Raw genomic sequence first — 72,089 nt, 5'->3', positions numbered from 1 at the left:
GGAAATAAGATGGTACAATTATAGCAAAGAGTAGTGTTTGGTGTGTTTAATTTACTAAAACCAATTTGATAGTCTGAAATGAAATCATATTGTCATCTTGGAAAACCAAAGGTCCAAAGTTCAAGAACAATAAAAATACATTTTGAAGAGAAATAATGATTGTAATGATGTTTGTTATTAAAACAGCTCTGAAGTGAGTTTGTTGTTGAAGTACGCGCTGTGCTGTCTGTCCAACAAAACCAAAGTATTAAATCAGCTCTTTGTGGCAGGATGAATTGCAATCACAGAGGACACACAGGCAGCAGTGATGTGTAACCTGTTGAAACCCAAACAGCCGATGTAGTATGATAAGAGGAAGGCCTATTGTGCAACTCAAACCCTCTTGTCCCATCTGAGTGTGACCTCATTTTCTGGCCCACTTTGTGTGTTTTGTAGACCTCACTACATTGGCATGGAAATGTAGGACTTCAATATTTATGACTAGGTACATATCTTACAGTATATCTGAAATGTTCCTTTTGCAGTTGGGTTTTTTTCACCTTTATTTAACCAGGTAGGCTAGCTGAGAACAAGTTCTCATTTACGATCTGGCCAAGATAAAGCAGAGCAGAGCAGTGCGACACAAACAACAACACATGGTTACACATGGAATAAACAAACATACAGTCAGTAAAACAATACAAAAGGTCTATATACAATGTGTGCAAATGAGGTAGGATAAGGGAGGTATAAGGCAATAAATAGGCCATAGTGGTGAGATAATTACAATATGGCAATTAAACACTGGAGTGATAGTTGTGAAAAAGATGAGTGTGCAGTGCAAAGGAGCAAAATAAAAAAATAAAAATAACAGTATAGGGATGAGGTAGTTGGATGGGCTATTTACAGATGTGTACAGGTGCAGTGATCTGTGAGTTGCTCTGACAGCTGATGCTTAAAGCTAGTGAGGGAGATATGAGTCTCCAGCTTCAGTGATTTTTGCAGTTCGTTCCAGTCATTGGCAGCAGAGAACTGGAAGGAAAGGCGGCCAAAGGAGGAATTGGCTTTGGGGGTGACCAGTGAAACATACCTGCTGGAGCGTGTGCTACAGGTAGGTGCTGCTATGGTGACCAGTCAGCTGAGATAAGGCGGGACTTTATCTAGCAATGACTTATAGATGATCTGTAGCCAGTGGGTTTGGTGATGAATATGAAGCCAGGGCCAGCCAACGAGAGCATATAGGTCGCAGTGGTGGGTAGTATATGGGGCTTTGGTGAAAAAATGGATGGCACCGTGATAGACTGCATCCAATTTGCTGAGTAGAGTGTTGGAGGCTATTTTGTAAATGACATCGCCGTAGTCAAGGATTGGTAGGTTAGGCAGTTTTACGAGGGTATGTTTGGCAGCATGAGTGAAGGATGCTTAGTTGCAAAATAGGAAGCCGATTCTAGATTTAATTTTGGATTGGAGATGCTTAATCTGAGTCTCGAAAGAGAGTTTACAGTGTAAACTTGCATTTAAGAGCAGTTGGAGGCCACGGAAGGAGAGTTGTATGGCATTGAAGCTCGTCTAGCGGTTAGTTAACACAGTGTCCAAAGAAGTATACAGAATGGTGTCGTCTACTTAGAGGTGGATCAGAGAATCACTAGCAGCAAGCGAGACATCATTGATATAAACAGAGAAGAGAGTCGTCCCGAATTAAACCCTGTGGCACCCCAATAGAGACTGCCAGAGGTCCGGACAACAGGCCCTCTGATTTGACACACTGAACTCTGTCTGAGAAGTAGTTGTTGAACCAGGCAAGGCAGTCATTTGAGAAACCAAGGCTGTTGAGTCTGACGATAAGAATGTGGTGATTGACAGAGTCGAAAGCCTTGGCCAGGTTGATGAATACAGCTGCACAGTATTGTCTCTTATCGATGGCAGTTATGATATCGTTTAGGACCTTGAGCGTGGCTGAGGTGCACCCATGACCAGCTGATAACCAGATGGCATAGCAGAGAAGGTACTGTGGGATTTGAAATGGTTGGTGATCTGTTTTATTAACTTGGCTTTTGAAGACCTTAGAAAGGCACAGCAGGATAGATATAGGTCTGTAGCAGATTGGGTCTTGTGTCCCCCCTTTGAAGAGGGGGATGACCGCGACAGCTTTCCAATCTTTGGGGATCTCAGACGATACGAATGAGAGGTTGAACAGGCTAGTAATAGGGGTTGATAATTTTAGAAAGAGAGGTTCCAGATTGTCTAGCCTGGCTGATTTGTAGGGGTCCAGATTTTGCAGTCCTTTCAGAACATCACCTATCTGGATTTGGGTGAAGGAGAAATGGGGAGGCTTGGCAAGTTACTGTGGGGGATGCAGGGCTGTTGACCGGGGTAGGGGTAGCCAGGTGAAAAGCATGGCCAGCTGTAGAAAAATGCATGTTGAAATTCTCAATTATTGCAGATTTATCGATGGTGACAGTGTTTCCTAGCCTCAGTGCAATGGGTAGCTGGGAGGAGGTGCTGTTATTCTCCATGGAATTTACAGTGTCCCAGAACTGTTTGGAGTTTGTGCTACAGGATGAAATTTTCTGTTTGAAAAAGCTAGCCTTTGCTTTCCTAACTGCTTGTGTATGTTGGTTCCTGACTTCCCTGAAAAGTTGCATATCGCCGGGGCTATTCAATGCTAATGCAGTCCGCCACAGGATGTTTTTGGAGTGAACCAAGGGCTATATCTGTTCCTGGTTCATTTTTTTTTGAATGGGGCGTGCTTATTTAAGATGGTGAGGAAAGCACTTTTAAAGAATAACCAGGCATCCTCTACTGACGGAATGAGGTCAATATCCTTCCAGGATACCCGGGCCAGGTCGATTAGAAAGGCATGCTTGCTGAAGTGTTTTAGGGAGCATTTGACAGTGATGAGGGGTGGTCGTTTGACCGCAGACCCATTACGGACGCAGGCAATGAGGCAGTGATCGCTGAGATCCTGGTTGAAAACAGCAGAGGTGTATTTGGAGGGCAGGTTGGTTAGGATGAAATCTATCAGGGTGCCCGTGTTTATGGATTTAGGGTTGTACCTGGTAGGTTCATTGATAATTTGTGTGAGATTGAGGGCATCTAGCTTAGATTGTAGGATGGCCGGGGTGTTAAGCATGTCCCAGTTTAGGTCACCTAACAGCACAAGCTCTGAAGATAGATGGGGGGCAATCAATTCACATATGTTACCTTTATTTAACTAGGCAAGTCAGTTAAGAACAAATTCTTATTTGACGGCCTAGGAACAGTGGGTTAACTGCCTGTTCAGGGGCAGAACGACAGATTTGTACCTTGTCAGCTCAGGGATTTGAACTTGCAACCTTTCGGGTTCTAATCCAATGCTCTAACCACTAGGCTACCCTGGTGTCAAGGGCACAGCTGGGGGCAGAAGGTGGTCTATAGCAAGCGGCAACGGTGAGAGACTTTTCTGGAAAGGTGGATATTTAAAAGTAGAAGCTCAAATTGCTTGGATAGCATACCTGGATAGTAAGACAGAACTCTGCAGGCTATCTCTGCAGTAGATTGCAACTGCGCCCCCTTTGGCAGTTCCATCTTGTAGGAAAATGTTATAATAAGGGATGGAAATTTCACGGCTTTTGGTGGTCTTTCTAAGCCAGGATTCAGACACAGCTAGGACATCCGGGTTGGCAGAGTGTGCTAAGGCAGAGAATAAAACAAATTCAGGGAGGAGGCTTCTAATGTTAACATGCATGAAACCAAGGCTTTTACGGTTACAGAAGTCAACAAATGAGAGGGCCTGGGGAGTGGGAGTGGAGCTAGCTAGGGCCTGGATTACCCTCTACATCACCAGAGGAACAGAGGAGGAGTAGGATAAGGGTACGGTTAAAGGCTATAAGTCCTGGTCGTCTAGTACGTTTGGAACAGAGAGTAAAAGGAGCAGGTTTCTGGGCACAGTAGAATAGGTTCAAGGCATAATGTACAGACAAAGATGGTAGGATTTGAATACAGTTGAGGTAAACCTATGTATTGAGTGACGATGAGAGAGATATTGTCTCCAGAAACATAATTTAAACCAAGTGAGGTCATCGCATGTGTGGGAGGTGGAACTAAAGGGTTAACTAAGGCATATTGAGCAGGGTTAGAGGCTCTACAGTGAAATAAGGCAATAATTACTAACCAAAACAGCAATGGACAAGGCATATTGACATTAGGGAGAGGCATGCGTAGCCGAGTGATCATAGGGGTCCAGTGAGTGGCTCTGGTGAGTCGGAGACAGGCAGCCAGCGGGCCGGGGCTACCAAGCTAGCAGAAGGGCCTTAGGGGGACGTTGCGACGGAAGAAGTCAGTTGTAGCCCCCTCATGCTGTAACATCGGCAGACCAGTCATCGTGGATCAGCAGGGCTCTGTGTGGTGATAGGGTCCAGGTCAAATGGCAAAATAGGTATAGTGGCCAAGAATTTGTCCGATGGGCCTTTTAAGATAACAGTCCGATATGCTCTAGACAGCTAGCGGGCCGTGGATAGCAGGCTAGCAGATGGGCATTCAGGGGACGTTGCGACGGAGGAGCCAGTTGAAAACCCCCCTTGGTCGAATTACGTTGGTAGTCCAGTTGTGATGGGTCCGTGGGGGTCCAGGCCAATTGGCAAAATAGGTATTGTAGCCCAAGGAGTGGCTGATGGAAGTCTTCGGCTAGCCGGTAGATGGCCTTAGCAAAGGCTAGCTCCAGGATATTTGGTGCTTGCTTTGGGACAGAGAGGTTAGCCAGCAGTGGTCACTCGGATAGCAGCTAGCTAGCTGTGATGATCCAGGTGAAAAGGTTCAGAGCTTGCGGTAGGAATCCGGAGATATGGAGAAAAATAAGTCCGATTTGCTCTGGTTTGGGTCGCACTGTGCAGACTGGCGAGAGTTGTCCGGGCTAAAGGTAGCTGATGACCGACCGCTAGCAGTGGCTTGCTGACAACAACCTAGTAGCTAGTTAGCTGGCTAGCTTCTGTTGGGGGTTCCGTTCAAAGTAAAGAAAATAGCAGATCCATACCACATTGGGTGAGGTGGATTGCAGGAGTGCATGTTGAATTTGAGGTTAAGAAAAATATGAAAATATATGCAAAGAAAAGAAGATATAAAAAGATTTATACACGGGACACGGCAAGACGAGGGAAAAAACGTCTGACTGCTACTCCATCTTGGACATCTACAAAATACAATATTTTACTGACCGTTTTTGGTGGGCAGGCAGGGAAAGCACAATTACAAAAAAATACATCTATAAAATAAAGAGTAGAGTGTTTAAAATGTCAGATAGTTTGTCAATATTTTTAGACATAGTATCATAATATAGGGTGTCTACTCTGCCCAGAGTGGGTAAAAACCCGCTTTGGTGATGAAATTTCACTTTCTTATGTTATAAAATACATTTTACCAAGACAAATATGATTATTCATGTTCTTAATCATACAGTGTGGTCTTTCTCTATCATTTCATTAACAGTATATACAACAAGGTGGATTTTGTACCCTACATCCCATGATAAGCACTGAGCTCTGTTGACAGAGCGGTGCATCTTTCTCAACGCAACTTTGGAAAAATTCCAATAACTTCTGAACGGATTATGATAAAGACATGAAGTTTGCACCATTGGTTTTCTTAGAGGATTATCTACACAACATATCATTTTATACATTTCTCAAAATATGCATTTTTTTTTGTGGACACATAATGTGATAATCTTGTTCATCACCACAGTGCTGTCTTTACTGAAGAGATGGACTGCTTTGTGAAAGAGGGCTGACCTCGAGAAATGCAGAGAGATGTGACATGTCATCTGAAATGGGGCCCCAATCTTCTGCCTGACCCCTCCTGACCCTGTGTGCTGTAAACAGGTTGAAGGACAGACAGACAGACAGACAGACAGACAGACAGACAGACAGACAGACAGACAGACAGACAGACAGACAGACAGGTCACCACAGGGTACTGCTGCTGCTGTTTTCTAACTGGCTCACTGAGACATACTGCTGTCATTAGAGCGGGCGCTTAGTTTGTTAGTTAGGTACCTACAGTATTGGAATGGGGGTGGAGTCTCCATAGGGGTTTCTCGGTTCACTCATTACCTCATCTCAAACTGTCCCCTCTTTTTTGGATACAGCTGCGGGATGGGTGGAAAGGAGAGGGGGGGGCACAGGGGAGGTACAGAGGGGGGTACGGGGGAGAGGGGTTGCCTTTCCCTTCCTCCAGCAGGCTAGACAGCTGCTTCCAGCTGCACCCGAGCCCAGTGGAGAGCTGTCACAGGACATCTGCGTTGGGCCTCCTCGCCCCGCCGTCACTGGCCCTCCTTTTCTGCTTCACTGGGGGCTTGTCACAAGTCGTCTCGGTGCTCACAGTGCGCTGACAGCTGCTGAGGCTAACGACAGGAGAAGTCCCACTGATGCCAGACATGCTGGTGTTACAGCCCGAATCACGCTCTCTGTCCTACCCTACCACACACACACACATCTGCCCAATCCCCCATCGGTTAGTAGACACACCAGTCTGACCTGTTGAGTAGCATGTTGCTATTCCTTGATTAAAGAGTTTCAATTTCCACATTTTCATGGAAGTTGAATGGAAACTTTAACATTAATTTGCCATCAGACAATGTTGTAATTTAATAGAATTACTGTTTGATATAGTTTTAATATTCTGTATAGGTGCATTGCAACTTATGGGGGGGGGAAATATACTGAACAAAAATATATATTTAGAAGATTTTACTTAGTTGCAGTTCATATATGGAAATCAGTCAATTGAAATACATTACATAGGCCCTAATCTATGGATTTCACATATATGCATCTGTTGGTCACAGATACTTTAAATAAAAAGGTAGGAGCGTGGATCAGAAAACCCGTCAGTATCTGGTGTGACCACCATTTGCCTCATGCAGCGCGACACATCTCCTTCGTATACAGTAGAGTTGATAAGGCTGTTTGATTGTGGCCTGTGGAATGTTGTCCCACTCCTCTTCAAGTCGCTGGATAATGGAGCTGGAACACGCTGTCGTACATGGTGATACAGAACATCCCACACAGCTCAATGGGTGACATGTCTGGTGAGTGTGCAGGCTATGGAAGGACTGGGACATGTTCAGCTTCCAGGAATTGTGTAGAGTTCCATGCGACATGGGGCTGAGCATTAACATGCTGAAATATGAGGTGATGGCGGCGAATAAATGGGACGACTATGGGCCTCAGGATCTCATCACTGTATATCTATGCACTCAAATTGCCATCGATAAAATGCAATTGTGTTTGTTGTGTGTAGCTTATGCCTGCCTATACCATGACCCCACCGCCACCATGCGGCACTCTGTTCACAACGTTGACATCAGCAAATCTCTCGCCCACACGATGCCATTAAAAAACATGTCTGAGGTTGTGAGGCCAATTGGACGTACTGCCAAATTCTCTAAAACAACGTTGGAGGTGGCTTATGGTAGAGAAATGTGCATTAAATTATTTGGTAACAGCTCTGGTGGACATACCTGCAGTTTGCACGCTCCCTCAAAACTTGAGACATCTGTGGCATTGTGATGTTTGACAAAGCTGAACATTTTAGAGTGGTCTTTTATTGTCCCCCAGCACAAGGTGCACCTGTGTAATGACCATGCTGTTTAACCAGCATCTTGATATGCCACACCTGTCAGGTGGATGGATTATCTTGGCAAAAGAGAAATGCTCACTAACAGGGATGTAAACACATTTGAGCGTAATAAGCTTTTTGTGCATATGGAACATTTCTGAGATCTTTTATTTTAGCTCATAAAACATGGGACCAACACTTTACATGTTGCGTTTATATTTTTGTTCAGTGGATGTGGTGGAATATTGTTTCTTTCAACCATATGCTTTGTATAGTGAATGCTATGAACCTAATTTGGAGTCACTAATTAGTTGATCCCTGGAGGATAAAAGACTGCCTACTTCCTGTAGGAAGTGTTCCGAAAGCAGAGAGATCTGTCCCTGTCCCCCTGTCCCCCTGTCCCCCTGTCCCCTGCCTGTTTAAAGCCAGTTTCCAGGCAGCAGGCTGGAGGGGGTGAGTGATGCCCTTGGGCCATAGGTCTGTTGTCTGTGTGTGTGTGTGTGTGTGTGTGTGTGTGTGTGTGTGTGTGTGTGCGTGCGTGCGTGCGTGCGTGCGTGCGTGCGTGCGTGTGCGTGTGTGTGTGTGTGTGTGTGTGCTGTCTCCATCTCTACACAGTGGATTTAGCTCCCTTTCACCCCTTTACTCTCCACCACATACTGCAGCCTGGTCTCAGAAACTAAACATAACATACTAAATGTAAATCCGGAACACTCAAATTAGTATGATATGTTACATTTTGTATGGTTACATAAGACAGAAGGTTACTTAACCTCTTCAGTCGACCCTCTACTTTTTTGAACATTCTGTTAAAAATCGCGCAACATTTCAGCGCCCTGCTACTCATGCCAGGAATATAGTATATGCATTTGCTTAGTCTGTGTGGATAGAAAACACTCAGACGTTTAAAAAACTGGTTAAATCACTGCTGTGGCTTTACCAGAACGGCATTTACATCGAAAAGCACAGGAAAAACTGATCACTGAAAATGGGAAAATATATCCATGCGCTACTTGATCCCATTGATAAAGGTGAACCACAATTAATTGACTGAGGTTGCAGTACCTACAGCTTCCACACGGTGTCTAGAGTCTTGTCATTTCCCTTCGAGTTTTTTTCTTGGTCAAACACATGCAGGACATCAGATCTAATCCGGTCTAGGACCGGATATTTTCGTTGAGTTTCTAGCCGGACATTTTTCCAGACGGACAGCTAATGATCTTTACATCGCCTCCTGATGAATTTTATCGCTTATTAACGTTTACTAATACCTAAAGTTGCATTACAAACGTATTTCGAAGTGTTTTGTGAAAGTTTATCGTCGACTTTTTGAATTTTAAAAAATGACGTTACGTTTTGAAACAATGTTTTTTTCGTTTATCACACAGTCTACATATAACGATATCTAGGCTTTATATGGACCGATTTAATCGAAATAAAGACCCAAATAGTGTTTATGGGACATCTAGGAGTGCCAACAAAGAAGATGGTGAAAGGTAATGAATGTTTTCTATTTTATTGTGCGGTTTGTGTAACGCCGAAATGCTAATTATTTTGTTTACGTCCCCTGTGGGTCTTTTGGGGTGTTGCATGCTATCAGATAATAGCTTCTCATGCTTTCGCCGAAAAGCATTTTAAAAATCTGACTTGTTGCCTGGATTCACAACGAGTGTAGCTTTAATTTGATACCCTGCATGTGTATTTTAATGAACTTTTGAGTTTTAACTAATACTATTAGCATTTAGCGTAGCGCATTTTCATTTCCAGAGCTCTAGTTGGGACGCAAGCGTCCCGAGTAGAAGCAACAGGTTAATATCCTCTCTAGGGTACGTGGGACGCTAGCGTCCCATCTGGCCAACATCCAGTGAGGTTGCAGAGCATCAAATTCAATTACAGTTTATATTCAACCCTCAGGTTGTTTTTTAGCCTAAATGATCTATAATATTTCAACCGGACAATAACGTCGTCAATATAAAAGGTAAACAAGAAATGCACATGCGCCTGAAAAAGCTCTGCGTCACATTAGGGTCCACTCGTTCAGACTGGTCTTACTCCCTCATTTATAAGAATACAAGCCTGAAACTATTTCTAAAGACTGTTCACATCTAGTGGAAAGCATAGGAATTGCAAATGGAGTCCTAAGTCAATGGATACTGTAATGGCATTGAATAGAAAACTACAAAAAAAACAAAAAACTACTTCCTGAATGGATTTTTCTCAGGTTTTATACTCACAGACACTATTTTACCAGTTATATGCATATCATATCTTCTGGGCCCGGGTAGCAGGCCGTTGAATTTGGGCATGCTTTTCATCCAAAATTCAGAATGCTGCCCCCTACCCTAGAGAGGTTTAAGGCAAAAACGAAACTAGGGTGGTTGGTCGGGGTCGATTGGTGGGCATATAACACAAATATCTAGCAACATTTTTTAAATTGATCTTTCCAGAAAAAAATCTCTCCCAGCTGTGCCCTGGACACCATATGTGTATTGATTGCCCCCAATAAGTCTTCTGGGTTCATTCTGTTAGGTTACCTAAACTGGGAAATGCTTAACACCCCGGCAGTCCTACAATCTAAGCTAGATGCCCTCACATAAATTATCAAGGAACCCACCAGGTCCAACCCTAAATCCATAAACATGGGCACCCTCATAGATATCAACCTGACCAACTTGCCCTCCAAATACACCTCTGATGTTTTCAATCAGGATCTCAGTGATCACTGCCTCATTGCCTCCATCCGCTATGGGTCCGCGGTCAAACGACCACCCTTCATCACTGTCAGATGCTCCCTAAAACACTTCCGCGAGCAGGCCTTTCTAATCGACCTGGCCCGGGTATCCTGGAAGAATATTGACCTCATCCCGTCAGTAGAGGATGCCTGGTCGTTCTTTAAAAGTGTTTTCCTCGCCATCTTAAATAAGCATGCCCCTTTCAAAGAATGTAGAACTAAGAAGAGATATAGCCCTTGGTTCACTCCAGACCTGACTGCCCTCAACCAGAACAAAAACATCCTGTGGCGGACTGCACTAGCATTGAATAGTCCCCGCAATATGCAACTTTTCAGGGAAGTCAGGAACCAATACACACAGTCAGTCAGGAAAGCAAAGGCTAGCTTTTTCAAACAGAAATTTGCATCCTGTAGCAAACTCCAAAAAGTTCTGGAACACTGTAAAGTCCATGGAGAATAAGAGCACGGCCTCCCAGCTGCCCACTGCACTGAGGCTAGGAAACACGGTTACCACTGATCGCTACCTGCACCTACCCGCCTGTCCAACATCACTACTCTGGACGGCTCTGACTTAGAATACGTGGACAACTACAAATACTTAGGTGTCTGGTTAGACTGTAAACTCTCCTTCCAGACCCATATCAAACATCTCCAATCCAAAGTTAAATCTAGAATTGGCTTCCTATTTCGCAACAAAGCATCCTTCACTCATGCTGCCAAACATACCCTTGTAAAATTGACCATCCTACCAATCCTCGACTTTGGCGATGTCATTTACAAAATAGCCTCCAATACCCTACTCAACAAATTGGATGCAGTCTATCACAGTGCAATCCGTTTTGTCACCAAAGCCCCATATACTACCCACCATTGCGACCTGTACGCTCTCGTTGGCTGGCCCTCGCTTCATACTCGTCGCCAAACCCACTGGCTCCATGTCATCTACAAGACCCTGCTAGGTAAAGTCCCCCTTATCTCAGCTCGCTGGTCACCATAGCATCTCCCACCTGTAGCACACGCTCCAGCAGGTATATCTCTCTAGTCACCCTCAAAACCAATTCTTTCTTTGGCCGCCTCTCCTTCCAGTTCTCTGCTGCCAATGACTGGAACGAACTACAAAAATCTCTTAAATTGGAAACACTTATCTCCCTCACTAGCTTTAAGCACCAACTGTCAGAGCATCTTACAGATTACTGCACCTGTACATAGCCCACCTATAATTTAGCCCAAACAACTACCTCTTTCCCAACTGTATTTAATTTATTTATTTATTTTGCTCCTTTGCACCCCATTATTTTTATTTCTACTTTGCACATTCTTCCATTGCAAAACTACCATTCCAGTGTTTTACTTGCTATATTGTATTTACTTTGCCACCATGGCCTTTTTTGCCTTTACCTCCCTTCTCACCTAATTTGCTCACATTGTATATAGACTTGTTTTTTTTTACTGTATTATTGACTGTATGTTTGTTTTACTCCATGTGTAACTCTGTGTCGTTGTATGTGTCGAACTGCTTTGCTTTATCTTGGCCAGGTCGCAATTGTAAATGAGAACTTGTTCTCAACTTGCTTACCTGGTTAAATAAAGGTGAAATAAAAATAAATAAAAGATCCACGATAATCAAGAATTTCAAGAAGCATTTCTCTACGGCTGGTCATGCTTTCCTCCTTGCTACCCCAAAATCGGGCAACAGCTCCGCACCTCCCACAGTTACTTGCCCTAGCCTCACCATTTTCTCCTTCACCCAAATCCAGATAGCAGATGTTCTGAAAGAGCTGCAAAACCTGGACCCGTACAAATCAGCTGGGCTAGACAATCTGGACCCTCTCTTTCTAAAATTATCCGCTGCTATTGTCGCAACTCCTATTACCTGTCTGTTCAACCTCTCTTTCGTATCATCCAAGAAACCTAAATATTGGAAAGCTGCCATGGTCATCTCCGTCTTCAAATGGTGTGACACTCTAGACCCAAACTGTTGCAGACCTATATCTAACCTGCACTGCCTTTCTAAAGTCTTCAAAAGCCAAGTTAGTAAACAGATCACTGACCATTTCGAATTCCAATGTACCTTCTCCGCTGTGCAATCCGGTTTCCGAGCTGGTTACGGGTGCACCTCAGCCACGCTCAAGGTATTAAACGATATCTTAACCGCCATCGATATTAGACAGTACTATGCAGCCGTCTTCATCGACCTGGCAAGGCTTTCGACTCTGTCAATCACCACATTCTTATCAGCAGACTCAACAGCCTTGGTTTCTCAAATGACTGCCTTGCCTGGTTCACCAACTACTTCTCAGATAGAGTTCAGTGTGACAAATCGGAGGGCCTGTTGTCCGGACCTCTGGCAGTCTCTATGGGGGTGCCACAGGGTTCAATTCTCGGGCCAACTCTTTTCTCTGTATATACCAACAATGTCCCTCTTGCTGCAGGTGATTCCCTGATCCACCTCTATGCAGACGACACCATTCTGTATACATCTGGCCCTTCTTGGACACTGTGTTAACAAACCTCCAAACAAGCTTCAATGCCATACAACTCTCCTTCCGTTGCATCCAACTGCTCTTAAAAGCTAGTAAAACTAAATGCATGTTTTTCAACCGATTGCTGCCCGCACCCGCCTGCACGACTAGCATCACTACTCTGGACGGTTCGGACTTAGAACATGTGGACAACTACAAATACCTAGGTGTCTGGCTAGACTGTAAACCCTCCTTCCAGATTCATAATAAACATCTCCAATCCAAAATGAAATCTAGAATCGGCTTCCTATTTCACATCAAAGCCTCCTTCACTCATGCCGCCAAACATATCCTCGTAAAACTGACTATCCTACCGATTCTTGACTTTGGCGATGTCATTTACAAAATAGCCTCCAACACTCTACTCAGCAAACTGGATGCAGTCTATTACAGTGCCATCCGTTTTGTCATCAAAGCCCCATATACCACCCACCACTGTGACCTGTATGTTCATGTTGGCTGGCTCTCGCTACATATTCGTCGCCAGACCCACTTGCTCCAGGTCATCTATAAGTCATTGCTAGGTAAAGCTCCATCTTATCTCAGCTCACTGGTCACGATAACAACACCCACCCATAGCATGCGCTTCACCAGGTATATCTCACTGGTCATCCCCAAAGTCAACACCTATTTGGCCGCCTTTCCTTCCAGTTCTCTGCTGCCAATGACTGGAACGAATTGCAAAAATCACTGAAGTATATCTCCCTTACTAACTTTAAACATCAGCTATCTGTGCAGCTAACCGATCGCTGCATCTGTACACAGACCATCTGTTAATAGCCCATCCGATCTACCTACCTCATCCCCATATAGTTTTTATTGACTTTTTTGCTCTTTTGCACACCAGTATTTCTACTTGCACATCATCATCTGCACATCTATCACTCCAATGTTAATTTGCTAAATTGTAATTACATCACTACTATGGTCTATCTATGCCTTACCTCCTCACGCCATTTGCACACACTGCATATAGACTTTTTTTCTATTGTGGAATTGACTGTACGTTTGTTAATTCCATATGTAACTCTGTTGTTGTTTCTCTTGCACTGCTTTGCTTTATCTTGGCCAGCTCACAGTTGTAAATGAGAACTTGTTCTCAACTGGCCTACTTGGTTAAATAAAAATTAAATAAAAAATTAAAAAATAAAAACATAAAGGTTGCACGGTTGAGTCTCATCACGGACAACTTTAGCATTTTAGCGACTTTGAAACTACTTACTACTTTTTAGCTACTACTTAGCATGTTAGCTAACCCTTCCCCTAACCTTAACCCTTTAACCTAACTCCTAACCTTAACCCCTAACCCCTGTCCTAGCTAACATAAGCATCCTAGCTAACGTTAGTGTTAGCCACCTAACTAAAGTTTGCCACAACAAATTGGATTTTGTAACATATCATAAGTTCAGCAAATTTCTAACATATTGTACGAATTGCAATTCATAAAATATTGTACGAATTGCAATTCGTAACATATCATACGAATTGTAATTTGCACAATACCATAAGAAAACGCTAATGGAAATCCACAAATTAATACATACCATACGAAATTAAACATATCATACTATACTGAACAAAAATGTAGAGTGCATTCGGAAAGTATTCAGACTTTTTCCACATTCTGTTACGTAACAGCCTTACTCTAAAATTGATTAAATCATCCCCCCCCCATTTATAACTAAAATCACAATTAGAAAAGTATTCAGACACTTTACTCAGTACTTTGTAGAAGCACCTTTGGCAGCGATTACCACCTCAAGTCTGGGTATGAGGCAACATGCTTGTTTGTGTCGCACTGCTTTTCTTTATCTTGGCCAGGTCGCAGTTGTAAATGAGAACTTGTTCTCTCAACTTGCCTACCTGGTTAACTAAAGGTGAAATACATTTTTAAAAACTGTATTTGGGGAGTTTCTCCCATTCTTCTCTGTAGATCCTCTCAAACTCATCAAGGTTTGATGCGGAGCGTTGCTGCACAGCTATTTTCAGGTCTCTCCAGAGATGTTCGATCGGGTTCAAGTCCGGGCTCTTGCTGGGCCACACAAGGACATTCAAAGACTTGTCCCGAAAGCCAATCATGTGTTGTATTGGCTGTGTGCTTCGGGTCATTATCCTTTTTGGAAGGTGAACCTTCGCCCCCAGTCTGAGGTCCTGATCGCTCTGGAGCAGGTTTTCATCAAGGATCTCTCTGTACTTTGCTCCGTTCACCCAAACATGCTGAATGGGTGACATGTCTGTTTTGTATGAAGGCAATGGAAGAACTGGGGCATTTTCAGCTTCCAGGAATTGTATACAGATCCTTGCAACATGGGTCCGTGGATTATCATGCTGAAACATGAGGTGATGGCGGTAGATGAATGGCACAATACTGGACCTCAGGATCTTGTCACGGAATCTCTGTGCATTCCAGTTGCCATGGATAAAATGCAATTGGGTTCAATGTCCGTAGCTTATGCCTGCCCATACCATAACCCCACCGCCACCACGGGGCACTCTGTTCACAACATTGATATCAACAAACCTCTCGCCCACACGGCGCTATACACGTGGTCTGCGGCTGTGAGGCTGGTTAAGTGTACTTCAAAATTCTTTAAACCAACGTTGGAGGTGGCTTATGTTAGAGAAATTAACATGAAATGATCTATCAACAGCTCTGGTAAACATTCCTGCAGTCAGCATGACAATTGCACACTCCCTCAAAGATAAATAAGTTTTTTGTGCATGTGGAACATTTCTGGGATCTTTTATTTTAGCTCATGAAACATGGGACCAACACTTTACATGTTGTGTTTATATTTTTGTTCAGCGTAGTTAGTGTCCCAGATTTACATTTATTATGTTACTTCTACCACGTGAGTCCAGGTTGCATCCTGCCAAGAGGCAACACATTTATTCCCTTTCTATCAAATTAGTTAGGAGAAAAACATCCTAGTGTTGAGCAGAGACCCCGGTCTGACATAGCTTTTCAAAGAGATAAGATCTGAGTCAGAATAAAAGCGAGGGGAAAGGCCAATCCCTCACAGTCATCTTGCTGCGATTAACATCAGGATAATTATAAGTTGTATAGCTGGGGGAAATTGGTTCTACCTAAGGGGCCAGCGTTAACAGTACTAAGTGTCTTGTCCATTTGGATTTTAATTGCCAATACTGAGTGTTTCTTTTTTTCCACAGAGACATTCCGAGCCTCTTCAAATTTTGGACCACTCAAGTAAAGTGATACATTTTCAAACTGTAATTCTTCTCTGGGATTTATTGCCCCCCCCCCTCTTCCATTCGTGCGTGTGTAATGTAGAAAGGAGCACATGTAATGAGCTTGGGAACTGGTTTTGGTTGTTTTTTGAGAAGTAGGGAAGAGGAGACGATCATGACAGGCTTACTGTGCACACAAGCTACACGTCCGCTGGAGTTTTCCAGCATCTCCACTAATCTGATGAAACAATGTGGTGAGGTCTACATACAGGCTCTGTTAGGGGGGGCTTCCATGGCACCATTTCAGGGGTGAAAGGTCATTACAAAACCATGGAACTGTCATGCTTCATTACTACCTACAATGACAGAGGAGTGCGTGATTAAAAAGAAAAATCTAAGTTGCTACTCTAGTTTTGACCCATTATAAAAGATAGTACCCCAAATTGTAAATATACACTTTACAAAGCTACATAGTACTATCAATCATTAAGGCTGCTGGATAGATTGAGGGGCATTATAAAACTTTGTTTACGTTCTATGTAGCTTTCATATTATGCTTTTTTTATTGCTCAGAAATGTGTTTTATTTCATTAACAGTAACATTAAAGAGCGACTGAAAGCACCGATACGTCATGTGTTTCTCTGTTGTTCATTAATGAAAACAAGGTTTCAGCAAGTCACTTTACAAATGACCTCTACTAACCTTTACCCCGCACTCGGGTACTGGTACCCCCTGTATATAGCCTCATTATTGTTATGTCATTTTCTTGTGTTACTTATTTATTAAAACATTTTTATGGTTTATTTAGTAAATATTTTCTTAACTCTCTTGAACGTCATTGTTGTTTAAGGATTGTAAGTGAGCATTTCACGGTAAGGTCTATCTATCTGTTGTATTCGGCGCATGTGACAAATAAAATTTGATTTGATTTTGGGTGTGGTTCGATGCAACAGTTACTGATGTTTGTCCTCAATGACAAGTCAGAAACAAAGCCAGTATCACGTCCTTAAAATAGTCCAAATGAATCTAAGATATCTAGCTACCGTATTTCTTGAATAAACGTGTTGTGACGTGTTGTCTTATGTAAACAAAGTCAGATCCTCTGTGCTGATGGGCAGGTCTGTCTCACTGTCTGTGTGTTCTGCAGCAGGAATGGATTGAACGCAATCACCACAGCTGTGTATCCCATGTTAGTGGGCAAGTGAGCATTGTCAAAATCAAAACCCAAGTAAGTCATGACAAAGTCACTTTATGACAAAATTATCCTAATTACACTTTGTAGTTTGTATCAGAGAAGTTATTGTCTACAGTATGGGTTAGAATAATTAAGAAACCCAGACAGGTGTGCACACACAGACCCAGGTTCACACCTTTTCACACCCTGTCAATCACCATAACAGGCCTTGTTGCTTAATGTCTTGCTAGTCCATGAGAATATGGTGATGTGACGTGTAGTCAGTGTGTTCAGGTCTCAGGCCTGGAGGAAGACAGCTGGGGTTGCTATAGACTACAAGGTGGATCCCTCACCCAGCTACTGTCTCCTTGGGGGAAGACACCTTACCTCTCTTGTTCTTGAAATGGATCCAGCTGTGTCATTGGGTCACAGAAAGATGGCAGAAGGATTTTAATGCTCAGATGAGTCTGCTGGAATGCATGCTAAGCACGCAGCTGATCTGTTTCTCTGATGAGTGACTGACACTGTAATTGACACAATAAAAGGGGGATAAACACTGTGTTAACTGTAGAGGAGTGAACCCAGGGCTTGACTGGAGGAACACTGTCTGTGGTACTGTACGTCTTGTAGCATCTTGTCATTATAGTCGTTTCATGAGCCTGCATCGAGCATGGTGGTATCCAGATAAAGCGATTGCATGCAAAAACACACAGGCCAGATAGTGGGCCCCCTGTGATAAAATGGCAGCCAGTGGGTGGGTGTTCTGTGGCAATGTCTCTTGTTTGGTCCTGGTCTGCTGCTAAAGCTCCAGTGAGTAACTGGCTGGACCAGTCCCACTTCTGGGCTGTCTGAAGCTTTTGCAGCACAGCAGCACTCCCCTCCACGTGGGCCACTCGTCGCGCTGCTCCGGGCCTGCCTGCCTGGGGAAAAACATCTCATCATTCACAAAAACACAGCTGAAGATAAGGCGCAGCTCGAGTGAACTGTGTGTGTGTGAGTGTGTGTTCGTGTCAATGTTTTCTGTCGAGAATGATTTATTCTAAAACGTTACAAGATCGTTCATTATTCAATAGTCTGCAGAGACAAAAGTGTGTTTTTGGTTGGTTTTGTGCAGATGTTGTGCTTTTGATTAGAACAGACAGACTTGGGACTGTCCCAAATGATTTGATTAACTAGCAGATTCTGCTCATGTCTAAAGCAGTTCACATCTAATTAAGGTGGCTGAATTTATAGCCCATTTAAGAATTCAATTAAGCAATGACAATCTGCTGTAGAATGAAATCACAGGAATGCGACCATCTCATCCAAAGTTCAGATTTAAGCACTTGACTGAGCGGGCAGTGTCAATGGAGTGTCTGTGTGCCTCGCTCAAGTGTTCCACTGCCTGTGGGGGTGTGGTGCGACAAGTGTGTGTGCGGTATACCTGGATGGGCCGGGTGTCTGCTCAGACAGACAGAAGGTGGAGGTGAATATGTGTCTGGGAGTTTCTCGTCCAGACAGACAGACTCTTCACTCTTTTCGGGACAGCAGGCTATCACAAGGCAAGGAGGTCTATGTGTGTCCAAACTAGCAGCAGTAAGCCTCTTCAGGTAACCATGTGAGAGGACAGAGGAGTAGACCGAGAGGACATGGTATTACCCACTGTTTGGGGGATTTGATTTGTGTGACTACGAGTTGTTACTGTGTGAGAGGACTACAACTTCCACTGTGCTGATGACAGTCACCACAAAGGCTAAGACGGGGACACTTTGTCACCCAAAGCCCTTAATTGTGTCAAATCAATTCAGTCATGTCTGCTTCTCATTATTAAAACACTAGAATAGCATTTTAGTTACCAGCCAACCGTTTTTGGCTCACATTTAATCTCCAATCGCTTACACAAAATAAAAATGATTTGGTCTCTAGTGGCTGTTATAGTGTAGTCATTGAGCCTAGTGATTGATCCATTAGCTGGAATTCACTGTTAACCTTTTGGATTGTAATCGGTGCTCAGGCTCTACCTGTGATTTCTCCTGATTGTGCAAATGTCTAGTATTTTCAGTGCTTTTAAGCTTTCTGTCTCTCTGCCCAGCGTATTAGCTCTAACATTCCATGAACATAAACATTGTGCCAAGTGTTGCCCAAGCAGGGTTTTTGTTTGTTTGAAATCTGAGTGTCCACAGCTTCCTACTGCAAGCTGTAATGCTAGAGTTAGAGTGGAGTAGACCTACGACTTTGAACATGATTTCCAAGACTTTAATCTATCCTCTTAAGACTCTGCATTTTTCACACACTAACTTCATAGATGTTGTCACAAATGAGAAATAAACATGTGCTGTAGCCGTGTAATTGTGCAGTACATCATTTCAGAGGTTTGTTTTATAGCCGTTATAATTTGAAGATGATATCCGTTGATAAATGAACCTCTATAAATATAAAGTTAGTGAATCATTTAAATGCATGTAAATATTCCCCCAAAATCCCTTTAAAGTAATCCGAACCATGCCAAATGAAAAGATTCATTATAAAATGAGCAGCTTTAGAACATTCTAGGATTTTTTTACTTTGCGTGTGTAAGAGAGTGTGTGTCAGTGTGTGTCTGTTGGAGTGTGTGTTATTTATGTAAATCGACATGCCATTTTTTTATTTCTGTAAAACTGACATCATTAAGAAAGCTGTAATCCTGGAGAAAAAAAATCTACAGATATTGGCTCCATTAAGGAGTGTAAATGTGTGAAGTGCGTTGTGGAGGAGGGATGAGACACTTTTTTAACTCCCAGAGCAAATGAGCTGGCCAGATAATTCAGTTAAGGGAGATATAATTACTTCTGGTTTCCTGCGAGGCAGAATGGAGTTGATGCAGAGAGATGGAGGCCAGGGTTGCATTTCAGGCCCAGCAGCCAGCCAGTCAGTGTGTTCCGGGGACTGGGCCCAGCGCTTGTTTGAGGAAAGATTATCTTGACAAATTGGATAAACATCTTGTGCATGACAGGATGCTGACGGAGGGTCGGCTCTACGTGCACACCTGGGGAGAGTTTGCTTAGTGTGTGACCAGGGTGTGCAGCTCAGCTCACCCAGCCTGCTGCTGTTTATCCCAGACAGGTAACAACAGGCTCAAGGGCCCAGGCCTCTCCAGAAACACTCTATGCAGATTTCAGATATGTCTCTCTCATTCTCGCTCTCTCTCTTTCCCTCTCTCTCTTTCCCTTTTGCTCCCCCTCCTCTCTCTGTGTTTTTAGCTGCATCTTAGAGGGACTGCAGACTGTAGCTTAAAGAGACAAAGAGAAGAGGCAGGCAGCCTATGCTGTGTTCTGTTGCAGACAGGGCCAGCCAGGTGAGGCAGAGAGCAGTAGGTAGATGGATCAGGGTTTGAGCAGAGGGCTGGTTAACACAGTGACTGACTAGCTGGATGGTCCCTTTCCCCTCACAAGTCCCACCTCTTCCGTGGCCGTCAGTCAGCGTAGGTGAACTCAGCGAGCATGTGAAACTTTATCGCAGGACTGAGTGTGTTGAAAATCACCCACTCAGTGACCACAAGCTCCAGAACAGAACACCTTTTCACTGTGACCCCCAGGGCTCTGCTACTGAAAAAACACACAGCGGGGTGAACATGCTAGAAAAACACATTTCAAAACTCCCCCATCAAATATGGTTATGTTGTGAATTATTTATTGACATTTTTGGCACCGCTCATGGTTCACCATCACTTCTGAAAAGTACAATTATTAGTCATTTAAAATGGAGCAAAAACACAGTAATGATAGTAATGATTGTAGATTTATTTCTGTGAGAAAACAGTGGCAGTGAAATGGGTAAAAGTGGAGATGACACTCTCTCTTTACACCCATGCAGCCTGACGGTTAGACTGTGTTGAAGAGTGTGGTAATGAGACAGGTGTAATTGCCTTACGATTCTGTCCTGGGGGAACTGTCTCAGTATGATTGATCAGATTCACGGAGAAGGGGCCTCACACCTGAGATCACCTCTCTCTTTGTTATCCAGAAACCTTGGAAGGATATTCTATTACCTGCTAACCCAGGAAATCTCTCTCTGTCTCACTCTCTCTCTCTCTCTCTCTCTCTCTCTAACTCTCTAACTCTCTCTGTACAGTATGTAGAGCTGGCTGTCCTAACCACACATCCCCTTCTGGAGTCGTGTGGAGGTTCATTTATCTAATGCCATTCTCGTAGGCGCCAGACTCCGTTTTTGACAGGTCCATCTTTTTATAATTTTACACAGGATTTAGTGATTTCCTATCTGCCAATGTTATTTCCACTGTCTCTACGGGGGGTAATTTGACTTAGCGGATTTAGAGCCAAGTTTTCTTAATTAACTATGTAACCTACATTGCCATGTGTACAGTCAGTCCTTTGGCTCTCAGATCAGTTCAAGGAACACATTACTCTTACTCATTGGCACTACAAGGTCAGCTGCTTCAGTGGAGATGACAACATGAAGACCATTGGGCTCTTGCTCATCTTGTGTGCCCAACAGCCACACCAGCTTCATGTCACTTTTTGCTTTCAACTAACTGTGCTCTCTCAGTATAATTATTGGCATTGCTGTGCCCTCCCCCATCAGTGGTCCTCTGTTAAGAAAGTAGAAGCACCACTGTCACAGACTGGCCAAGCATGCATTACAGAGTCTGTGTTTTCCCAACTGGAAGACACCATTCAGATAGGCAATCAATTCCAATCCCCTAACCATACAACCCCTACACCACCATCACCACCACTACCACCATTACCACCACCGAATACAATGAGGGCAGTCTGTGCTTTACTAAAAATAATCTATAAGCAAATAGCTCTCTTTCTGCATGTGAGAATGTGTGAAAGGGCCCACTAATCAAGTTATAAAAGAGTTGGAAAACAAGTGCAGAGGAAATAGAAGGCAGAACTCATAAAAGACCTTTGTGTGGCGCTCTGTTTCCCTTCTATCCTCTGAGTGTATCATAGCTGACATTTCCACTCTCATTAGTGGGATTCCATGAATGGGACCTCAAGGACGCGGTCGCTCAATGAGGGGGGAAGGATGGCAGGCTCTTTCCCCTGCATGTTTTATCTCATACCAACCCCCAGCCACATTCCACTCTAATGGACCTGAAAGTTCTGTCCTGGTCTGTCCTTGTCTGCTCTGTTCTGTTCCCAACCCCAGCCCCAACCAACCAGGCCTCTGGGTTCCGGGTTCCATGTCTCGGTCACATTGTTTCCTTCAAATGGTTAAAAATCCCCAAGAAAAGTTCCTGTCTTTTCCCACTGGCATTCGAGGGCTAATTTCCAGATTAGGAACAGGAAATGTATTTAATCCCTCCCGGCTTCATTCAATTCAAGAGGGTCTTGTTCTTCATGCTTAAACGCTTGCTAACCAAAGCTTTATTTGAAAAGGTCAATAGTAAAGGACAACCAATCGAACATTATTAGGTCCCAAAAATATAACGGATGACATAAAAAAAAGGTTTGACTTACCATAATATTTGATGGTTTGTTGTTTTTTTCGGTCGGTGATAAGTAAGAGCCTACCCTGATTAACACAGATGGCTATAAAAGTAGTGACCGTGTATAAGCTTTCTAAAAAATGAGAACTCTAGAAAAAATACAAGAAACAGAATTTAATTTAAATATTATGGTTATTTAAATATTATTCCAAGAGCAGCTTGGACACACGTGCCATGTGAGAGAAGAAAAAAAACTCTCCCTCCATTTCCATTATAGATTGCTGGGAATGGGATGAGCAGAGGGCCGAGGTGCTTGTGTGGCCTTATGCCATGTGCCATTTAATTTTCTCCCCTGTGCTCATTCTTTATAATCTTGGCTTGGCCCGCGCTAGAACCCAGTCCCCAAGTATCCAAAAACACAGGGCCTGGCTGGCTCCAGTTCTCTTTAGTCATCACTTTTAAAGGCCCAGTCTCAACTGGGAAATCATCTCTGATTGTGTGGCAGAGAGATGGAGAGCGATATACACTGAGTACAAAACATTAACAACACCTGCTCTTTCCATGACATAGACTGACCAGGTGAAAGCTATGATCCCTTATTGATGTCACTTGTTAAATCCACTTCCATCAGTGTAGATGAAGGGGAGGAGACAGGTTTAAGAAGGATTTTCAAGCCTTGAGACAACTGAGACATGGATTGTGTATGTGTGCCATTCAGAGGGTGAATGGGCAAGACAACATTTTTAAGTGCCTTTGAATGGGGTATGGTAGTACAGTAGGTGCCAGGCGCACCGGTTTGTGTCAAGAACTGCAACGCTGCTGGGTTTTTCACACTCAACAGTTTCCAGTGTGTATCAAGAACGGTCCACCACCCAAAGGACATCTAGACAACTTGACACAACCGTAGGAAGCATTAGCGTCAACATGGGCCAGCATCCACGAGGAACGCTTTTGACAACTTGTAGAGTCCATGCCCCGATAAATTGAGGCTGTTCTGAATGGGGGGGTGCAACACAGTATTAGGAATATACAGTATATATTATAAGAGGAAAAGGCAGAGAGTTTGTCCAGTGAAAACATGGTTGTTCTGTGTTGGAACAGGTTGGTGTCCCCAGACATGTAGTGATCTGGTAGACGAGATTGTTTGTAGTGAACCCCTGATACTGCTGTACGGTACCAATCACTCTATTCATTCATTCATTCATTCATTCATTACTAGACTGAATTAGTCAACCTCCCTCTCAGATACTCTTCTCTATTTATAAAACTGTTTTTATGAATTACTGTGAACAACTCATCTTTACTAAACACAATAAAAGCAGGAACATGGTCAGATCTGATTTGTTGAAATGAAATAATCAACCACTCAGGATAAGGATAAAAATACATTTGTAGCATAATTTAGTGAAATGTATACCCGAATCCTTTTATATGCTTTTTACTGGGTTTGCAATGTAGCCATAATCTCTTTTTGTGTAGTGTATGATATAATACATATTGCTTGAATATGATTATGGTTTATGTTTATTCAACAGTACAATAGGTGTTGGTAAATGTTGTTGTGATGACTTTATAGGTTATCTCAGACTCCTATGAGATGGATGGCCATCTTTGTTTTATTGACTTTTGTACATTTTGAACTGTAAAACATTGGGACAAAGATGTATTTCAGAGCTCTGTACAGTGTTACTGCGGGGTTTGTATCCTGGGCCCAGTTTGGCACAGTTGTGATGACTTTTTGGAGTAAGGGACTAGCCGGTTCCCATTCATTCAGTTTGTATGCAGCACCAGAAGGCAAGTAGCGCTGGGGTCTGAGTATGATCTGTTGACTACAAAGATTCCTGTCACACGCTACACAAGGCCCCTGACTAGCCGATTTCGCCGAGCCCTCAGTTCTATGTCAACATGAGGACAACTGTGGAGGGAAGCTTTCACTTCTTCTTTTGTTTATGCATGATTACACTCACACATTTGAATGAGTCCATTTAAGAATGTTAAGAAATGTTTCATTGGGTAAAGCATTTGCCATCCATGATCAGGTTTTCAAGTGGGAACAATGATACAATATTTAAGAACTCAGACGTTTTCTTGTTATGTTGAGAAACCATTTTGTGTATCACAATCCTTACACAAAAGGTTTCAACCCCTCTGGACAACTGTACTATAACCAGTAAGTCAAAAGATGGTGTTTGTTGTTGCAGCTGAACAAAAAAAGTGGTTCTAAGTGATTGGCTGATCCTTGTGTCCCATGCAGGACAATCGTCCAGTCAAAAAGAGAACACGGTCGGCCTGTGTGGGCTCTAGTAGTGAAGATCCTACTCTGTTCACCCTTGCCTAGCTGCCCGCTGCATGGACCCACCGCACTCAGAAGAATGTGTCCAGTCATCTCGCCACTGAAAAGGCCACATGTGAAACTATCAAGATTCCTTAATACAGTCGGAAGAAATGTCACTATTATGCAAACATATTGCTGCTTTATGGACTACTGGCTGAACTGTACAGTACACTGTCTCGCTTATGTTGATGGAATAATGTGTTGATTTTTAGAAAATGTATTTCTGAATTGTGTTATGGTTCTTAAAGATCCACTTCATCCATTTCTATCTCAATATCAAATCATTCCTGAATAACAATTAAGTACCTTACTGTGATTTGTTTTCAATTAAAATGGTCAAAAAGAAACAAAAATGTGTTCTTTGCAAAGAGATATTTCTCAAGCAAGAATTTTGTTAGGACTGTCTGGGAGTGGTCTGGGTGGGGAGGGAAAACTGAAAACTAGCTGTTATTGGCAGTGAGGTTTGGAACTCTCTTTCTTACTTGTCTATTAACTAATTTACCGCCTGGTGATGTCAACAGGCAGGCCAAAACGCCATCCCACCAAAACACGATTCAATTTCAGGCAGTCTTTTCAAACAGCTTACACTAAAAGGGGTATTATCATAATTGTCACAATTTCACAGTATTATTCCAATCTCAGTGTGGAAATATAAATCAAATCAAATCAAATGTATTTGTCACATACACATGGTTAGCAGATGTTAATGCGAGTGTAGCGAAATGCTTGTGCTTCTAGTTCCGACATTGCAGTAATAACCAACGAGTAATCTAACCTAACAATTCCAAAACTACTACCTTATACACACAAGTGTAAAGGGATAAAGAATATGTACATAAAGATATATGAATGAGTGATGGTACAGAACGGCATAGGCAAGATGCAGTAGATGGTATCGAGCACAGTATATGAGATGAGTAATGTAGGGTATGTAAACAAAGTGGCATAGTTAAAGTGGCTAGTGATACATGTATTACATAAAGATGCAGTAGATGATATAGAGTACAGTATAAACATATACAAATGAGATGAGTAATGTAGGGTATGTAAACATTATATTAAGTAGCATTGTTTAAAGTGGCTAGTGATATATTTTACATCAATTTCCATCAATTCCCATTATTAGTGGCTGGAGTTGAGTCCGTGTGTTGGCAGCAGCCACTCAATGTTAGTGGTGGCTGTTTAACAGTCTAAAACACAGGACAATCATGTTTTTGACTGTTATGGGCCTTTAACAATTAATTTATTCTGTGTTATTTTGACACAATTCACTCTTAATGTATCTGTAGCCTAGACAGGGTAGCCTAGTGGTTAGAGCGTTGGACTAGTAACCGAAAGGTTGCAAGTTCAAATCCCAGAGCTGACAAGGTACAAATCTGTTGTTCTACCCCTGAACAGGCAGTTAACCCACTGTTCCTAGGCTGTCATTGAAAATAAGAATTTGTTGTTAACTGACTTGCCTAGTGAAATAAAGGTAAAAATATATATATATCACCTTTAAAAACAGTTGTAATTTGAAACTGGTCATGTAAAACTATAACTAACCCAGTGACTTTCTAACATACTCTGAGCTTTTGCATATCCATCTCCTTTGTTGTCCTCTGTGAAAGTTATGCGTGTACTTACTACTTATTGGTAGGCTAGTATTTCTACTAATTTTATAGTATATTCTGGTTAATGTATGTGTGTGGAGGAGGGCCCAGAAATGGCAGGCAAAGCTACTGGGCTGATAATGATTTAAGTGTTACACCCTCTTGTTGATTCTTACCTAAATGAAAAGTGCTGTGAATGGATCCCCTAAAATCTAGAATTGGCCTGTTGTAGTTTTGGCTGGGGGCTGTCTGTAGGAGGGTAGGGAGCACAGAGGGAGCACAGAAGGAGCACAGAGGGCCTGGTGCTGCTGGGAGAGAGAGGGGAGCAGTTTGTGGTTCTGAGGCCAGTGGGTCCAGGGACCCTACTGGGGAACCATACACCTGGCTGTCTGTTCTCAACTCATTTGTATAATGCTGGATCATGGATGAAATTGAGTGTTCGGGAGTGGGATTGAAGTTTTAATTCTGGCTCTGTGCTTTGGGGCAGCTGTTCTGCCTTTCCCCTTCCAATCAATTAGGGCAGAGACCGCAGAGCCATGTTGGAGCAAAGGCCTGCTTTAGCTGTGGCTGGCTGTCATCTAGCTACCTGGGAGAAGTACTGCTGCCACCATGCTGAATAGGAATAAAACAAAGGAATTTACCGTCCAGTTGAGCTAGCTACTGTTTGTCCTCTAATCAATAAATATGTTGTGATTATACGCTCGAGTGGACAGAGGAGGAATGTCAGTGAAACGAGGCAAAGCAGCCAAGTCTTGAGAAATCATAGAATGTGATTGCACTGTGCAACAATAATATTGGAATAGGCGTTTTTCAATTAGCAGTATCTGTAGCCTGCAGCTAAAGGAGCAGATGTTTTTACAACATGCCACTGTTCCACCAGGCATCTGTCAGGTGGAAATGGAAATGCCTACAACAGCCGAGCGATTGGCTTCACATGCAAGAAGACTGACACGCTGCAGAGAGGAAAAGAAGCATGCAGACTAGACCGCACAAAGCAATCCTGATGGGTGGTCTGAGTGTATGCCCAAGCAGGCCCTACAGGAACCAAACCCACTCTTCTGACTCACTCTGTACTCTGTACTCTCATTCCAACTCTGCACCTCAGCCAGGTATGGATGTGGGAATGGGGAGTGGAGTCACCTCCGGCTCACACACTTTGCACAGATGAAATAGGAGTATTTAGGTGCATGTCGTTCATGCTTAATGCCTCCAATATGCACCAGTCCAACAGATTCAGGCCAACGGATGAGTCACAAAGCCTTTGATGCCGCCAGTGTCACAACCACCGCATGGTAATACCCCTCTTTGTTTTGTAAGTGCTGCCCTGGTCAGAACTGGCTGTGTGTGTGCCCGGTTTGTGACTATGTTTGACCTCTCTTTGGGCCGTGGCTAATGCAGAGTTTGGGCTCCTGAATGGGGCCGGGGTCAGTGCCCAGTGACACATGACCTGCCACGGTTAATTCTAGCAGAACAATAGGCCCGACCCCAGTCCACATCTCATCCCATTACACCGCCATGCCAAATGAATTGTTTGTTTTTGTGGGCTTCTCTCTCCTGACCTTTCAGCCCACTTGTTTTAATAACGTTCAGTTTAAACCTGGAAACACAGGATTCACTCTGCGCTGAACACAGATGGGCCTTCGATTGGTTCTCTCAAGGGTCTTCCTTAGTGTCATGATGCTGACCATCTCCTGGGCTGGACTTGACACCCCCGGAGAAAACGCTTCCTGCTTGGGTTCTTCTCAGAGGATATTCAAGTGTGAGTGAGGAGGTATATCCACTTACTGTGTGGTTCCTGTTTGCTGATGTACACAGTAAATACTTGAGAGAGATATCTGTGAATGATATGGCTAATCAATAAGCCTAAATGGCCACACATACCCACTCTAGTTGTCAGTGATGAATGACTGGTAGCCAGTGGAACACGTGTGTTTTAAATAAAGGGAATGAATATCCATGGCTGAAAGCTGTCCTGGGAGCTTCGAGAAAAAGTAGAGCGAGAGAGGGCAGCTATTGTGACAGAGACTGTTTCATCACCTGAGGGTTGCAGTGATACAACATGAACAATATACGATAACACACACCATACTGGAGGATAGTTACCCCACAATGTTCTGTATTTAGATCAATGATGACCAGAAATTGTGTTATCATTTACACGGTAGAGGCTAGCCTTATTCAGATATTTACAGAGGCCATCTGTAGATCTCTAAACCTACAGTGGCAAATGGTGTGTGTAGGGGGGTATTCTCTGTCCTGGAGGGCTGGAACAAAAACCTGCAATTACCTTCCCCTGCTCTGATTGTGAACTCCCTACTCCCTTTCCAAATATTGTAATGCTCAATATTTCTACCAAAAATTTCTACACCAATACATTTATTGAAGATATGTAACATCATGAAATATAATACATCAACGGACGATACAGTTCATATCTTAAGCAGCGTAGCCTCTATTGGTAAAAAGTTTCACTGTTTCAGTTTAACCGTTTCAAAATGAACCATATGATCCAACCATATGAGAGTTGCACAACAGGTACATTGTTTTTGTCTTCACAGAGACAGATCATGCCGTCATGTTTGCAGCAGAAGCAGTGGTGTCTATATGTGTTTCGTTGGACTCATCATTCCTTAGGTCCTGTCTTTGGAGCGGTCATTATGCTCTGGAGGTCAGGGTTACAGCAGAGGGACCTCCATCACCCACTCATCATTGGATGTGCATCAAGAACGTCAGAAAGACACCTGGGAAAGAGACATGTTACAGGTATACTGCACCATAGGATTTCATGGTTGAGGTCTTGATGCCCTCCAAGTAAAAGCAATGTACAGTCATTAATTTATCTGGATAAAAGGGATTCATTGCCTGTCCTTATATTTTACCTTGTGTAAATTCATGCTTTTCCCTGCTTTATGTGCAGGTTACCATAATGCCTTTCAGATGTACTTTTAGTGATGAGTAATTTTTATTTTCCCTTTTCTTGTGTTTTCTTTTTTAGTGTAAAGCGGTGGCAGGTAGCCTAGTGGTTAGAGCGTTGGACCGAAAGGTTGCAAGATCGAATCCCCGAGCTGACAAGGTAAAAATCTGTCATTCTGCCCCTGAACAAGGCAGTTAACCCACTGTTCCTAGCCTGTCATTGAAAATAAGAATTTGTTCTTATTAAAAATATTTAATTGATTGATCGGGACAGCAAGCAGCGGGTTTGCCCCACCCCACCCCACCAGCAGGTGGCGTGTCATCACATGGCACATGCTGCCTCACCGATGGATCATGCTTGGCACAGGGTGGGGTGGAGTCCAGGTGCAGAAAGAGGCCAGGTACCCAGGTGTGAGTAATCACCTGTCTCCCAAGTCAAACACTGATTGGGAATTTGAGAGCCTCTTAAAGAGAGAGGTGTTATCTCTGTCTGACCCACTGGCTGACAGGGGACCACAAACACCAATGCACAAACCAGCCATATCCTTCCTGCAATGATGGGGAAATGACTGATTTACAGACCCTGGTTGTGTCTACATTCAGGCCTGCCTTCAGCACACATATTGTACTGTATGGTTTATTCTGCCAGACATTATTTGAGTTGGTCTTATATACATAAGGGAATATAATGAATATAAACCTTTCCCTGCAGACAATTGGATAAATAGTATTTCATGAAGTGGCACTACAGTTTGTAGTACTACACGTTACTGTACAACATACAAAACACTTCTACTGTAATTCACAGCACTTCAGCAGCCCTCACAGAGGGGAATACTGTTCAGCATCTAGTCAAATATGCCCGGCTTAAAGACGCTCTCTGGAGTGTGTTTAGAAAATTAAGGGCCTGGATTTTTTCATAATTGTCCATTTTATCATTTTATTACAGCTAGCTTACTGTGATGGGCTCCTATTATCATTTATGAAATACAATTAAAGCGTGACTTATTTCAGGCCCCACTACAGTGAACTGCATGTGTCGGCTCTGCTATATTTAAATAGCATTAAGTAATTGGAAAAACACAAGAAGGGAAGGCAGAACATGTAACCAAATGGCAAAATTGTCTTTCTGGATTTATTTTCCCCTCCATAAATATTCCAGAGGTTCCTCTATCACACCCAAGTTTAAAGCAGAGAGGAAATAGTCTTTAACTGATACAGAAACTAATTTAGAACAGCTTTTCCAAAGAGATACGCTTTCCACTGAGAACGAACATTTGGCCCAAGCCGGCACCTTCAGTACAAAAAATGCTAATGAAGTTGATCTCTTAGCCATTCTAAACTAATTGCATAGTTGAGATTACAAAGCATTCAGTCAGTGAAAAAGGGGTTATTAATTGAAATGGTACCATATAATGCTCATATTCTCCATAAATGTGTAGATGGTAATCGGTGGAGGTTGGCTGGGTTTAAATGACACTCACTAGCTGTCAGAACAACCCTCATTCACTAGGCCCCTGTGAGGGGATGTAGCTAGGTCTCACTGCACATAGCAGGCCTATGTAGGCAAATAGCTAGGCTTCATTTGCATGAGGAAATGACTAATGATGCAACTGCTTTTTTAGCATGCTATAAATATAATTTAAACATCATTACATAAGCTGTAGTCCAAACTTCAACTTTATACCCCACCTTTTTAACAGGAACTGATACAATGTGCTGCCTATGGACATATATGGCCTCGTGGATATATTATAGTGACAATAAGTATTCAAAGTATCGCTTTTTTCCTCTAAACGAATAAAACTAAGCATTACAAAACTACAGTCTTGTTCACTTTCCCCCCCTCCATTCTCCTATTTCGGTCACTCTCTCATTTTCTCTCCCCTCAAAAAAATACAGAGACAACGCCTTGAGGCTCTCTAGTCACTATTGTGAGTGCCTGTGAGTGCCTGTGAGTTCTGTTTGGCCTCATTGTTCTCAGTTAATCAGCCGTGGTAAATGTGGACCCCTCCAGCTCATTAGGATTCTCAGTCCCTCGGAGCAGAGCGGAGGTGACCATGGGAAGTTCCTGCTGGCTGGGCCTGGCCGGTAGGGCAGCCTATCCTGGAGAGAGAGAATGGCCTGATGAATTACCTGCCTCGGCCCAGACACCTTGTGAGTCCATCCTTCCCCATCCTGCTCCCCTCCCTCCCCATGGTTAAAGAGCTCCAGCTCTCCCTTTGACTGTCTGTGGACAAGCCCTGTCTGTTCATCGCTCATCCCCGCTCAGTCACAGCTCCGTCCTCGGGTTTCACTGTGGGACCGTGAGCAGAGGAGAGCACACCCCAGCACTCCCCTTCTCCTCACCTGTCTCTGCATCCCCCCCGTCACACACTGTTTACAAACACTTACTATCTACTCCGGTCTTGGCCCAGCACAGTGTGGGGTGTTTGGAGACGGAAGTGAGTTTATAATGTTCATGGTTTGTCTAAGTGTATAAACAACTTTTCCTAATTTTCGCAATCTCTGAGTAAACTGTGTCAACTTCTGTACCTGCTGATGTGAATGGGACAGAAACTTCACAATTGAAGGCCTCCTCGAGCCTACCTCTCCATAGCTTGGCTGTTCTGAGACAGTAAACCAGTTCTGTTGGTATGAGGTGGATGGGAGAGCAGGGACTGGGCTACTATGCTATAGAGAGAGGGGGTTGAGGCTGCTTGACAATAATTAGAGTTGACTCACCCTTTCCCTGGTTATAATCCGCTGGATATACTGCACTCATACAGGTGTCCAGAAAATCCAATTATCACAACCATGGCAGGGAAAACTAGAGGGGAAAGACAGGAGAAAATCTGAACTAGAGATGTCATAGCCTTTTATAAAAAAAATATATATATAAAAACAAATACTTTTGATTAAACTGCCTGGCTGCACATAAGGCATTATGTTATTGATCTTATCTTGAATGTGTATGTGTATGTGGGTGTTTCATGTCCATACAAGAGCATCAAAAGTTTTTAAAGTAAGAGAGGAGGAACCAATCTCCCTGCAAGATTCAGTAAATACAAAACTAGTAGAGGGTAGACTTGCAAGCATGTAATGTGCTTTCCCCCTGCTGTCGTTAGAAGAGGAGGAGGGTATATGTGCTTCCTTCCCTGCAGGGTCCCAGTATTCCCCCACTCCCCCATCCTCTCACCCCCCCAGTGACAAAGGCCTGGAGCCCGGGCCACTCCTCCAGCTACCGGCCTCCAGGAGCACCATGCTGGGGTCTGTGGGAGGAAGCCAGAGTGCCCCTCTACCCCCTCTGTCCCGCCTGTCCCTCTCTGCTCTGTCCTCCCAACCTCGTGGCCCAAACATGTGGGCTCAAATCCCGTCAGTGCGGCCAGGCGCACGGCTGGAACAAACTCTCCCGACAGATGGAGTTGGCCTCTCCTCCACCACATTCTCCCTTAGAAGTCCTGCATATCCTCTCTGACCTGAGTGATGGCTGCCCTGTGAGAGGCAGATGTGTTCCCATACTACCAACAATGTTTTGAAGTCAAGAAAGATCCCAGATCACTGCATTCCTGCACAACAACATTGACAATGTCTACACTTGGTTTGATACATCACGGTTTTCCTCCCAATGACTTGTCTCTATGAGGGCTGCAGGTTACAGTATTAGGAATTAGTTAAAGCGTTAGTCCTTTTCAATACTATATTACAATCCAAAGTACATACATGTTTAATCCATCATCTGAAGACAATGGGATGTGTGAGCAGAGAAACGTTCATCTTCAAACATGACAAGTGGACAAAGCGCCATGTGTGTGAGGGTAATGAGTCTCGACTTACCCATCCGGAGTTTGGTCAATAAAACCAAGCACCCCAATGGGACTTCACTCTATTTGAATTTCAACAACCGTTGAACCAAGCAAATATGAAACTCCAATATTCAATCATTGCACTACCTAAATATTTAACCATGGAAATGAGCAAAAATAACAAATCCTGATTATACCTTTCTGGAAGCCGCCTTCATAAAGCCATCTTCCTACCATCATAACAATGTCGTGACAATGTAATGTAGACTTTTTAACTGATGGTTCCATAATGGGTTACACGTCTCCAGCTTGTGTCCTTAACTAACATAAATAGACGAGGTTTTGCCAATTCCACTGTGTCCCTTAAGATGCTCTCATTAATTTTAGATTGGGTCTAAATTGAGTCTTGCTCTTTGTGACCAAGGTTTTAAAATTAGATTAATTTCTATTCAAATTGTGACTTGTCCTGAAATAACCATCCTAATAAGAGATTCATTATTTCCATTTCAGATATGGTGATATTCCACTGTGCTTTACAGTAAATCACCTCGTATTGGATCCGCTCTGCCCCCATGTTGCCCCATCAAACTGAAAGACTGGAGAAGGCAAGTGCTTCACAGTTAACGTGGCTGGTGACACAGACACATTAGGTTGTTGACTTGAAATAGCCATATTTTACGGACCTTAAACCTAAAGAATGTCATTGTTCCTGAGCACAGGCCAGCTGCAGCAGAGGACCAACACTGCGCCACCAACGAGGAGGTGTGAAAAAAGGGAACTTTTCCACCACACAAAACTCTTATGACAAAGCAGGGAATAGTTCACAGAAACATGCCACATTCCACAAGGGCCCAATGCGTCTTTCTCTCGGCACTGTGTGTGACAAGAGTAGGGGTGAAGGGACGCTTTCACAATGCCTGGGGACATTAAGGGACTGAGAACTGGGACGTGTCCCTGTCTGAAAAGTCACTATCAGAATAGGGTTCAGTAATGTACACTGTTTTTCTTTACCATACAGTGGGGCAAAAAAGTATTTAGTCAGCCAACAATTGTGCAAGTTCTCCCACTTAAAAAGATGAGAGAGGCCTGTAATTGTCATCATAGGTACACTTCAACTATGACAGGCAAAATGAAAAACCAAAATCCAGAAAATCACATTGTAGGATTTTTAATGAATTTATTTGCAAATTATGGTGGAAAATAAGTATTTGGTCACCTACAAACAAGCAAGATTTCTGGCTCTCACAGACCTGTAACTTCTTCTTTAAGAGGCTCCTCTGTCCTCCACTCGTTGCCTGTATTAATGGCACCTGTTTGAACTTGTTAACAGTATAAAAGACACCGGCCCACAACCTCAAACAGTCACACTCCAAACTCCACTATGGCCAAGACCAAAGAGCTGTCAAAGGACACCAGAAACAAAATTGTAGACCTGCACCAGGCTGGGAAGACTGAATCTGCAATAGGTAAGCAGCTTGGTTTGAAGAAATCAACTGTGGGAGCAATTATTAGGAAATGGAAGATATACAAGACCACTGATAATGTCCCTCAATCTGGGGCTCCACGCAAGATCTCACCCTGTGGGGTCAAAATGATCACAAGAACGGTGAGCAAAAATCCCAGAACCACACGGGGGAACCTAGTGAATGACCTGCAGAGAGCTGGGACCAAAGTAACAAAGCCTACCATCAGTAACACACTACACCGCCAGGGACTCAAATCCTGCAGTGCCAGACATGTCCCCCTGCTTAAGCCAGTACATGTCCAGGCCCGTCTGAAGTTTGCTAGAGAGCATTTGGATGATCCAGAAGAAGATTGGGAGAATGTCATATGGTCAGATGAAACCAAAATAGAACTTTTTGGTAAAAACTCAACTCGTCGTGTTTGGAGGACAAAGAATGCTGAGTTGCATCCAAAGAACACCATACCTACTGTGAAGCATGGGGGTGGAAACATCATGCTTTGGGGCTATTTTTCTGCAAAGGGACCAGGACGACTGATCCGTGTAAAGGAAAGAATGATTGGGGCCATGTATCGTGAGATTTTGAGTGAAAACCTCCTTCCATCAGCAAGGGCATTGAAGATGAAACGTGGCTGGGTCTTTCATCATGACAATGATCCCAAACACACCGCCCGGGCAACGAAGGAGTGGCTTCGTAAGAAGCATTTCAAGGTCCTGGAGTGGCCTAGCCAGTCTCCAGATCTCAACCCCATAGAAAATCTTTGGAGGGAGTTGAACGTCTGTGTTGCCCAGCAAGAGCCCCAAAACATCACTGCTCTAGAGGAGATCTGCATGGAGGAATGGGCCAAAATACCAGCAACAGTGTGTGAAAACCTTGTGAAGACTTACAGAAAACGTTTGACCTCTGTCATTGCCAACAAAGGGTATATAACAAAGTATTGAGACAAACTTTTGTTATTGACCAAATACTTATTTTCCACCATAATTTGCAAATAAATTCATAAAAAATCCTACAATGTGATTTTCTGGATTTTTTTTCTCTCATTTTGTCTGTCATAGTTGAAGTGTACCTATGATGAAAATTACAGACCTCTCTCATATTTTTAAGTGGGAGAACTTGGTGGGAGAAATTGGTGGCTGACTAAATACTTTTTTGCCCCACTGTATGTAGAGAAAGTGGGGTGGACTAGGAACTCAGTGGTTCCATGATGTGTTGTCCCAGTTTGTTAATGAGGGAAATCCAAACCAGGTGCACAAGAATAGAATGGGGACCAGGTTTAACGATACTAAAAAGTGACAAAATACTGTAAATAATCTTAAAATGATCGAATGGACGTGGATTAGGATCAGATCTGTGCCCGGTTTCCCAAAAGCATTTTAAGGCTAAATTCATCGATATAGAACCTTCGTAGGAGCATTGTTAAATGGCCAAACTATTATCCTAAACCATCGTTATTAACTTTGCACTTGAAAACGCTCGTAATCTAATGCCTGCTTCAGACCACTCCCAGAACCGAGAAGTGCGTCGTAAATGATGCTTTTTAGCCCTCATTTTTTACACAGAAGATCTCCGCGAAACATAGAATCGCATGGTTAAGCAAACGCATCGGTGACCGCCTATAACTTCAGAAAAAAGTTGACTACAAATACAGTCTTTGCAATTGATACAAACAAGCAACGTATAAAACAATGCTTCAAACGAAAACAGAGATGGCTGGATTAAAATGTAAACTATAGGCCTATTTCAATCATATTGAAATGCATTTCATGTTCAATCAATTGAGCTCTATTTTGCTACTTTTAGTCTGTCTAATTTGTCTCAATATATTCCATGATGTGTAGTCATGCGCAGTGACGTGCCAAATCTGTGATTTTATGCATTTTTAATGAGAAACATTAGAATAAGCCGCCTCAATATTTGAGGGCGTAGGCGGTAATATCTTTCTAGTAGCTGATCCGTCGTCAGTATTGTGAAATAATTATAATAAAGTAAGATTTCAATGGAGAAAGCTGAACCGAGAGCAGCGCTTTCTCTCTTTCCATCCTATCAGTATCGACACATGCTCCAAAGACGCACTTAGCGACCGTTCTCTCTGCGTAGTGTTTTGGGAAACACATGTTGCATCTTCGGCCGTTGTAGGTAAGATGCATTGTTAAAACACTTGTAACACGAAGTTCCATTGCTATCGGGAAACCGGGCACTGATGTGTAAATTGATCAGTAGACTTTCTTCGGTCTCTCTCTGGCTGCGTTTACACAGGAAACCCAATTCTGATATTTTTTTTCACTAATTGGTGTTTTGACCAATCAGATCAGCTCTGAAAAAAATCTGACGTGAAGAAATCTGTGATTGGTCAAAAGACCAATTAGTGGAAAAAATATCAGTATTGGGCTGCCTGTCTAAACGCAGCCTCTCTCTGAGTAATTACCATTCAGCTGTTCTAAAGAACAACCAATGGCAGTCTTCCAATGACTGAGTTCATATTCTTTGTGCCACGCTCAATTTGGAATAGTGATTGTTGGGCCGGCCTGCCACCCTCTCAGGGCATTTGAGAATGCAACCAACCAGGAAAAACAGGTATGGCAAGGCTTCTCAGAGGTAATGGGAAACGTCTGAATATTTCTCAATGAAGGAAGAGAACACTTATTTTTAGAGGGGAGGGGTATTAGTAATAGTAGCTGTGAGCAATAAGGTGTACCAAGGTGTAGCAATTGATAACATGCAACCGGTCTCTTCTCTTCAGCCCCAAACCTACCATATCTGGTGAGGTATCCATCTCCTGGGCAGACGTGTCGTCTTGGTCATATGGATTTCAGCAATCTCCTCTCACCTTTTCTGTAACAAAATAATGCACATAAACAAATTTTGGTTTACTATGTGTTACATATGTATTTAGAACACCGTGCATTGTATCTGGGAGCCTTTAGATTGAGGAAATATAATTTTCACAGAATACAACAGGTGTTGAAATGCTTACTTACAATGTGTCAATGTCAATGAGTCAATGTGTGGGGGTACAGGTTAGTCGAGGTAATTGAGGTAATATGTACATGTAGGTAGGGGAAATGTGACTATGCACAGATAATAAACAATGACTAGCAGAAGTGTAAAAAAAGGGGGGGGGTAATTTGATGAAATGTTCAGCAGTCTTATGGCTTGGGGGTAGAAGTTGTTAATGAGCCTTTTGGACCTAGACTTGGCGCTCTGGTACAGCTTTCTGTGCAATAGCAGAGAGAACAGTCTATGACTAGGTTGGCTATATACAAATGTATCACTTTAGGGTTGCCATTCCAACATGAAGTTCCCCTTTATCTAGTCAAAAGGAAACCATTGTTTCCACACCAAACATCGAAAACAAATCTCTGTAGAAAGTTTTTGAGCAAGCTTGTATAATCACACAGAGGGTACCAGAGACAGACAGGCCTGTACCAAAACAGACAGTAGGGAGCAGAAAAGAAAGTGTTGCCTGTGTTGGACTACATACTGCAGCTGCCTCGCGTTCTTCCAGTAGTTTAATACACATGGGCATGTAATGAATGGGGGCCGCTATGTTACTGTAGGCATCTAGCTCCTATAACCCCACTACAGGCTGATCTGAGGGCTCCACTGCGAGACATGGCAATCATAATTCTTCCCCATCATAAAGAGGACTTGTTGGGGATCCGTGTGGTCTGTCTGTCTCTTACAATACCCTGCCTTCAGGGCCTACCCATGGCCAATGCCAGCCAGACCACGCTGTGTTCTTTGGCTTGGCAGTGTCTCTGAAACACAGACTGTTCACTCTCCTTGGAGTGGCTCAGAGGAACTTTATTGAAGATGTAGATACATAGGTTCAAGAAGGTTAAACTTTTTAATGGTAATAATGCCAGGGATGAAGAATATCCTCATTGCCATGTCCCCAATTATTTTCCGATGCTAAATGTTTAGAAATATACAGAATTGTACTTTTGTTATTAGCTCCAGACCAACAAGGATTTAAACTATATGCTGAATTATGAAATCCTTTGACTTTTAAGTAGATTTCCCAGAATGCATACAGACATGGTTACCATGTTTTCTTTGAGTGATTCTGCTTCAGACAGCATGCTAGTTATTATTGTGCCAACATGACTACTGAAATCACCATATGTAATTCTAACTTGCAAGGAGAACTGCAGGTGGCTTTACAGTGACTTAGCCAAAGCATTAACCAAACAGAGGTGTGTGTCTACTTTGAATATCAGTCTTTCTGTTACAGTTGGAGCACAAGTGGCAAATAACAAGGCTCATATAAGATTTACAGGAAGTCACAGCTCTGAATGTGACCGATGAAAATGAGTATTGTACTTTCAAGATTTACCCAGTTTGAGGCACTTGATCACTGTTTGTATACAATGTACCCATAGAATATAAAATGTTTCATACAAACGCATAGGCCCAATACTGATTTTGTGTGTTGGATTGGAAGTGTCAGCTAATTGACCATAACGCTATCAAAAACCAACTTCCTTATCATTAACATTTCTCCCAAATATTCTCCTCATATAGGTAAAGCTTATGTAACAGAGTGTGGAGGAGATGATGAATGAACAGGGTTGAAAAGCAGAAGTCCTGTTGTGTGTGTGCACTGCACTCTGTTATGGTGCTCTAGCTAGCTGTGCTCTAGTATGTTTGTTCCAGTGAAAGAGGGGCCATGTTCAGCCCAGACTGGGCCCCCATAATGCTGCAAACACCATGGATTTGGAGCTGTCCTTTGTTGTCAGGGCATGCTGACATCACATACTGCTGATGGGCCGAAATCCCTCTTTCTCCAGCACCAGCACTTTTGAAACAAAACTGCCATGACACTGATGAACAATGCCAACTTGCCAAAAAATCCCTCATTAAATCACACACACTGGCACCCAGTCACCTACACACATGCACGCGTGCGCATACTCACACACACACACACACTACGCCCAATAAATCCAAAAGGTAATCAGAAATATATTGCTGCTGCCACAAAAAAAATGTTCATTAAGCCTCTACAAGTGGATCTGGTACTTACTCTGTTGTCACTGATGCCAACTCTGTTTCTGCACACTACCCTGCCCTTCACCAAACATTTATTTAATTATTTATTTCACCTTTATTTAACCAGGTAGGCAAGTTGAGAACAAGTTCTCATTTACATTTGCGACCTGGCCAAGATAAAGCAAAGCAGTTCGACAGATACAACGACACAGAGTTACACATCAGCAGGAAGAAGATTTTTCACATTTGAACAAACAAATACTGAAGCATTACTACAAACAATGTCTAGTGGCAGATATTATGTTGAAGACATAAATGCTTTGTATGCTTGTGGCCATATTGGTATATGAATGTAGTAGTAGAGAGAAAATGGTAGGTTAGCCATTTGCATGGAGTTAAAAGACACAGAGAATGTAAGGATAGCTCTGTGCTTACCATTCAGTGTTTACAGAAACATTTGCATAGGAACACACATGACATAGTTCTCTTGAAGGGAGGATTGATTAGATATGAGGCTAAATAAAGCAAGAGAGATTCTCCCTCTCGGCCGAGTTCAAGTTTACACCTATTGCTGAAACCATTCAGTTTGAAAAGAATAGTGAAACACGTCCATTGTGCTAACACAGGATCACTCCATGAATGTCATCTCTAAATAACAGAGCGAGCATTTTTCCAGTTATACGAATGGCATGCACCTTGCAGCACTCTCTTCCCTATGGGTACAGGAAAACTGCTTGGATGATACAAGCTCTCAGAAGCATCACATAGGTCCCACTCAAACACAATCAAATACAATCAATCACAATAGCATCCTCAGGCACTCAGACTAGTGTCGTTCCTCTTTCTATCTCTCTCTCACTCGCACTCACACACACACACTCGCGTGCGCACACACACACAGAACACCCTCTAGAGAGTAGCAGTCTGTTTAACGTGACAAATAGCATCATTTGGGAGCCCATGGGGCATATCCAGGACCAAAGAGACAGCAGATTGAAATATCCTGTGAAGAGCTGCCCTTTATTCACACATGCTCCTGTGGGACTCGCCATGACAATTTCAAAATCACTGATAAAGTTGACACATATTTGCAGGGCCATGAGCACCTTCACCCAGGGAGGAAAGCCATATCCTCCATCCACATGGGATGACATGTAAGCAAGCTAAACTATGTCATGGAAAAGCAAAGGTTTCAAAGTCATAAGCATACGTGACCATTCTAAAAACATTAAGTATTAGCAAAGGTTGGATATCTGTATTTGACTAACTTATGTAAACTTTAGTTATCATCAAATATAGACATGTATTAATGTAATTGATCTACTAGAAAACTAAATATGAAAACTTTTTTTTTTGGGGGGGGGGGTATTTTTGTGGTTTATTATTTTCGTGTTTTTTTTTATCATGTGAAGTGGAAAATGGGGAATTTCAGAACTGCATGAACACCCTGATAACTCTCAATCAAACATCACTACTAAAAAATACTGTAAATCCTCTCAGTAGATCGGTGAACTCCAGTGACATGTAATGCAACAAACCGACACAATCTTGAGCTGATTAAATAGAACAGCCACACACACACACACACACACACCAACTCTCTCCTAACTGCTGTACTGAAATCTGTGGAGATCTGTCAGTGCCAACTAAATTCTCACCCAGGTTGTCAACCATGCCTCTGCTAGACAGGGTCACAGGGTTACAATCGATTTCACAGGCCACCTGGAGAGCCTAGGCTGCAAACTGACTCAAAAAATGTATATCAGACTTGCTTACCACCCAGGGCTAGGCCAGGGCTAACACGCCCACTAAAAAGTCCCCAGCCCAACAGAAGTTGGCACAGGCAGAGGCTGGAGCTGTTGACCCTGCAAGCTGACCTCCTCAAACTTCAACTGAATTGTTCTGGCAGTTTCCACGGTGACGAGGCACTCCAAGCTTTATCCTACTTACTGAAACAAGAAGGACTGTAATCTACTGGGCAAAAAAGTTGCATCTCCTTATTTTCAATGAATGTCCTTTTTATACGGTACCTTTTGCAGTTTATTTTGTTATTAGGTTGGATTTCTTCTACTGTGTTATATTGACAATAATTTATTATTTACCAGATTATAATTGATATATTTATAATAATTATAAAAGCCTTGTAATAATGGCTGTTGTTGTGGAGGAGTAGGCAGTTTTTGTGCTTTTTCTTGTAGTGTCAATGTGGTCAAGTCCCTCTCTGCCTCCTCTCCCCATGTATGAATAACTGTTATTAAATTCCATTGCAGCCTTTCAATTTGTACTGTCTAAATGTCAATAAATGTAGGCTGAATAAAAAGCTATCTGAGTCAACCAAATCTTCGTGTTTAGTGATTGTTCCTGTCCAAGATTCCAAGCACAATTTCCACTCACACTACTTCAATGAACTGGGGTATCAAAGGGGGAATTTACAAATACAGATTTATGCAACCACACTAATCTGAAAGAACATCAATGTTGCTCTCTTATTAAAACCACAATTTCATATCATTTCCACTTATGTAGACTTATTCCACCTGTGTGCTACTTTTGGACAACAATGTTTGAGATCAATTCATTTTTAAAGTATTGTTTTGTATGAGGAGTTTTCAATTCATGAGTTAAAGTTAAATTCACTTTCTGAATTGAAAACTGAATTGACCCCAACCCTGATAGACAATACTCTATTTCCAAATGTTGTGTGTGTATTTTTTATGAGACCTTCTAGAAAGCTAGGACTGAACTGGTTTATTATTGAGCAGCCCTCTCAAAACTTTTTACTCGGAATTTCAGAATTAAAAGTGTTTTGATACTTTATTGTATCCCACTGAATGCAACAGAAATCGCCCAAGGGTCAACCTTTGAGCTGCTTCTTACACGGGCCTAAAGTTCAAGACAATCAGAAATGTTGTACTGAAAGATAGGCTTAGTCTTAAACAAGATGACTATTAATCAAATACTGCACTTTTCAAATGTTACATTTTCCATTCTCTGTAACCAAGTTATGATTCCATCGATTGATCCATTTAATTAATTTTCCCTTTCTCCTCTCGCCCGGGGCAACTTTGTGATGGAGTGATGTTCTGATTGCGGGTTTGGATGCACGCGCAGTAGAAGGTACTCATGGTTTAGATGTCCCGCTTATCGTCAAGCAAAACGTCACATAATCAATAAGAGCGTTCCAGCTGTCTGGGATCTTCATCTCTTCTTGAAGTCGTAACTTGGTCTGACACCCTGCCAACTGTGTGGCCTCGCTTCATATGGCCATACACTTCATCAGTTAAGCAATGAGCCATGGAAATATAGGGCATTACTTCCCTATGTAGACCTACAACTATGGAAGGTTATACAAAACAGGGTCTTGAACAACAACAAAACATGTTTACGGTGGCCCTCTCTCTCTGAAAAACGTATCTTGAAGCAGACGATATGTTTTTACTTGTGTTAGGCTAGGCTACATAACTCGTTTCACTGCGTTGTGCTAATGGTTGGGGCCTATAGCGCAGAGACAGTGAAATCTCATCCAGGCACTTTTCTGAGGGAGATGTCATTTCGCAGGGAGGACACAATGACGAGCTCGGGAGTGACAGAGCTCTGATCTCCGCGATAGGGAGATAGCCACCTGATTTAAAATGGTTCGCTTGTTCTCCTTAGTCACTCGATCAGCGTGTGAACTCTTCTTATTTACAATCAAATGCAGTTCAGAACAGCATACCTCCTACCCCCTCTGTCTCTTTGCCCTATATTTAACTAAACCCTGCAACAGGTGCAGCTCCCAAAACCCAATAGTGTAGACCTTTATAACAAATGAATTAATAGGGCATCATTATTATTCACTGTCTTATGAGTAAAACGTAATGTTGTGTTTGCAACAGTGGACGTTTAAGAAACGAAAAAATGCATTATGAGAAATATATGAATAGCCTAATGTTTCCCAGAAGTGAGTGTCATCCTCTCCCAATCAGGGCGCTGTTTACCCCATGCAGACACACTCTTGTCGCATCTGAGTCATGCCTCATTATCAGTCACAGAAAAACGCATTGGATGGTCTCTAGAGACTTTTTTTAATAGACCCACTTTTCCATTCCAGAACGGTTTCGGCAGAACCGCATGAGAGAGACCATTCAAAAACGGAGAGCCACAGAGCAGTCTTGAGTATTATAATTAGGGTGATGCAATCCATGGAAATGTATGGATTCAACATAATCGACTTTCCAGTACTGGTGGTAGTGATAGAATAGGCAAGCAGTTGGAGGACATAATTTACTGTTGGAGGGAAGTCATCCGTAATTTAGTATATTTAAACACAACCATTTTGAAGTTATGGAGGATATTTTTTCGATTGTGTCATACACTCACATAATCTCACACTGGGAGGAATAATTCTGCTGTTGTTTATTACTAAGACCAATAAGATGTCATTTTTTATGTCAGAGCAGGTCTACTTAATTTAGTTTTATCTAACACATTTGTGTCTCTAACTCTACTGAATAGGCTAGGCCTACTTAAATCATGGTATCCAATATCGGTATCCAATATTCTCGTTTTCCTATAGGGAAAATGTGTGCGTTTAAAAAAAATATGTAGATATGTGATCATTTTAGTTGTTTTGTCAACAAACCCACGTGCTCAAGGCGAGTAGTTCTCCAACTTCCATTGAAATGACTCGGGCATCATGTCTAGAGAAATATAAAGGGCCGTTGTGGGGCCCTTTCAGTGCTCAGACAAACTTTGTATACCCTTTATTCTAAAGCATACATAAAATGAGCCGCTAGCAAACGAGCTGTGTCGTAGATGTATTTCCAGAAACAATCTCGATCTGACACAGGGATAAACAACACATTGATGAAGTTGGACAAGGCTAAACTTTTCTAGGCCTACAGTGCAAACTGTTTGCCTAGCTACATGTATATATGCTTATATTGAATGATTGAAATACTGTATCTAATGATTCTACTTTTTTTGAATTTCTTACTGATTTGTCTAAAATCCCGAAATGGTCTTTCCCAGGTGTTTATAATGTGATCGTTGATCAATATGAGGTGCATGAAGCCTGAAATCGCGAAGGAATTAAGTAAACAATGAGACCTGCTGTTGGGGAAGTCAGTGCATTGTTGTCGACAGAGGGTTACAATTGCCACTACTGGGAGATGACAAAGAAGTTCCCGTTTCGTCTGCTAAATATTTACCCAAAAGTGTCGAATGTCATATATAGACCTACAATGTAACATATATGATTGTAGAAAGATTTGGAATAAACATAACACTTTTCACAAAATAAAACTAAATGTTACGTTTTTTATTGTATGATTGTGTAAGACATGTTATGACATTTTATATTTTATATTAATAGGCTTATTGTTCATTAGTTGGTAGTCCTGTCATATGACTTTTTTAGTCTAGTAGGCCTAACGAACTTTGTTTGAGTCAGATGCAACATTCAGGCCCTCGGTGTCTCTGACAAAACTAAATAAGTTAACAGGTTAGTCATATTTGTCACCATTTGAGGCTCGTTGGCTAAACCTGTGCTTAAAAGGGGCTAAATTCAAGATATTAGGGGTACCCCCCCCCCCACACACACACACAAACACACACACAATTCTTAGAAAGTGGTATGTCGAAAGATAATTTACAAATGAAAAGTGAACAAACTACTTGTTTTGTTGTAAGATTTAATCATGCATATTGTTCAGCTATGTTATTTATTAGGTTTGCAAAATCAAAACCTAATCACAACTGTGTTTGGTTAAAGGCCTGAAGGGAAGTATCAACACAGCAGCACAACTATTAAAAGCTGTCTGAAACAGACGTTCTGCTCACCACCCCGCGCACTCAGCTCCTCGCCTAGTTTTTATCCCAGGCTGTCAGTGGTCCATAAAGCTCGAGCTTGATCTGCATCTTACTGCACACCCCTGCTGGCTGCACCGCTGCATCAAAACATATATTGTTTTAGGCATAGGGTGAACAGTCCAATAACTGGAAACGCAGAAACACTTGTCCGACCAAAGTTGCGCATGAATAAACTTTGTTTCCGCACAATAACATCCTAACCAATAAAGTTCTACGCTTTCACTTTTCGACACGATTAAAATGTATTCAGCCTATCGTGTAGTATTCCGTCATCACCGCTTGCCTGTCAGACTGCTGTATACATGTGTCGGTAAAGACCAGTAGCCAGACAGATACAATGTCCCTGAAATGAAAGTATTCCAAGTCCGCTCAGCCTTATTTCCATTTACACAATGACAATGTTGACAATCAAGATATACATATTTTTTACTTTAGCTATAGGCAACCGTTTAAAGTTTTCGTTTAGACTCTTTGAATGGGAAGGAGACAGTGGGCAGTACAGTGCAAATAATGTTAATGTTTCCATTCCTAGAATAAAGGAATTCGAGTCACAAATGGTGAAAGCTAGAACGGACAGTGGACGTGTCGTCTGCTCTAAGTTCAATATCTTTGCTGTTCACTTGTAGTGGCCATGCAGCTATTGAAATCTCCACAATTAGATGTGCATTGTTCCATTCCCAACAACACTGCACAGAGAAAAGGTATTCACTGTCAGAGCCAATCCAGCGAAGCGTTTGACGTTATTAAAAAATAAAGAGATGGTGATATATATTGTTGTTCAGTAAAAGGGCCAATTATCAGCTTATATCCCGTCATTGCAAGTGTATTAACTTAGTTAGTTATAAAACAATGTACATTTAAGTTTGAGATGCCACTTCTAGCATGTCCCTCTCTAAAACCGGCCCCATAAATGGTTTGTAAAACTATGATAAGCGGTGACATGCTTCATCATAAAAAGCATAATCTTCCAATGTTATAGCAGTTCGTTTTTTTTTACTGCATCCCATCATTGGAAGAGCATTCAATGTGCTGTTAATAACCTGATTAGTGCAGATATGTTAAATTCAATCAGCAACAAATACTCTCAACTTCTCCCTCAAAAGTGTTAGTTTGATATTTTTTTAGATTAAAACACAAAACAACTGGAGTCACTGAAATAGTGAAACTTGAGAGACCAACTGTTGTATCTTATCATAGGCAAGTGCCAGCGGCCTCCATAGCAACTTGAGTACAGTGGTATATTGTATTTACTAGCACACTGGTAGGCTACTAATCCATTGAACTGTCGTTCCTGTTCTAATCCCGTCTCTCCTAGAAACCAGAATATGTAATGAGTTTAGGGCCGCTGTTTTACAATTTAAAATCCACCATCAATCAAATTAGGGTGTGTCCACAATCGAAAACAACTTAAATGGCCATGGTGATGATTATGAAAAAGAAGGTTCGACATTCTACTATTACTAACATCTCACTGGGCACAGACATCAATTCAACGTCTAGTTTTGATTTACATTTGGTTGAGTTGTTAACTAATGTGAATTCAACGTGAAATCAACAAAAAATGTCAGCATGTAATTGGATTTTGGTTAAAAGTTGGCTGAAAAGAAGACGAAATTCCGTTACATTGATTACTTTTTTCGAATCCAAATCAGTCTTCTACGTCAATTCAACGTCATCACATTTAATCTTTTTGTTGTTGAAATGACGTGGAAACAACGTTGATTCAACCAGTTTTTGACCAGTGGGATAAGATCACACCACCTCAATCAAACGGAAATAACTTGAAGAATGTTTTTAAATAATGTATGATGTTCTCAAAGCACACATTTGCATATGGCTATAAACCTTTCATTATCAAACATGAATGATAAAAACAGAAAAAGTGATCATTAACAATCTTGAGAGTCATTCGGTCCCGCGCTTGTGTAGGCTATGTCGGTATATCTGCTGGCGAGCTGGTAAAGCCTGCACTGCTCTGAGAATGTATGAGAGGCGCAGAGATGATGGCATGCTGGCTGACAGTGTGTGGTCTATTGAACAGAATGCGCATTTTGGCCGCGCAGAGACCCCCATCCCCCTGCGTCCCTGCACCTGCACTGGATCAGGGAGCGACTGCCATTCACCCCACGAGAGACTTAAAATATATGGCATATCTGACAGATTTCAATTCAACGAATCTCACAATGCTGCATCCCCCCACAGAAAGCCGTCCACTACAACCCCCAACTCCTCAAACTACAGCAGAGAAAGCGAGAAAAGTAATTACTATAGAGAAAAGTAGTTTTCTTTACAGTGTAGCTATTAGTTAGAACCTTATCAATGGATAGTCCCAATGATGTGCGTAACGAGACATAATATTTTCCCAGCAGAAATAGCCTAATAAATTCGTACAAATATCAACAACAATACAACATCAACAATACTAATAAGTAATCAAATATAATCTTTCAACATCTATTATGCCACCAATCGAAATAAAGTTGTAGGCAAATAGTAATACGCGTAGGCCTTTTCTTGTTGTCTATGCAATTACTTTAATCCAGATGTTTTATTCAATAGATAATATGTTATAAGAACACACTCTCGCACGTGGTATGTCCAATAAAATATTACCCAAGGAGAAAATGAAGTACTCTATTTACCAATCTAGTACATGTGACGTCATTACTCCGTACTATCAATAGGCTAAATCTGGTGACTGATTAGGGGTTGGATTAGAAGCCTAGTTGACGACCATTACTTGTGCGCATATTCCACTACCTCTGGATCAGAGAACACTATGGGACACATCTCTCACGTTTGTATATAATTTATCAAGCGATACACCTTTTATTAACTACAAAAGTTGTATAGCCCTACAAATATAACATAGCCTATATCTTATTAAATATGGAGGTCTCTTGCCGTAGGCTATATCTTCCTACCCATATGAATGAGATCTGGACACTAGAGATTAACATGTGTTTATACACGTTGGGCCCTCATATGTTGTGATAATTACTATCCAGGAAGAGCGTGTCATTTCACAAAGATATCAAAAGATAATATCTGAGGGGTTTTACTATGAGCAAAACATAGCGCGCTTACCACCTGTTGCTGTCCAAATAGCTGCGGCAGACTGGGCGGACGGCGGTAGAGCAAAACCAGGCCTTTTGGAACCATTGGGTCCTCTTCTTATACAGTGCTGTTATCCTAAATCACACAAAACGATATATTTAGTTGTCAATGTTTTACGAGTGCCTATATCCAAGCATATGGGGGCCTACGTCCAAGCATTCAAAACATGAGAGGATTGAACAGCAGCCATTAGACGCTTTGAGATTAAATCACGCAATTGAAAATAATTTTAAACACTCCTCTTTTATACTTTCCTCCTACTGTGGTGAGCCAACAGGGGGATTCCTTGACTGATTACTGCTCCTCCAGGGAATAGAAAAAGCATTATATCCCTTATTCAACGTGTAGAAGACGAGTCTCTCAATGGAAGTCCAACACAAAAGTCTCAAGTTCAATAGGTCCAGTAGCCTAATATAATTGCTAGTTCATGCCCTGTACCTTATCACAACTACTGGGAATATAGTCGACACCTCTCTACAAAAAAAGTGCTCCGTTGATATTTTCATGCATGTTTTTCACTTACGTGTTTGCAATAGACTTTAAAGGTAAAATGCATATATGCTATCAAATGTTTATTTTCTCCCATCCCCCCCCCCAAAAAAAACACTAATGAAACTACAGCTAAACGCTCATACTTCAACATTTCACATATGATGACATGGGCCAATCCTGCTTCCATTAAATTTAAATAAAAGCCCTTACACACTCGACCTTTAAAAATCCTAGTTTATGAAACATGTTCAGCTATTACAACCAATTCTACTGCTTGTATAAATAATTAATTGAACCACTGCTCCCTGACCCCTTGAAAGTCCGGTAGGGACACGTTTGTCGAATAATACTTTGAAATGAGCCCTCGTCAAATATTCATTTAGCGGTTAATGTGAGCTCCTCTCCCCTGAGACCTAGTGTAATAGAAGCTTCCCAGCCTTGGCAAGCAACAGTGCAAATCTACCTCTACAGTTCAGGAAAAAATAATTGTTTAACACCCCCAGATTTAAAACGTTGTTATATTCAACGCATAACCTCATCTAGGGCTTTTTGTTTTGAAACAACAGATGACAGTGCGAACACTTCAGGGAGGATTTTTTAAAGGTTTGCCCATCGACCCATGGACATGAACTGTGTGAACCGTGGTTATCTTAAAAATCTAAATTTGAATAAACAGTGAATTCAATGGCCACTCGAAGATGGAGCTACAGTATTTAGGCCTCTGGGTGAAAATTATTTGAGCTGTTTTGGTTCTTTTGATTCTTTGCAAAAATACTTTCCATTTGATTTAATCATTAAACAGGCTACATTTAGTGTAAGACGGTCGAACAATTTGAATAATCAAATTAATATGGAGCGACATGAAAAATGCTGTTGATGTGGTGCATGCATGCTTTCAAGACAAGTAGCCCTATAGGCGTGTAACAATATGCCTATTTGTAATATAACATATTTGTTTCGTTGTTGCTCAGTGGGTCTATTTATATTCATATATCAAGAGCCGTTAATGTTATTACATTTTAAATGATCGATACTACAAACATGCCTTTAAAATCCAGCCGCTCAAATGGACTGTCTCAACGTCTATGTTGTCACATTCAAACTTTGTTTTCTGATCCATGAGAGGTAAACGTATTTCAAACCACTATAGGCCTGTTTAAAATAATATGCATGCCCCGAACAAACCTGTTCTCAATTTGAATTAGAATTCAAATAAATCAAATGATGAGTGTATTGATTATGTAAAAATATAAAATGAACGAATACCTTGGTGAGAATCTTGAACATTTTGGGCGAATAATCTTCACCTCAAAGCATTGGTTTACAGGCAACAAACTTTGCACGATAGTCCTTCGTAATCCTTAGGCGCATAGCTCCTTTCACAAAAAATAAATAAAACGTTGTTAACCTGAGTCTTAATCATCTAAAGATTTAAAATGACAAATGCATGCATGCCTGCACATGGACACAGAAGCAACCACACAATAAAATGATTTGCTATGATTTTGTCTTTGTTGAAAGTTATGATGAAATATGATTTCAGATTTAGCACATTATAGCTTTATTTTATTCCTGTTTCCTTGGATTGTAAAAAAAAAAACTATATAATAAATATGACAGAATATGAAAGGCTATAAAGTTCTTACATATTATGTGATTAATAAATATTGACGCAACATGAATAACATAAATGCAATACAAAACATGAACAATCCACAACAAATTGAGCGTGGATGACAATCTTATCTAATGAATTAAATGATAAATAAAATCAAAACTCATACAATTTCAAGTATCCAAATTTCAAAAATTTATTCATTTCAAACTGCATATTGAAAAAACTCAGCTGAAATTGTAACTGTTATAATGATGATATTAGTTCGAATATATATATACATGAAGTGTTGGCAGCTGCGTACAGGCCAACATTTAAAATACAACTACGGGAATGAAATTTGAAATAAAAACTTAAAATATCACAGTAAATATACATAAATCGTACAAATCATTAGAAAATAAAGAACACAAACTTTATACTTCTAACAGATGAAAAGTGGGAGACAAAATATAAATTAACAATTATGCTTAACCTGCAAGGAAAGGTTTCCGCTTCTTCTTCTTTTTTTTAAAGGAAATTAAAATGGTTTAGTACTAATGACCCTCAAGGAGAAACATTTACCTGCTTTGCTTTTTCTACCGCTATTCCAATGTTTGCAGTTTTATAAGCATCTTGAACTCAATTTCAATTCTGCCATTTTCTTTGCTGCAGACTTTCTGATTATAAAAATGTAACCTCTTGTAGTTTACAAACATTACATCTGATTGTTATGTTTCTTTGATAAATACTGTACAAAAGGTGATTGCAATAATAAAACATCTGATTGAGACTCTCCCACTTTCTACTTTCCAAACTTATACATCATTGAAAAACTTTTGCAGAGTTCCTACCGTTCCTCTAGAACTTATCTTTAGAATAGAAAGACAAAAAAGATTTATGTTCTTTCCTTGAGTTCTATACAACATTTCCCACCCCAAATTTTCTGTACAAAAATAGTCCAGAGTAGTCCAGTTTCTCTTATAAAAGTTCATTTACATATGTGATAATGGGAGTGTGCCATTAATCGTCGTGCCGGGTACAGGTGCGCTCTGGTAATGTTGGGACATGTGGAGTCTGCTTTGAGCAGTTTGCTCCGGCACCTCTGCGCCCGGTAAGTACATACTGATCATGTCCCGTAGGTCTCCTGTCTGACATGGAGCACCCCTGGAGTGAGACGACGATGTGACTACGGGGGGACTGGAACTGGACTCTGACTTGACCACCGAACCCATGGAGCCCAGAGTCATTCCAGGAGTGCTCTGCTGTGAGTAGGACATGCTATACGTGGGTGATCCGTTCATGTAGGTCTGGGAGTTAGTCATGGAGTTGTACTGAAGTGCGCTCATGTCATAGCGGTGCATTTGCTGCATCTGCGCGTTGTTGTGAGCGTTTAAACCAGGGTGCTGCCCGTAGCCAAGCTGCTCCTGCATCATGCCATAACCTCCATTTGTCCAGCCGTTCATATGTGCGTAACTGTCCATCCTTTGATTAACACCACCACCCAAGCCTCCCCCTACACCCACTCCCGCGCCCATGCCATTGCCGCCCGGTGCAAGAAGCCCACCTGGCAGAGTGTACTTGTCCTTCTTCATCAGCGTCTTGGTTTTCCTCCGGGGTCGGTATTTGTAATCCGGATGTTCCTTCATGTGGAGAGCCCGGAGACGCTTCGCTTCGTCAATGAAAGGTCGCTTTTCGCTCTCAGATAGAAGCTTCCACTCGGCCCCAAGTCTTTTGCTTATTTCCGAATTGTGCATTTTGGGGTTTTCCTGTGCCATCTTTCTTCGTTGTCCCCTCGACCAAACCATGAAGGCATTCATGGGTCTCTTGACTCGGTCCGGGCTGTTTTTCTGGTTGTTTCCAGATGAATTTGAATTCCCAGTACCCCCAGAATTTGTCTGGGGTGCGGGGGGTTTCAGTTCAGTTTCCATCATGTTATACATTATTAACAGATTTTTATTAAATTTGCCCGACCAATTGAAAAAGTCCAACTCAAAAGGTAGTTAGCTGGAGTTACCTTGTCGTTTTCAGTAACTTTGTAGAAATAGTAAACGTCTTTTTGCTTTGAGCCAGTAGGTCCTGTTGTGTCCACAAACTTCTCTCTTGGTCTCAAAGAATCAACAAACTACTTTTCCCTCTCCGCCAGAGCCTTGACAACTCCTGATACTTTTTGAACAAGTTAATAGACAACCATTCATGTGATGAGGGCTGTCAGGGAATAAATGCCTTTTTACCTGACCAATCACAGAGCGACTGTTCCCTCGGCCAGGATTGTGTCTTTTATTTAGCATAAAGGGGCGGGGTTACTTGCGGTCAGTGGTGGAGCACTGAGGCAGAATCTGCTGTTATCAACCAATAGGCCTAAGCTATATATTTATTATTGCAAGTGCTTTAAGTGGAAACATTTCACTAGGATGGCAAACTTTAAGTGCTTCCTACTGAAAATCGAAGGATTACAAGATCCAGAAATTATACAGTAGGATACATTTAATTATGTTGTTAGGTAAACAGCATATTGGACCAATTCAGCTGTTTCAATTTATATAGGCTATTATTTTAAGCCAACATTCAAAAGTTGCTGAGAATAATACATAGCATTTTAAACTTAATTAGATATTGTATCTTTACTGAATCAAATGCAAATATCTGTATATCATGTTTTCTATTTGTAGGCTATATCCTGATGTTTTAAATGTTCAACGACTAAACAGGGGCAAAGCAAATGGGGGGATAAATCAATCAAAACTTAAACATACAAATATCCTGGCCTATATTATTCTATCAAGTTCGCTTAGAACAATCACTTTATTACCATTAGGCCATAGTAACAGTTGTAGTAATAGTTTGTGAATGTAGAGGTCTGGTTGTAGAGGCTATAGCCATAGGGGTGATGTTATTCATTTTCTGTTAGTAATTAGAAGTCGTGTAGCTATCCATGAAATAAATATTAGCGTTTTCAGTTAACTTAACATAAAAGGAACCGATCAGCAAGTTGAGCTCGGTTTTTACATTGAAAAGGGGATAGGTAATCTTAGCTGTTTCCCCATTGTTGAAATGGATGAGCTTCACTTGAACTGAAGTTGAATGCCAAAAGAAAACGGAGGCAAGCCCATCACTAATAAGTTGCCTAGTTTTGTTTCGGGTGTTGTCAGCACATAAGCCTGAACAAAAACATGACTACATATAGCCTTTGTTGTTGAAATTCACTTAGTCGTAGGACATTTGAGTAAACAAAAAAAGTTCACTCACTAACAATATGACCAAGAGTGGTCACTACTTCAATGACAGGCCAAAATAACATGCAATTTTGCGCATAGGTTTTCAACCCATAACATCAACAATTGGCATTGTTAAAACTCCTATAGGATAGATAGATAGATACATGTTTTAAATAGGCCTGTTGTTTTTATTTGTTAATGATCTGATGGTTAATTTACATTCTAAATGTGAGCTATGAAAGATGATAGAATATGAGAAGCAACAGTAACAAGCCGCTATGTATCTTGTAAAAGCACGTGTTTATACATATATAAATTCACACATAGGCTATATCCAAAAGGTTAGGCGTGAGCAACACAGACAGATGAAGCCATGTTGTTACATGCCTTCAGCGCCGTCTGCTGGCGAAATAGACAATAGCAAAAACACATTTATGAACATAAAAGGTTTCATGGAACACTGTTATAGCCTAATACACTTATATATTCTGTTGGGAACTATAATAATATCACTTGTATAAGCTACCAACTACATGTTTAGTTTACTGATAATGCCTTTTCATTTGTAGGCTACATTCCCTCTTATGGTAGAACATTTGGCTATGAATGATGCTGTAGATCCTGGAAAAGCATCAGATAGGCCAATACATAAATGTATCGAGAATCTGGACACTGTATAGACTGTATTTTTAGATCACATTCTTGTGAGCGTGTGCTTACAAAATCTTAAACATTTCAGTGATATGCATCTACAATGCTTAACCTATAATATTACATTAAATTATATTTTAAATAAAACAATTATAGGCCTCTTTTGTATATTTCATCAAACCAAACATCACTACTTATTTAAATGTATATAGAAATTGATACATAGTTTATTACCACCATATTGAAAAGTTTAACATTTGAGTAATTGGGTGAGATGTGGCGATAAGGTAGGCCTAGGCTACAGCAGAGCAGACCATTATAATGCAAGTTGGAAATAGCCCTCTCCTCTATCTGCATATGGGTGTGTTCCCCGCTATTTGTAATCTGCTTATGATAATGTGAAAGAAACAGCGGGAGTCTGCAACATCATGAAGAATACTTAACAGGAGTTTCCCTGCATTTGTAATTAGCAAACCGACAACTAACAGAATTGCGGGCAAACCTCATTTGACAACTCTTGAGACCAAACCAACCTTTACTTCTGTTTGCAGCATATAAACCATATTTGCAATGAAGGCTGGACGGAGCAAAAGACATGATAACAAATGTATAGGGTATTTTATTTATGTATAAACTAAAAAAGAAAAGCACTGCAATTCATGGCAAATTAACTTTGTCATTTATAGTAAGCGCAAACATTAAATTCAGGTCCATCCCTATCAACTCTTGAACACAATGAGTGTGAAAATGTCTTAAAGAGGGAATTTGTTATAGATTGTAAAGCCTTCCGTTCTCAAAAATGTAGTCACTATTGCTCCCTTTCAAAATTGACACCTCACCCGATAATAAAACAAGCCTGCCATAATAACCCTTAGGCCTATAGCCTAACTCATTACGCAATCTCCCATCACACTTTCTCCTTAAAAATCAATATTTACTCAATATAATCCAACATAACCAAACCAGTCGTGATATTACTAATTGGATGTAATATGTTTATTTAATAAATTGGTTTACTTTTTCAACAGATCCTTCCTTTTCTCAGCGAGAGAGAGAGAGAGAGCGGAAGAAAGAGAGACTTCAGGAAAGAAAATATATAGAATTATGAATCTCCAAGCTTCATACTATTGTCCACTAGGGGCCGTGCCAGTGATTGGAGAGCAGTACACCACAGAAAATATTACCTTCTGAGCACTCAATACATATAGCCTATGAAATACCAATGGGACAGGGAGTGGACGGTTAAAAAGTGCAATTTTGAAACTAATATTCTTAGTCTTGTTTAGCATTAGCAAAACAATATTTTTATGATTTTTCTCTAATTTGGTATATGTTTTATTAACTCCAAACTCGAAATCAGTATTGTAGGTATAGAGTCAGAAATGTATAAATATATTTTAAACGTTTACTTTGGACCAACCCTGTTTCAATAGGCCTATTTATGATTGACAGTCTAATATCAGCAAGTTGGCCAGAATGTTTCATTTGGATATGAACTAATCTTGAAAATTATTGAGAGCAGTGTTTGGGCTAAATATCAAACATTACTTCTGCTGAGAAATAAGGAGAATTTCATAAATCTAACAAAATGTCCCCAAAATATAATCGGAACATTCTAAACCAGTCTACAAAAACAAAACAAAGCTAGGAGCCTACAAAAGAATCAAACCAAAAAACGCTTACACTTTGGATTGTTAGGCTATAATAGAAAATCTACTTAAAATCTAATGTTTGCGGGTGTTGAGCAAGCTTTAAATTATGTCCGATACATCAATGGAAAAAGAACCCACGAACCACTGAAGCTCATAATGCGATACTCTCACACTGCTGTGCACTGCATTCGCGCACTCTAGACTGCAATGCTACTTACGTGCCAGTTTGGGTGTTGTCCTCATCTTTGTGGGTGATTGGCAGAAAAGAGGATGGAACATCATCTGTCCGATTCAAGAACCACTCTTCAGCCGCCGGAGAACTCTCTCTCGCTCGACCGAAACAGCTGTATGCTCTCTGGGCATCTCTCCCTCTTTACTAGCCCCCTAGTCCGCAGAGTTTTTACAAGAGCCAGTGCTCCTACTTCAGTGTACTGCCGCTCATGCTCCTCGCTGAACGCTGGTCCTTTGCTAGCTACCCCTGTAAGAAGAAAAGCCGTTTATGGCTACACACAATCTGAAAAGGGGCCGATTTAAAACGAGAAGAATGCATCAAGAACAACAAAAGTCAGTTATACCAAGTCTGCTTCACCCCCCCCCCCTTTACACCGCACATAATGAGAAGCCAAAGCTTTATATTTTTTCAGTGGGTATTCAGAGATAATTTGAAGCCATTGTTTCTGGTACAGATGGTTCTTTTTAATACAATAACACTGCTCTTTGTGAATTCTACCCACTATAAAAATCTAAAGCGTTCTCCTGAATAACCATTTTGTTCTCGCTTGTATAGGGCCAACAAAAGCTGCGGTGAGGTAATGGGCTTGGTTTATTGAAAGGCATAGAATAGGGATTTGATAAAGATTTTTTTTCTTTGCAGAATGTAGGCGTCATTGTAATGTAAAGAGAAAGTAGTTGAATAAAATGTTAGCTATAGGTTGGTTATTGTTATTATTGTTACTAACATACATTCCCCAAAACGACCGTTCACAAGCGGAATCCTTCAAATGCACAGAAAATGGATGAGAGTGACACTTTTTGGAGAGATAGGCTACAATAGACAATGATAAAATTAACTGTGGTTAAGGATTGTGAATTAAGCTTAAAAGTTACATATGTCAGTGGGTTTAAAACCTCAATAGTATTCTTACCATGGATTTCACATAGCATCATTTTTCTTTTGTGAAGTGAGATGATTGAATTTAGCATTCAGGGAGCATAAGAAGGTTTCGATAGCCATTTAAAGTAACAGTATTCAATCTGCAGTTGATGCCATTTGTAATTAAGCTATAGGTAATCAATAAAGTGCTTAAGGAATTACAAAGGGAGCACCGAAGTTTAGCCAAACAAAACATACTGCATATCACCAATCGTTAGGGCTGGATTTACTCTCCATGTCACCTAGGCTTTGGCTTTGGCCTGACTCAAGGTCTTTATCACTCCTGACAGGGAGCTGGAGGAGAAAGGAGGAATCTCAAGACAAAAGGTCTCAGCGGGGAAAGTTGTTAGTCAGTGGTTCTACGATTGTCTACTTTTCTATAGGAATTACTGGCTTCCTCTACCTTCCTATAGCTCCATACTGACAGTAATCCACTCCAGTGGCAGCAAGGGCTTTGTCTTCTCATATAACATGGTTCACCATTAATCTCTAAGGTGCTGCTACAAAGGGGTGAGCAATAATGACTTCAATCAAAATTCTACCCCTGTTAATTAGCTTGCAAGGTGCACCCAAGAAGAGGGAGGGAGTTGAACAGATTATGTAGGGGACGTCTAATAACAACAACAAAAACAGTAATCGGGTGATAGGATTATTATGGAGGAGTTGAGTGACAAAATGTCCCACAGCCTCCGCCTCGTTTTAAATCAGTGCAGCTAACAGTAATCTGAAAATGTTTCACGTCTTTCTCAAAACTCACTTTCAAAGCACTTTCCTTACTCCCCATTGAGAGTCGAGGGAAAGTATCTTAGCTTTAAGTATTATTGTCAAGCGGATTAACAGATTTACTGTTAGTAATGTGCTTTGCCATAGATCGCATTATTAACTTTTATCTCCAAGTTAGAATCAAAGTCAAATGAGTCCTACAATGGATGTCTTTGGATGATTATAATTGAAACTATTTGAGATAAAAAAATGATACAATGCAACAGCTCGTTGTTTTCTAGGCAGTCTAATAACAGCTGGGCTGAGAGAGTTCACTTAGATAGTGTTTTGAGCATCACAGATTGCTAATGCATTTCAGATGAAAAACTAGGCATTCATATCTGCAACATGGGCTTTTCATTTCCATATGCATGAGGCGCCTGTTTGTGTGCGTTTATTTTACACAACCACAGCCTAATGGGAGGATGACACTCAAGACCCCATGCTTTTCTCTTTACACGAGACACTGAATCTGTAATCAATGAGAGAGTAGTCCTCCAAAAGCACACAAGGCCAGAGACCTGTCAGTCATGTGTCACATTGATCCCTCATGTGAACTACCATGGCAATGAATAGAGAGCGTAAACCCATGCACACTCATTCACTCTCATACTCACAGGGACCATTTCACTGTGGACAGCTCTCATCACATCAGGGGCTAGCTACTCAGTGCTCACTGCATGAAATAACTCCAATGTGATTAAGGTAGCATAATCAATAATTGGTTGATAGGCAATATGATGGTTTGAAAAACCAAATGGTCTTTGACATGAAATGCTAAAGCTCTAGAAACTCTAATCTCCTTGTCATACAGAGCAGATATACAATTGTGTAATGTTAATACACTACTCAAGGAAAATGTGGACAGAAGATGCATTTTTCCCCTCACTTACCAAGGAACACCAATGGGACCCTTCTCATTCACAAATACATGTTTTTAATTTGTGTATAATATATATGATACACATATCTATATATTTGATATGGCTCTTTCAAGGTCTTTCCCTTCTAAAACACCTAATCAAATGACTTAAATGTAAATGTAAATGTAAGAAAAAGATACCAATATAATCATACATTATGGTATATCACCAGCCAGAGCAGATACACTGAGAAACATATGTTTATATTTGCACATGTTGTCCTGCTTCACTAGCACACACACACACACACACACACACACACACACACACACACACACACACACACACACACACACACACACACACACACACACACACACACACACACACACACACCAGCTGAAAGGAGAGGATTTCAAGACAAAGTAAACCCACCTCACACAACCCTCTGCCAAAAACCACTGACATACACATCAACTGTGAAAGTCTGAGCACAACACAAGTAAAACAACACTGGTAACTATTAACTGGAAGTGCTCTAATGCACAGCACAGTAATAACCTAGTGACAAAACACCTGTCATAATATGCTGTGACAGACTGTAATGATAGTCATAAGCATTAGGAATAATAATCTAATCCTATTAAGTTGAAGATGTGTGATACTTACGAATTGTCATGAGTTATGACCTGGTATAATTTCTATGACAGTGCTATGGTTCCACTGTCAAGTCATATCATCAGATAATCTGTATTTTCCCAGGTATAGAAGCAAATGCTGTACATATGCAATGTCAAACAATCTCAACAAAATGAAGCATGGTAATTGCCATAGTCATATCAACAGCTACATTATGTGACACAGAGTACATAGACAGAGTGAAAATCACCTGACAATAGGGTCGAACCGGCATGAACCTAACAGGAACATTTTGTGAGCGACAACCCGCATGGAAAACAGTAATGTAGCAACAATAGCAGAGAATAGGTGGCGGTCCCATCAGCTAACAAAAGTCCGCACTGTAAAACACACATAATAGATCCAGCTAAGTGGCAGAAGTGACGATATGCTACCACAGCGCTTACTACACAGTTACTCTCGCCATCAGACTACCATTGGTTTTGTTTACTGGCCAATTTGAGTTAAAATAAAGCTTTGCTTCTGCTGACTGCACATCATTATCCATGAGACTATAATCCCAGCAGCAAATCCTATAGCTTCCAGAGCCAGGGCCCTTTGTTTGGGATTACTGACAGTTTAGCCTATAACAAAGAGAAATGAGGCGTTCACCTCATCCTCTGTAATTAAGTGTGGAGAGTAATTTAGGTGGCAAACCAAGACACCCAAGGCAGAGTAGGATGATACCTTTTAGATGCTGGCCACATCATGTCACACAGACAGTGATACCAAGCAGAGTACAGCAGAGACAGCAGACCCACTGGACTGGACTGGATTTACAGTGCATTCAGAAAGTATTCAGACCCCTTGACTTTTTTCACATTGTGTTATGTTACAGCCTTATTTTAAAATATATTATATAAATGTTTTTCCTCATCAATCTACACACAAAACCCCATAGTGACAAAGCGAAAACAGGTTTTTATTTTTTTTGTTTAAAATTCATTGAAAAAAAACAAAAAAACATATTTACATAAGTATTCAGACCCTTTGCTATGATACTCGAAATTGACCTCAGGAGCATCCTATTTCCATTGATGTTTCTACAACTTGATTGGAGTCCACCTGTGGACAATTCAATTGATTTGACATGATTTGGAAAGGCACACACCTGTTTTTATAAGGTCCCGCAGTTGACAGTGCATGTCAGAGCAAAAACAAAGCCGTCAGGTCAAAGAAATTGTCCGTAGAGCTCTGAGACCGGATTGTGTCGAGGCACAGAACTGGGGAAGGGTACCAAAACATTTCTGGAGCATTGAAGGTCCCCCAAGAACACAGTGGCCTCCATCATTTTTAAATGGAAGAAGTTCGGAACCACCAAGACACTTCCTAGAGCTGGCAGTCCGGCCAAACCGAGCAATCGGGGGAGAAGGGCCTTGGTCAGGGAGGTGACCAAGAACCCGATGGTCACTGACAGAGCTCCAGTTCCTCTGTGGAGATGATAGAACCTTCCAGAAGGACAACCATCTCTGCTGCATTCCACCAATCAGGCATTTAGTGTAGAATGGCCAGACAGAAGCCACTCCTCAGTAAAAGGCACATGACAGTCCGCTTGGAGTTTGCCAAAAGGCACCTAAAAGAACTCTCAGAACATGAGAAACAAGATTCTCTGGTCTGATGAAACCAAGATAGAACTCTTTGGCCTGAATGCCAAGCGAGAGATCGAGGGAAAGATGAACGAAGCAAAGTACAGAGAGATGCTTGATGAAAACCTGCTCCAGACCGCTCAGGACCTCAGACTGGGGTGAAGGTTTACCTGCCAACAGGACAACGACCCTAAGCACACAGCCAAGACAACGCAGGAGTGGCTCCGGGACAAGTCTCTGAATGTCCTTGAGTGGCCCAGCCAGAGCCCGGACTTGAACCCAATCAAACATCTCTGGAGAGACCTGAAAATAGTTGTGCAGGGACGCTCCCCATCCAACCTGACAGAGCTTGAGAGGATCTGCAGAGAAGAATGGGAGAAACTCCCCAAATACAAGTGTGCCACGATTGTAGCGTCATACCCAAGAAGACCCGAGGATGTAATCGCTGCCAAAGGTGCTTCATCAAAGTACTGAATAAAAGGGTCTGAATACTTATGAAAATGTGATATTTAATTTTTAATTTTTAATACATTTACAACAACAACAAAAAATCTAAAAACCTGTTTTTGCTTTGTCATTATGGGGTATTGTGTGTCGATTGATGAGGGAAAAAAGATTTCATCCATTTTAGAATAAGGCTGTAGTGTAACAAAATGTGGAAAAAGTCCAGGGGTCTGAACACTTTCTGAATGCACTGTAAACTACTGTACAACCCCACATCTTTAAACCAGTTATCCATTTAGTCCAGATATCATCACATGGCAACAATTAAAAAACACATTCTGGGACAAACAGAAGATCAAGATGTGTATGATATTGAATATTTTAATTAAAGCGTCAACAAATTTTTCTTACACTTTCGAGGTGAACAGGCAGGTGCTTCAGATGTACCCATACAAGGCAGAATTAATGGGATTATTTTCCTACATTGTTTTACCATTTCTTTGTTCATTATGACATGTATATACCTTTCCCACTTTAAGCCATGTAACTAAACATCCCTAACACATCCATGAAAACACAGCATAGTTTGCCAGTAGGATTTCCACAGGCCAGTGGGACCTCAAGTGGTGTCCATCTAAGCTGTTGACCGTATCCTCCTTCCATTTGGGAAGAGCTCCAGACAGCCTGAGGAGATGGGGCTGGGGGCTGGCGACTGGCAGCTGGCTGAAGATGCCGGGGTGGTGAAAGGCACTAGGCAGTCATAGGCGGGACAGACATAGCTCCCTCCACTCAAGTCAGGCAGGCCTAGCTGGCGCCAGGCATGGAGTGTTAAGCGAAGTCCGGGCCGGGATAGGATAGGCCTCTCTGCTGCTCAGGCCAGGAACATGCAGATACAAGTATGCTCCAGACACACAAGGCTGGACCGCCATCTGACAGGGCTGAGCTGCCTTTGATAGAGGTGGAAAGCTTTGTTTTGATGGCCGTCCAGGGCTCTGAGTCAAAATGGCTATCTTGTGGTGGACTTTGTGAAAGCTGGGGAAATCTGGTAAAAAATAAAGACTATTCCCTTGCTACTGCACACACACAAAAATAATGTTTTGTGGTAAGTGGCTGGACAAAGAGAGCCTTTAAAGGCATTTAGTATCCATCTGCAGAGAAATACCAATGCTCACTATCACTCATCTACTGCAAATTCTCTATTTCAATGATGAAATAGTTCAAAGTGCCTAAATAAAATGTTTATTTTGGTGTCCTCTCAAAAATAGTTTAAATTGTCATTTCTAAAAATGCCCACATGTGCTGAAGATATCTATTGACATAAAAAAAAGGTTACTTCATGGGGTACCTTTTTATATGAGGTTACACCGAATGACAGATATTATCAGTTTTCTTACAAAAACATATGTTGTCATAGGAGCCTGAATAAAGAAGAAAAATGAATGCATCCACACACAACCATCTCATATACATTTTGGGAGAAATATAAATCTACACTGTCCTGGAAATTCAAAATCATATACAAAGAAAATGGTGAATGAAACTTGCATATGTGATGTGAGTTGAATGAGGGTCACCCTGCCATGCAGTATGAGTCCAGTAGTAGCCTACAGACAGGGCCAGAGAGAGAGAGAGAGAGAGAGAAAGATTTGTTTATTTCTTAAGCGTCTAAAGCCAGGTTTATACTCCGGTGGAATGTCTGTAGACTGTCGCTGCGACTGTCTGTTTCCTTGTTACACAGACATGAAAAAAGTTAAACTTTGACCCTGTCGCTGCCTCCGTTGTCATGGGTACATGGGACAGGCTTTGCACAGGCTGTGGCTGGAGCCACTGGAGCTACGTAACCATGACAACGAATCTAACATTTTCAATCAAACGCCTGGTTAACAGCTAGCTGGTTAACAATTGCATACTACATAGCTAAAATACAGAATAACTACAGACTACATAAAAACATACATTTAACATTATGGAGGACTGTATTTTTTGTAGAATGGCTGTTAAGTGCAGTTATGGTACATCCTTGTCTCTATGCAGTTGAGACAAATTACTATAAAGATGCCCGGAAAGAAGTGAACTCCTGGCTAGCAATTACTAGCCAACTTAATTCAGCCCATAAGTAAACTGACGTTAGCCGAGCTAGCTAGATAGCGAAGCTAATTCTTGACTACTTAATCTATGACGCATCAAACAAACAAACAAATATATGTTTAAATAAAATTGATTGCTCTAGCCATTCACATCCGCACACAGTTGAATTTGGAAGTTTTACATACACCTTAGCCATTTAAACTCACAATTCCTGACATTTAATCCTAGTAAAGAATCCCTGATTTAGGTCAGTTAGGATCACCACTTAAATTCAAGAATGTGAAATGTCATAATAATAGTAGAGAGAATGATTTATTTCAGCTTTTATTTCTTTCATCACATTCCCTGTGGGTCAGAGGTTTACATACATTCAATTAGTACTTGGTAGCATTGCCTTTAAAGTGTTTAACTTGGGTCAAATGTTTTGATAGCCTTCCACAAGCTTCCCACAATAAGTTGGGTGAATTTTGGCCCATTCCTCCTGACAGAGCTGGTGTAACTGAGTCAGGTTTGTAGGCCTTGCTTGCACACATTTTTCAGTTCTCCTCACAAATTTTCTATAGGATTGAGGTCAGGGCTTTGTGATGGCCACTCCATTACCTTGACTTTGTTGTCCTTAAGCCATTTTGCCACAACTTTGGAAGTATGCATTTGGAAGACCCATTTGCGACCAAGCTTTAACTTCCTGACTGATGTCTTGAGATGTTGCTTCAATATATCCACATAATTTTCCTGCCTGATGATTCCATCTATTTTGTGAAGTGCACCAGACCGTCCTGCAGCAAGCACCCCCACAACATGATGCTGCCACCCCCGTGCTTCACGGCTGGGATGATGTTCTTCGGCTTGCAAGCCTCCCCCTTTTCCCTCCTAACGTAACAATGGTCATTATGGCCAAACATTTGTATTTTTGTTTCATCAGACCAGAGGACATTTCTCCAAAAGGTATGATCTTTGTCCCCATGTGCAGTTGCAAACCGTAGTCTGGCTTTTTTATGGCGGTTTTGGAGCAGTGGCTTCTTCCTTGCTGAGTGGCCTTTCAGGTTATGTCGATATAGGACTTGTTTTACTGTGGATATAGATACTTTTGTACCTGTTTCCCCCAGCATCTTCACATGGGCCTTTGCTGTTGTTCTGGGATTGATTTGCACTTTTCGCACCAAAGTATGTTAATCTCTAGGAGACATAACGTGTCTCCTTCCTGAGCGGTATGATGGCTGCGTGGTCCCATGGTGTTTATACTTGTGTACTATTGTTTTTACAGATGAATGTGGTACCTTCAGGTGTTTGGAAATTGCTCCCAAGGATGAACCAGACTTGTGGAGGTCTACAAATGTTTTTCTTGGCTGATTTCTTTTGATTTTCCCATGATGTCAAGTAAGAGTTTGAAGGTAGGCCTTGAAATACATCCACAGGTACACCTCCAATTGACTCAAATGATGTCAATTAGCCTATCAGAAGCTTCTAAAGCCATGACATCATTTTCTGGAATTTTCCAAGCTGTTTGAAGGCACAGTCAACTTAGTGTATGATAACTTCTGACCCACTGGAATTGTGATATAGTGAATTATAAGTGAAATAATCTGTCTGTAAACAATTGTAGGAAAAATTATCTATGTCATGCACAAAGTAGATGTCCTAACCGACTTGCCAAAACTATAGTTTGTTTACAAGAAATTGTGAAGTTGTTGAAAAATGAGTTTTAACGACTCCAACCTAAGTGTATGTAAACTTCTGACAACTGTATGTAACAAAATCCACCACCACAAACAAATATCCACCAAACTAATCTACCCATAACAGCCTACCTCAACAAGATTAACCTGCTAACTGGTGAATTGCATTGCCTTTACTTTTTGTCAATGAGTCTAGCCTATTACTAACTGTAGGGTCAGAGTCATTCTTACCCCTGCTTTCCCATTGGTAGGCAATGAGTTTTTTTGATGATTGCGGATGGCAGGTAGCCTAGTGGATAGAGTGTTGGACTAGTAACCGAAATGTTGCGAGATCGAATCCCCAAGGTAAAAATCTGCTGTTCTGCCCCTGAACAAGACAGTTAACCTACTGTTCCTTGCCTATTAAATAAAGGTCAAATAAAAAAAAGTAATTTAAAGAATGATGTAGGTAGGGAGCAAAAAGTGATTGGAGCCAGTTGAATGTTGCCGGTGGCATTTGTAGGTAATGTGAGAAGAGTACATGGTTGTCTGTTTTCATCTCCCTAACGAGAGTCTGCTATTCTCCACGTTGCTGTCTCCTACTGTTAAAACAAATAAAATAATCATCATAAGGAATAAGGTTTTGAAGTGTCAGGAAATATATATACACATTGTAGAATAATAGTGAAGACATCAAAACTATGAAATAACACATGTGGAATCATGTAATAACCAAAAAAGTCTTAAACAAATCTAAATATATTTTAGATTCGAGATTCTTCAAAGTAGTCACCCTTTGCCTTGATGACAGCTTTGCACACTCTTGGCGTTCTCTTAACCAGCTTCATGAGGTAGTCACCTGGAATGCATTTCCATTAACAGGTGTGCCTGGTTAAAAGGACATTTGTGGAATGTCTTTCCTTCTTAATGCGTTTGAGCCAATCAGTTGTGTTGTGACCAGGTATGGGGTGGTATACAGAAGATAGCCCTATTTGGTAAAAGACCAAGTCCATATGGCAGGAACAGCTCAAATAAGCAAAGAGAAACAATAGTCCATCATTACTTTAAGACATGAAGATCAGTCAATACAGAATATTTCAAGAACCATGAAAGTTTCCTCAATTGCAGTTGCAAAAACCATCAAGCGCTATAATGAAACTGGCTTTCGTGAGGACCACCACAGGAAAGGAAGACCCAGAGTTACCTTTGCTGCGGAGGATAAGATCATTAGAGTTAACAGAATGCAGCCCAAATAAAAGTAACAGACACATCTCAACATCAACTGTTCAGAGGAGACTGTGTGAAATCAGGCCTTCATGGTTGAATTGCTGCAAAGAAACCACTACTAAAGGACACCAATAAGACGAAGAGACTTGCTTGGGCCAAGAAACATGAGCAATGGACATTAGACAAGTGAGTCCAAATGTGAGATTTTTGGTTCAAACCGCCGTGTTTTTGTGAGACGCAGAGAAGGTGAACGGATTTATTTGCATATGTGGTTTCCACCATGAAACATGGAGGAGGAGGTGTTAACTTATTTATATTTATTTCACCTTTATTTAACCAGGTAGGCCAGTTGAGAACAAGTTCTCATTTACAACCGCAACTTTTTTTCTTTAAAAAACAACAACTTATATTTAACCCCTTTTTTTGGGTAGACACAAAACTGTTTTAAGATGGAATTGTTTGAAGATTGTCATACCATGGATCATTTAGCTATTTGTTTTTTGAATTTAAGGACCCCTTTAGGTATAAAAAAAAGATATATAATAAATGATTTGATAAAATATTGAATTTGGCCTTTACTACTTTAGCCCATAGAAACAATTTTGAAGCTTCATGAAATATATATATATTTTTTACATATATTTAACCTCTTTTTTTGTGTATGCACAAAACTACCTCCACACTTCCATAATTGTTTTTCAAATAAAATAAAATTGTATTTGTCAAATGTGCCGAATACAACAGGTATTTACAGACCTTACAGTGAAATGCTTACTTACAAGCCCTTAACCAACAATGAAGTTTAGTAAAAATAAAAGTAACAAATAATTAAAGAGCAGCAGTAAAATAACAATAGCAAGGCTATATACTGGGGGTACCGGTACAGAGTCAATGTGCGGTTAGTCAAAGTAATTGGGGTAATATGTAAATGTAGGTAGAGTTATTAAAGTGATAATAACCAGAGAGTAGCAGCAGCGTAAAAGGAGGGGGACAATGCAAATAGTCTGCGTAGCCATCAGGAGTCTTATGGCTTGGGGGTAGACGCTGTTTAGAAGCCTCTTGGACCTAGACTTGGCGCTTCGGTACCGCTTGCCGTACGGTAGCAGAGAGAACAGTCTATGACTAGCGTGACTGGAGTCTGACAATTTTTAGGGCCTTCCTCTGACACCGCCTGGTATAGAGGTCCTGGATGCCAAGAAGCTTGGCCCCAGTGATGTACTGGGTCGTACCGGCATCGGTCACTTTCCGACAAGTCCCGTGACACTTGTGAAAAATGGAGAACACCATCGTCTTAGCGAGAATCTCCCCTTTCTACAATGGGGTCACATCAGTTTATAGTCCAAACGGTTTTCGTGATAAGACCGATTTTCTGGATGTCTCATGGTTTGACAAACACGGCTGTAGCTCAGCAACCTTCCACCCCAGATGCGAAAGGCCGCCATAGGCAGATGTGGTGGATTGAGAAGCAGCCCATGCTGAAAGGGATTTTTTTTATTGACAGGGAGGGGGGAGAGATCACACCATGGAGTTAATGTGAGAAGACCAGAAAGACCTGAGACACAGTACCCTCTACCATCAGACAAGACATGACTTGACACACATTTCTCATTTCCTTAGCTTTCTTACCCCTTCTTTAAACACTAGTTGTAGAATTTCACAACTAGCTCATAAAGGCCTGTGGCCCACGGGAAGATAAATCTTTGGCGTTTGCCTGTCTGTGAAAAGCAAAGAGAGCCTTTGACTTATGGAGGCTTACGACATCCATTGTCACCATTAGGAATGGCAGGAACTCCATGGGAAAGATCCCAATGTGCTGTAGCGATCCTTTAAACACCAGCATAAAGAAAGGAGGAGGGGGGAACTAGTGGCAAGTGCATGCAACAGTTTGCAACATCTGCCTTTCTGTGTGTGTGTGTGTGTGTGTGTGTGTGTGTGTGTGTGTGTGTGTGTGTGTGTGTGTGTGTGTGTGTGTGTGTGTGTGTGTGTGTGTGTGTGTGTGTGTGTGTGTGTGTGTGTGTGTGTACGTGCCCCTGCCAGAGAGCACTTAATAGCTGTCAGCTCTTTACCTCCCACTGTTAACATCTGCTATGCTTAACGTTGCCATGTAACTCAGTAGTACAGCAGATACAGGCTAATAGAATCAAATGATCCCACGCTGCCAACCCTCATCACGTTACACGCACACCTTTCATTATGACGCAACAAGCAGATTTGTTGTTAGATGATTATCAATCTAGGGTAAGCTTGAGGCTGGCGTAAAACCGAAACATACTGCTCACGTAAGGCGTATAAGTAATCTGCTTAAATCCCTATTTTCTTATCACATCACATTCATATTAAATTAGTAGCTAATAGCATGTAACAAGAGTTAGATACAGTTTGTGGTCAATTCCTGCTGTTTAAGTATATCATTTCGGACATTCAATTCAAACGGCAATTCTTAGCTACATGTTGTTTCTGAAATTGTTCACCGTTGACAATGTTTTCAGCTGAAGTGAGTCTTTTTGATAATAACATTTTACTTTAATATACGCACATTACACATTTAGTTACCATTTGAGATTTTTCAGGTGCGGATTTTGAACAATGTCAAAGTATCTGCCATACTTTTAGCAGTAATGAACTGACTAGTCAACCAAGATACAAGACCCACCTCTGCAATAATGTACATTTAAAAAGAGCTCTGTTTCTAAGTGAGTGTGTCTGGGAGTGTGAAAGGCCAGGACAGAAGAACAATGACAGCTGTCTGTCTGTCTCTGGCATGGCATTGTTGCTCAGGCATTTGGGCCAGGACCTGACATACATCCAAGATGCAGACTCACTGGACTACCCCCAACTACCCCCAATTCCCCCATTGATGTTTGTTCAAAATCAATAAAAATGATCTTGGAGTCCATATGCCATTTGGCAGCTCCATCTTGTGGCGTCATCTTTAGAATATAGAGGCCATACTGTACAATGGAGTAGCCGAGCGCATGTAATTTGTCAGGCTAATCTCCAGCACACTTACATTGATTTTTCCCCCTCTCCTGATTCCTTAGCCTCTAGTCATTATGAACACAAAAACTAACTTAATCATATAGTGTGTTAATGCATGGGTCACAATAACCTCCATGTTCTTGCCCTCTGGTAATTTCAGGCTTTCTTTATATTTTCTTCTGAAGTCTTTTTACAGGTCAACTGTCCTATTTTTGGAAAATGGAAAATGTGCAGTTGCGCAAATGTTGGCCTCATCTTTTCTGAACTAGAATAGAAATGTATTTAAAAATCTCTTCTCTCTCCTTTGATTATGTTTCATAAACTGTACGTTTGATATGATCATACACAGGGAGTGTTCTCTTCAAATCTATTTTATATACAGTGCCTTCAAAAAAGTATTCACACCCCTTGACCTTTTCACATTTTGTTGTGTTACAATGTGGGATTAAAATGGATTTAATTCAGATTTTTGGGGAGGTAAATGATTTACACAAAATACTTTGTAATGTCAAAGTGGAATAAAAATAAAAATATGAAAAATAAAACACGAACACGAATGTGTTGTTTTGATAAGTATTCAACCCTCTGAGTCAATACATGTTAGAATCTCCTTTGGCAGCGATTACAGCTGTGATTCTTTCTGGGTAAGTCTCTAAGAGCTTTCCACACCTGGACTGTGCAACATTTGCCCATTATTCTTTTGAAAATTCTTCAAGCTCTGTCAAATTGGTTGTTGATTATTGCTAGACAACCCTTTTCAGGTCTTGCAATAGATTTTCAAGCAGATTTAAGTCAAAACTGTAAATTGGCCACTAGTGAAAATTCCCTTTTTTCTTGGTATGCAACTCCAGTGTAGATTTGGCCTTGTGTTTTAGATTATTGTCCTGCTGAAAGGTGAATTCATCTCCTGGTGTCTGGCGGAAAGCAGATTGAACCAGGTTTTCCTCTAGGATTTTGCCCATGCTTAGCTCCATTCCATTTATTTTTAATCCTGAAAAACATTCCAGTCCTTAACGATTACAAGATTACCCATAACATGATGCAGCCACCACTATGCTTAAAAATATGGAGTGTAGTACACTTTGTATTCAGAACCAAAATGTAATTGCTTTGCCACATTTTTACAGTATTGCTTTAGTGCCTTGTATAACTAAAGGTTTGAATACTTCCTGACTCAAGACATTTCAGATTTTCATTTCTAATTAATTAGTAAACATTTCTAAAAAACATAATTCCACTTTGGCATTAGGTAGTGTGTGTAGGACAGTGACACAAAACCTAAATTGAATCCAGTTTAAATTCAGGCTGTAACAAGAAAATATAGAAAAAGTAAAGGGGTGTGAATACTTTCTGAAGGCACTGTATGCCATTTGAGACAAATATTGTGTTATTTTAATTACTTCATCGTTTGTGTTGTATATAATCAAATCATAGTTGTCGAACCCTATTGAATTCTACAAAAAAATATTTATATGGCCTTGGTATAGCCCACCTGAGAATTCCTAACATCGGACACGTTGTATTAGAGCTAATAGACAAACCTAATTTCTCCATATATCAATGGTACTCAGTCCTGAATAAAGTATACCATTCAAATGGCTACTGGCTACCTCATGCCTGTATGAATAACTATGATGGATTTAACCCTTCTACCATCAATCAGGCTGAGAGACTACTCTAGATGGCGGTGATGATAATGTTGTTGTTTTTTTTGGGGGGGGGGGGGGGGGGGATTACAATCCACTCCAGAGCAGAGTTTGATTTTAAGTGGATGTCCTCTATATAGTAGCTGGTAAGACACACAACATACTGGTATACTCATGCCATTCAGAACAATGGTTCTCACAGAGCATGACAACGTGGCACAGCACTAAGCCTATTACTCTTTTCACCTTCCCAGAGTTCTACTCAAAATGCCACGTATCAATAGGGGTTGCTGTACTATCGGGAACCTTATTAAAGAATCCAAGCATATCCAGCACTATCACAAACAACACACTGTGAATCTGTATTTCTTGTGTTGTTTGCCAAAAGTATAATTTACACCAAAGCTCTTGAAAAAAAAAACTCTTGTGGCATCTGTGTCACCTACTCTCTTAAAGGCTTTACTCCTCATGTGCTTATCTGCTCCAGTCAAATGTATTTCTTATCGAAGAGAGTGAGGGGGGAGCCTTCTGACAATACTGCTGTTATCAAATTTCTTCAGCCGAGTCCCCATGTCATTCAGCAGTCAGATGGTCTCCAGTTTGATTGATGGATGGGCTTCCCAACAAATAAAATGGGATCAACAGCTTTGCGCCTCTCTCCCCATCGGAGACCCGAGTGAAACATTCCTCCGTAACAAAGGCGGGATTACGGATGTATTAGCTCTCCATCGACCACGGCCTCCTGCTCC

The 72,089-nt window shown here is 41.3% G+C and overlaps 1 protein-coding gene and 1 long non-coding RNA gene across 2 annotated transcripts; both read right to left on the bottom strand.

Annotated features, from left to right (window-relative positions):
- Positions 1-22,668: 22,668 nt before the first annotated feature.
- LOC115108412 (uncharacterized) lies at positions 22,669-56,852 on the bottom strand. The gene is made up of 5 exons (XR_003860342.2): positions 56,478-56,852; positions 48,623-48,727; positions 37,446-37,525; positions 32,167-32,251; positions 22,669-29,270 (listed from the first exon to the last, which is right to left on the bottom strand). It is a non-coding gene; the product is annotated as an uncharacterized LOC115108412 (long non-coding RNA).
- Positions 50,938-52,983, bottom strand: sox2 (SRY-box transcription factor 2). Its single transcript, XM_029632695.2, has one exon. The coding sequence runs from the start codon at positions 52,679-52,681 to the stop codon at positions 51,734-51,736; it is 948 nt and encodes a 315-aa protein (XP_029488555.1). The 5' UTR covers positions 52,682-52,983; the 3' UTR covers positions 50,938-51,733.
- Positions 56,853-72,089: the final 15,237 nt, after the last annotated feature.

This window comes from Oncorhynchus nerka, linkage group LG24 (genome assembly GCF_034236695.1).
Source record: "Oncorhynchus nerka isolate Pitt River linkage group LG24, Oner_Uvic_2.0, whole genome shotgun sequence".
Lineage (NCBI taxonomy): Eukaryota > Metazoa > Chordata > Actinopteri > Salmoniformes > Salmonidae > Oncorhynchus > Oncorhynchus nerka.
This window is presented reverse-complemented; position numbering and strand designations above follow the sequence as displayed.

Coding starts and splice junctions, on each gene's coding strand:
- sox2 (XM_029632695.2), bottom strand. CDS start 52,681: ATGTATAACATGATGGAAACTGAACTGAAACCCCCCGCACCCCAGACA.